Source organism: Zea mays, chromosome 9, assembly GCF_902167145.1.
Source record: "Zea mays cultivar B73 chromosome 9, Zm-B73-REFERENCE-NAM-5.0, whole genome shotgun sequence".
Taxonomy (NCBI): domain Eukaryota; kingdom Viridiplantae; phylum Streptophyta; class Magnoliopsida; order Poales; family Poaceae; genus Zea; species Zea mays.
The window spans coordinates 50,890,254-50,962,342 of NC_050104.1; the positions used below are offsets into that span (position 1 = coordinate 50,890,254).

General features: G+C 46.5%; 1 protein-coding gene and 1 pseudogene across 1 annotated transcript; one reads left to right on the forward strand and one right to left on the reverse strand.

Annotated features, from left to right (window-relative positions):
• Positions 1-2,176: 2,176 nt before the first annotated feature.
• LOC109942434 (uncharacterized) lies at positions 2,177-13,378 on the forward strand (annotated as a pseudogene).
• Positions 13,379-34,531: 21,153 nt separating this feature from the next.
• LOC103638366 (uncharacterized) lies at positions 34,532-38,584 on the reverse strand. Its single transcript, XM_008661298.4, has 3 exons — positions 38,237-38,584; positions 35,706-35,771; positions 34,532-34,725 (listed from the first exon to the last, which is right to left on the reverse strand). Exons 1-3 carry the CDS (start codon positions 38,517-38,519, stop codon positions 34,670-34,672), a joined length of 405 nt encoding a protein of 134 aa, XP_008659520.1. The 5' UTR covers positions 38,520-38,584; the 3' UTR covers positions 34,532-34,669.
• Positions 38,585-72,089: the final 33,505 nt, after the last annotated feature.

A 72,089-nucleotide genomic window follows, 5' to 3' on the forward strand; every position in this document is an offset into this window, starting at 1 on the left:
GATCTTGTGGTGGCCCGTGTCATATGTCATTTTGGCTCTTAAATGTTTCTGTATTGAAACTGGTGCAATTTCTGTGGGGTTACTGAGCTACTCTAATACATTTCCATAAATGTGTTTGATTTTATCATGTAGTTGAACATGTTTTTTGAACATAAAACTACCAAATTACCCCAATCTGTGCTCAGAAGTATGTCACCCTATTGTATGCACATCGGTTGATCAGTGCATGAAAAAGGTATGATTTGAGTCTCTCATTGTCTCAACATACATAGTTAGATGTTCAGACTATAGAATAAGTGAATACTAATAATGTTCAAGTGGTACACCAATGCTTGATCTATAGTATTACCAAGCGTTCTGCTGGAACCACATTACTGTGAAATTTTGTTTTTCTTATAGGAAGTTCTTTGACATTTTGAATTTGTCATTTAACTATATTCTACTAATTGTACTTATCTGTAATAATTGTATGATATAGCTATAGGGTCAACACCCGTTGTGCGTGCAACATTCTGAAACAAAGTGCGATGTCAAGAACTCAGATGTACTCAAGGGATAGCGCGAGTCTGGCCATGATCCAGAAGTACCTAAAAGCCAGTTTGGAGTTGGCTTAATTGCCTACGATGAAGATTGCAAGCAGAAGCTGAAGGCTCCAGATTCAGAGTTGCATCTCCGGAAAGGCAGGAGAACAAGGTACTGAGTCTTACCATTATTTTAATACAAAAAATTATATGTTGTATTGTTCTTTGCAAATCTTTTGACCATCAAACTATATTGGTGCATTTGTGTTCATTTCCGTTGCGTTCAATTAATCAAATCCCTGTTGTGGAAGTCGTAAATGTGCCCAAACACAGTAAGCAGCGTGACCACATGCAAGAAGTTAAAATGTCAAAATTCTAGCTTTGTAATCTACGCACATGTGGCACTTTCATTGAAAATTGTGCTCCTTATAACATATCTATATTTTGCATGAAGTGAAGACTTACGCTCTGAGAGCGGTACTGACTATTTTGCTATCCATAACTGTTGTTGTTGGCCTGCACCTATTGTGGAAAGGTATATTCTGGCTTTCTGACTGAATGAACGAAACGGAAGAGCGGATGGCGAGACAAAGGCATCGAAGGGTGCAATGTTGTAAAAAAGAGAGATAAAAGAGTTACTTTGAGCCTAATAATCAATATTGACATGTGGATTAACTAATAGACGTTAGGGATTTAGTTCTGCAGGATCATAAACATGTCATTTTCTTTCTCGCTATAAATTAGCATTTGTATACATAATGTACTGTTGTATTTTCATTTTGCTACTCCGATAATTGTATACGTTTCTTGTGCAGAGCTGCAAAAGCTTGATATCCAGCCAGACCTGGCAGTTGGAGAGTGCTCGTGCTTTTAACTTCTTCCCTAACACAGATAGGTCATTGTTCCCGCTTCTTGACTAAAATGTATCAAGTCATATTTGACTTGAAAGTATCATGACATATTTTACTGTGACAATTATCATTATACATTTCTCCAAGTTATGTTGCAAGAATAAAAGTTGGCTTCGGCTTTAAAATTACTATGCTTGTCTTAGTTGCCCGCTGTTTTGTGTCATTACATACTTGAATTTCCAATGGTAAATTTGAGCATTCCTTTGCATCGTACTCTGAATTTTTTAAAAGAGCTTTGACATACCAAACCAATCTATTTTATGGCGCGTACTGTTGTCTACTTTGAATCGTACTAAATGAAATTTGTTAATACATTCGACTAATGGAGGTAGGGCGCCGCGAAGCGCGCCTCCTTTTTCTAGTTAAGATCACAGCTACAACTGTTGCATTTCACAACATAATTAGAGGGCAAATGGAGACAAAAGATGGCTTGACAACCAACCATATTACATCTCTCCAAGTCAATATGTTGATGTTCCAGAGGGAGATATCAACTATCTCAATGACACGAAATCAAGTGATGGAAGCGCTCTAAGAGATCAGATCGCACTTCATATGTGGGCTGTTTACAATAGCTAGATGTTATAATAGGCTGCCTATAATAGCTAGATGTGGATTGTCTACTATTATTACTTACGGAGTCTTTATGGTTTGTAGTTTGTCATGTAGGTAGTTGCCAAGTTATGAACTTAAAGTTGCTTAGTTATGTATTATTATTTCCACATTTTTAGTTTTGAATAAAGGATGATTTGGAACAATGTATACGATAAAGGCTTAGTCGATGTGATGCATGATCACAAAGATAATCCAAAATTCAAAGGTCAAAATAGTTGGAATCGTGATGGATGGAATAGTATCACTACCAAGTTCAATGAAAAGTTCCCTCTAGCTCATTTCTCTAAACAACAACCGCAAGAGAAGGAGAGAGAGCTTAAAGGATACTACAAGGCAATAAGGGATTCAAGAAAAGAAAGCGGGGTTGGTTTGAATGACATCATATGCATGGTACTCGCTGAACCATAAGTTTGGCCAAGGCTGATTCGCGTAAGCAGACTTTCTTTGTACAATTCTATCTTTGTGCATTCAACATGTTCACTTTTGCTACTAATAATATATTTCATGTTGCATTAATAGGCTCACCCAAAGGTATCTAAGTTTTGCAACAGGCCATTCCCTCTTTTTTACAGTTTAGAAGGGCTATATGAAGGTGCGTGTGTGTATACTTCTGCATTTTGTTTATTTTTGTGATGAGCTAGCTATTTATATTTTGTCCTGCTGTTCAACAACATATCAAACCAATAGCACTGTGATGAGCTAGTTGTTTGTTTTTGTCCTGCTGTTCAACAACATACCAAACTAATAGCATTTGTTCTTAATTTCTTGACCAGTAGTCCTCACAATACAGTATACTCTGCTACATTTTGTACAGGTAGTGTGGCTATCGGAGAGTTAAATTTCACATCAACCGATGTTGATCTTCCTCCACCTTCAGCTCCATCAAGGAGTGCGTCTGGACAAAGTCTCAATCCCTTGAGTACTAATTCACTTGATTTGGATGGACAAGAAACCACAAGTGTGTTCGATCTATCTACTAATGCTCAATTTGTCCCAGTCAATACTAATGAACCCACTGAAGCTCAATTTGTCCCATCTAATCAAGAATGAAGCTAGAGAGAAGGTGGCAGTGGGAGAAAGCGTAAGAAAAGCCATGTTGGATTAGCTCTTGAAATTTATGTGGAGTTTAAAAAGATCTAAAATACATAAACACTTGCAACTCTTAAAGAACATAAGAGGCAAGAGGATCAATTTTCTATTAGCAAGTGTCATAAACACTTAAAGGAATGGATGGATTAACAGCCGTGGACAAATCAATGCTTTGGAGCTTTTCGTATCTGCGACAAACAGAGAGATTTTCTTAACAACAATAGAGCATGATGTTAGAGAAATTTGGCTCAAGCACAAAATTAGGTATGCCATAACTTGAATCTACTAAGCATGCAATATTGTAGACTACAAGCATATAATGTCATTTTTATAAATGTAGGTTGCTTCGTGGCAGTTGTAGGAAATGGGTGACACCTAAGAGGGGGGTGAATTAGGACTTCGAAAACTTTCACTAAACTAGGCAACAAATAAAACCCTAGAACAAAACCTATGCAAATAATTCAACTAGAATGTGCAAACTAGGTTTTGTCTAAGTGTTGCTATCTCTACCGCAATGGCTAAGTTTCAATCTACACTATATAAGTATGAATACAAGATTTAAACTTAAATGCTTAATATAAATGCAGAAACTTAAAGAGCCAGGTAGAGATGCAAACTCGCGTGGATGATGTCGGTATTTTTACCGAGGTATCCGAAACCACGCAAGGTCCCGACTAATCATCGTTGGTGCCCCTACGCAAAGGAAAGCCCACGCGAGGGTCAAGATCCTCGGTCGAGTAACTCCGTAGAGAGCCGTGGGCCTTCTCCACACGCAAGTGGTGCTCCGCTTCTGGCTCCTCTCGGACGCTCCCCATCGTCTTCACTATTGAGCTTCCGACCGAAACGCCGCGGGCCTTGTTCCCTCCGGTACACGGTGGCGGCCGTGACACAAACACGGTTGTCATGGTCTCGCAAGACTCTCGCCCCACTCGGTACAAATACAACGGCTCGCGCAAGAGCCGAGAGGTTGTGTGGTTTGTCTAAACTCACTCAACTAACTAGGATTCAACTGGAGCAAGCGCTAGAGCGGTCTAACTAACCTAAGCACTTCGCAAAACACCTACGCTAATCACCGAGTGATTCTATTAAGCACTTGGGTGTAAGAGCACTTGGGAATGTCTACTATATGCCTTGGTATGTCTCTTGGGCTCCCACACATGGAAATGGCCGGTTGGGGGTGTATTTATAGCCCCCAACACAAAACTAGATGTTGGAGGAAAGTTGTTGCTTTCTGTGGTGCACCGGACTGTCCGGTGGGGTCACCGGACAGGGGCACCGTTGGATATGTCAGCGCAGGTAACCGTTGGCACGCAGGCTTTTTGCATCGGACAGTCCGGACTTCACACCAGACAGTCCGGTGGTCTTCCCTCCACGGTGCCACCTGGAACTAGCCGTTAGGGCTACTGTTCCTGGTGCACCGGACAGTCCGGTGTGCCACCGGACAGTCTGTTGCTCCTGTCCGGACAGTCCGACTGTGGCAACACTTCTTCTCTTCTTGGACTTTTCTTGATCTTCTTAATGTCTTCCTTTGAGGTGTTGCTTTCCTCAATGCCTTGGTCCAAGTAACTTTAGCATCCTGTGAACTACAAACACAAACACTAGCAAACACATTAGTCCACAGGTTATGTTGGTCATCAAACACCAAAATCTATTAAGCCAAATGGCCTGGGGTCCATTTTCCTTACAATCTCCCCCTTTTTGGTGATTGATAACTACACAACCAAAGCAAGCAAATATTATAAAATTTGATTGAAGAATATGCAATCTACTTGGTAGGATGCATGATTGTCCCCACAAAGTGATATTATGGACTTAATATTCCCCCTAACTCCATAATTCACTTACTTCCTCTTTTAGACCAAAGAACCAAAACCACTTGAAGAATTAAAATTTTAAATTGATGGTGTTTGGTGTTTCATACTAATTTCATTGCTTTGGTCCCTAAACTTCTCCCCCTTTAGCATCAACCACCGAAAAGGAAGACATTAAAACATGTAGGAAGCAAATAAGACTTGCCCTCATAAAGGATTTGTCAATTAATACCGGTTGAAGCACCAAATTGTTACTCCTCCTAAATGAGTGTTTTCCTTTAGAAAGAATTTTCTCCCCCTTTAGAGACGAAGAATAAACTCCCCTGATAGAGATCTTCTACTTAGGAAAAAGCATGTGAGAAATAGAGGTGCAAGACATGATTTGAATAGACTAACTTCCTTATGCATAGGTAACAAAATATGAGTCAACAATATGTGCATTTATAGCAACATGGGAAGTATAAGTTATGAAATATAGTCTAATCAAATATTGGAGAAGACATGTAAATGATATTAAATGTAGTCTCAAAGATACCAAATGAAAGTCAATGGCGAACCAATGGTAGGCTTGTGAGATAGTATGAAAGTTCTTGGAGATTTTGCAGTGGAAGCTTGTTGTCTTTCTCCGGGGACTTCATTTTCCTTACAATGAGACTACTACATGAAATAGACTTGAAAACAGTATTAATCTCAAAGTCTTAGATTATAGAGTAACCTCCCCCTGAAAGTGTGCATACAAGTTTTAATACTTGTAGGAGACATGCACTTTGATTTGATATCAAGAGGGGCAGATTATCCATAATCCGAGCTTTGACACATACAAGTTAAATGATACCAATTGAAGGATATAAGATTTTGAAGCATTAGTGTCATTTACTTAGGGATGTTGAATAAGCTATGTGCCATGCTTAATTAAACAATTTTAAATCATGTAGGTTTGCTCAAGAATATGAAATGAGAACGAGCAATCCTACCATATGATTTACCTAGTATGCATGCATTGTTAATCTAAAGTGAGTACGAAATGAAATACTAGGCATGGAAGGTAAAACTAGATACAAGAAAATAGATACGCATATCTAAAAATAAGGAATACAATAAATCTAGTTACCTTAGTCATGGGTGGGGAAATTTGGGTCCAAAAAAATATTCATTAATTTACTTGGCAATAAACTTGATCCAATATGATGTATCCCATGATATACATCCCTAATTTGCCAAGTCTCCAAATTTCTCGTTGTCCTTCGGACTACTCACTTCCCTTTTAGGATCCAAACCTTTTTGGTGCTTTTCATGCTTGAAATTATTTTCTTTGGCACCCAGATGCGTTTGGCCCCCTTTCCTTTGTTGGCTTGATTGTTGGCCTTGATTTCTATCACCTTTCCATTCTTTTTCTTCTTGATCAAATATGGTGTAGCAGCCTTTTTGTCCATCTTTTTTATATAGGTGTTGGAGATTTTGCTTGATGGATTTTGCTTGAGCTTTTGCTTTTTCTCATCCCCGGTCATCGCCTTGCATTGGAAAGACTTATGGCCTTCCTTGTGGCATAACCTACTAATCATAGTTTCGCCCTCTATAGGCTTGTTCACTCCCGCAGTGGTGTTATCCTGTGGAGGTTGGATTTGTTTGGCTTTGCCTTTCTTGTTGTACAAAGCGTTGCCAAGGCGAGCCACTTCGTGCCTTAATTGTTCATTTTCCTTTGCAACCTCATTCAAACATGTTTCTACAACAATACTCTTAACAAGAACTTGGTTGCTAGGGTTAGAATTATCAATTAAATCAAAGCAAGAAGTAGAAGCATCCTTTTTAATAATTTCAGGAATTTCAACTAAAGATGCTCCTGGGGTGCTACCAATGTTTTCTAGCTTAGTAGTTAGCTCATTGTTGTGTATGCTAAGAATTTCCATTTTCTCTAGCAGATTTTCAATAGATTCTTGAGAGGTAGCTAAGTTAGCCTTAAGTTTTTCATTCTTTTTAATAAGGTTATCATCAGTAGTTGTGGATGTAGCACTAGACTCTAATTGCTCAATTTTAGTTGATAGCTCACAATTCAAATTTGCAAAAGCTTCAAATTTTTCTAGCAAACCTTTATAGTCATTTTGAGAGCTAATCAACTTATTTTTCAAAGTTTTAAGTTGAGCCTTTTGTTTAGTGCATACATCTTGAAAAAAATTTAACGACTTTCATCACTACTGCTCTCATTACTAGAGGATGGAATACTCATTTTACCTCTTGCCATAAGGCACTTGCGTGATGACCGTGATGAGCGTGATGAGGATCGGTGGCTGCGCGTCCTTGGAGGTTCATCTTCGCTTGAAGAATCGTCCCAAGTTTTGACACTTGTTAGCGCCTTGCCTTTGCTCCTCTCCTTTTTGGGTTCGACCATAGTTGGACAGTTGTCCCTGAAGTGGCCCTTCTCCCCGCATGCGAAGCATCCTCTCTTTCTTTGCTTTTTCCTGTCAATGTTAAAGAGAAGATCCTCTACCTGCAGGGGCACACCCATTAGATTAGTCTTGCGGATCATCCTAATTACCTTTCTGATGCGTCGAATTGTTTCTTTGTCCTCGGAGGATGATGTTGATGGTTGATTATCTTCTTCGTCATCATTTTCTTCTTCTTCCTCTTCTTTACTTGAGGAACTTGGAGTGGGAGCCTTCTTTTTACCCTTCCTTTCATCACATGCAAAAGCATATGGCCTTAAGGAAGTTGGCTCCTCTCCCCGACACATTTTTCGCGACATCTTAAAGGCCGCGATTTTCCCAATCACAGTAGTCGGGGGTCATTGTACTCAAGTCCTCCATGTTGTGAAGAATAGTGATGATGCTCACGTATCTTTGTTGTGGTAGCAGGGAGATAATCTTCCTTACAATGTCCGCGTCACCTAACTTATTAATGCCAATAGAATTAAGCTCATTGATGATTAGATTTAAACGAGAATACATATCTCTAACAAGCTCATTTTCTTTCATAGCAAAAGAATTATACTCGTTTAAGACTAGGCAATGTTTTTTGCTCATGGACATTTGATTTGCCATCATGGAGCTCATGCAATTTTAGTCAAATCTCATTAGCAGTTTTCAATGTAAATACCTGATTAAAAATATCCATGCTAAGAGATTCATACAAGCAATTTTTGGCTCTAGCATTTAAATGAATTTCTTTTTCCTCACTTGTGGTGGGTTTCTCGGGATTCTTGGGAGGTTTCATCTCGTCACGAGTGACTCTCCAAACACCTAGATCAACGGCCTCTAGGTAACACGCCATTCTAGCACTATAATATGAAAAGTTAGTGCCGTCGAAGTGTGGTGGCCTATGGGTATCCATTCCTTCCTCTAAAAAGCACTGCTCTTTTAGCGGTGACGCTAAAGCGTTTCAAAAGAGCCAAACCCGCCTCTGATACCAGTTGTAGGAAACGGGTGACGCCTAAGAGGGGGTGAATTAGGACTTCTAAAACTTTCACTAAACTAGGTCACAAATAAAACCCTAGAACAAAACCTATGCAAATAATTCAACTAGAATGTGCAAACTAGGTTTTGTCTAAGTGTTGCTATCTCTACCACAATGGCTAAGTTTCAATCTACACTATATAAGTATGAATACAAGATTGAAACTTAAATGCTTAATATAAATGCAGAAACTTAAAAAGCTAGGTAGAGATGTAAACTCTCATGGATGACGCTGGTATTTTTACCGAGGTATCCGGAACCACGCAAGGTCCCGACTAATCCTCGTTGGTGCCCCTACGCAAAGGGAAGCCCACGCGAGGGCCAAGCACCTCGGTTGAGTAACTCCGTAGTGAGCCGCGGGCCTTCTCCACACGCAAGTGGTGTGTAATACTCAAAAATGTAAAATTGAAAACATAGTTGATTTACACACATGTTTTTGTGAATCAACACTTCAAAAGTCATTAATTAGCTAATGACACTTAAATTAAAATGTGCATCATGATGAGTTTTATTGGATTGTGCATTTGTGAATAATAAAATAAATGTGTCATTAAAAATATATTAATATGTTAATGGACACATGAGATATAATCTCTAAATTGAAAACAAAATGGCATAGAAAAAAAGAAAGAGAAGAAACATCATAAAATATAAAACAAAATTGATAAAAATATAAACCCAACCATAAATGGTATGATTAAAGTCTACCTTTAATTTGAGTAGTCAATTCACATTCATATTTGAAGTTCAAAATTGGGACTTAAATTTGAAAGGAAAAGTAGAAATCAGAAAATGAGAATAAAAAGAAAAGAAAAGAAAAATAGGCAAAACTGTACATGGGCTAATTTCGCTCCTTTCGGCCCACCTTTACTTTCCCAGCGCCAGCCCAATCAGCGCTCGGCGCCCCTCCCGTGCTTAAGCCACCGACTAGTGGGAACCTTGCTGTCAGCCAGTTCGATCTCTCGTGTCCACGCCGCGCGCGAGTTACTCTGTGTGTGGGACCCACACCTCCATTATTCCTCTTCCACCCGCTATCCTCGGACGCGCGCACTGACCGCCGAACGCCACACGCTCAATAGCTTTCCGTTGGAGAAGATCACACCGGGTTCACCTGGGAATCCTACCAACCTGTGGTCTTTGAGCTCCCATAAATTCCTGGCCGCCACCATGCCTCGACCACCTAACCCATGGCTGGGTGTGCGCCGTTCATCCACGGTGGGTGCTCCCGGCCTGGGCATCTCGGTCGGCCCTCCCGGTTGCCGTGGCAAGCTCCCTCCGGCGGCCGAGTCAATCCACCGCGTCCGCCGGGAGATAGCAGTGGTGCCATGTGCTAGTGCTGACACCCCGGAATTGGCTCTGGTGCTTTGTGGATGTGTGTGGGTGCTTCTGGTGGGGTTGATTGCACATTTGGCCGGCTGGAGCTCAAGGAATCTCCCACCGGAACTGCAGCACCACCGCGATTCCGCCTAACCGCGCGGACCGGGGCTCCCACGCCATCATCTCTGGTGAGAAACCCTTCGACCGCCTAGCCTTGTTCTTATCTTCGCGTAGCGCGTTCTGGGGGGAGGGGATTACCGTCTGGGGCGCTGGATTGTCTCAGCGCCGACGATGGAGCCGCCGTGCTGTGTCCCAGTTTGTCGTGGTTGTGCGATAGGTTGAAGAACGGATGTGGGCCATTGATATTAGGAGGAGCGGCCATGATTAGACGTTGGGGCCAGATCCTATCTCTACCGTTGGATCTGCTACCGACGTGTATGATTAGATGGTAGGGTAACCATTCGATGCGTTTAGCGCGGGACGCTGATCAACGGATCGACGGTCCAATACACTCGGTGTTGTTCGGCCCTAGATCCTATAGCTAACGACCACCGTTGGAGTCCGGTTTGCTTTTAATCCTCGTCGTACATCGCGGATCTGACGGCTCTGGGTCCCGATACTCCTTCGGCCGTGCTATTTCACATAAGAACCCCTTAGGATTTTAGGAATAAACCCGCGGTCCAGTTCTGGATTCGCTGAGTCTCGGGAATCTTTATAGTTTAGCCCCTGTACTCCTGTGTATTTATGTGCGCAGTCCAGAATCTAGAAAAATTCAGAAATTTAATTAGAAAATGATTTCTAGTGTTAAAATAATTTCAGAAACTTATTTAATTCATGGAAAATCCATTCTAGCTCCAAATCAAATAATTCCAGTTCCTATAATTTTATATTATTATTGTTTATAAAATAGTGCCACTGTTTTGCCATGAAACCTATATTAAATTGGATCACCTAATTAATCTTGTACAAAACACATGGAATCTTCAGAAAATCATAACTCCTTCGTTTTAATTCCGAATTTACTCGTTCCAGTTGCGTTAGTCTCGTATAAATATTTACTATGCAATAATAACATTTATTGTACCATGTTTTATTATTTTATAACTGGACTTTTATTTAATTTATGTTGGTTAGTCTGGTTAAACTGCTTATCATTATAATATACTAGAATATGATCTATGGTCAATTTATAACTTAGATTAAAGTTGAGATAATTACTTATAGAATAACCTCTCATATGATTTATACTAACCAATTTATAATATAGTTTAATATTTTAATCACATAAATCCTCTATAAGATCATAACTCTTTAACCGTAACTCCGATCTTAGTGGTTCTCGTACCCGCGATCTCGTAGCAACGCGTAAATTATTATTACTCAGTTTGTACTTATGTATGGTGTGATGTTAATTTTGTCTATACTATGTTTGTTTGTATTGCTACGACTAGCAGTGAGGTCACGAGGATCTGAAAAATCATCCTGGTACCTGGAATCTCAAGTGCCAGGCAAGTTGTGCCCTTGATCCACTTTTGTTATCCAATAATATTCTTTATTATCACTATTCAATGCGTAGGTTTAATTTTGATGGGACCCAATAGGTCACCCTAGTTTGTTTACCCATTTTACCTTGTTTACCCCTGAATCATATGGGTAGTTATGCTATTGCTTTACATGGTTTTGGGATAATATTTTGTTATATCCATGTTCCATTTATTTTGTTATTGTATTTATGTTTATGTCAAGATCATTAATGTTAATTGGAACATGGAGCTTAACTTGAGAAACACATGCCACCACAAGGGTTTAATGGGACGTTCTTGGCCAACTAACTAGGAAAGCTAGTGGAAGACTACCTTACCCGAAAGGGGCAAGGGCAGTAGGGGATTGCATGCAAGGAGGTTCTCCGGTTGATTTTGCTGCGATGGCGGTCAGACGGGGGATTCTTGCAAGTGCTCTTCCCATAAACTATAATGGGTTTTCGGAAGCTAGTGGAACTTTGTAAAAGCCTCGTAGTGGATCCCTAGCCATTCACCTCGGTAGTGTCTAAGGGTCTAGCTAACCCTGGCGACATGGGATACATGACTTGTGGGTACATGGTACAACCTCTGCAGAGTGTAAAACTGGTATACTAGCCGAGCTCACGGTCACGAGTAGCTCAGGACTCTCCGTTGATTAATTTATGGAACTTAAATTCAATTTTGTCATTTGCATATGCATGGGATTATTATTAATTTTGTTCTATTACTTTATTTAACGTTTGGTATTTACTTACAATTAGTAACGAGTAATAAAATTTTGGCCAACTACTTAAAAGCAATGCTCAGCTTTAACCCCTATTGTTGATCAGCCTTACACATCACATGAACTCCCACCTTTTGTGAGTTCATGCACATTATTCCCCACAACTTGTTGAGCGATGAACATGTGTGAGCTCACCCTTGCTGTCTCACACCCCCCACAGGTCAAGAACAGGTACCCTTGGATGGCGCATGGTGGATGTTGCGCTGTGTTCGTGAGAGGACTAGGTCGTCGTCTCCCAGTTGACTTTATGGCGTCAAGGATGGATTTTAGATCCTGTTATATTTATCTTTTATTTTTGTAAGACTTCCGCTATGTAATAAGTACTATGATTTTATTGTGACATTTATCTCTATACACTCTGTTATTATATCTGTTGTCTTCTTTGGCGCATGTATGAGATGCACCCGACTTTGTCCCTTAAAGCCCGGGTGTGACATGGTGCTCCGCTTCCGGCTCCTCTCAGACGCTCCCTGTCATCTCCACTATCGAGCTTCCGGCCGAAACGCCTCGGGCCTCGTTCCCTCCGGTACACGGTGACGGACGTGACATAAACACGGTTGTCATGGTCTCGCAATACTCTCGCCCCACTCGGTACAAATACAACGACTCACGCAAGAGCCGAGGTGTTGTGTGGTTTGTCTAAACTCACTCAACTAACTAGGATTCACCTAGAGCAAGCGCTAGAGCGGTCTAACTAACCTAAGCACTTTGCAAAGCACCTACGCTAATCACCGAGTGATTCTATTAAGCACTTGGGTGTAAGAGCACTTGGGAATGTCTACTATATGCCTTGGTATGTCTCTTGGGCTCCTACACTTGGAAATGGCCGGTTGGGGGTGTATTTATAGCCCCAACACAAAACTAGCTGTTGGAGGAAAGCTGCTGCTTTCTGTGGTGCACCGAACTGTTCGGTGCGCCTAGACATTGGATATGTTAGCGCAGGTGACCGTTGGCGCGCAGGCTTTTTGCACCAGATTGTCCGGACTTCACACCGGACAGTCCGGTGGTCTTCCCTCTACGGTGCCACCTGGAACTAGCCGTTAGGGCTACTATTCCTGGTGCATCGGATAGTCTGGTGTGCCACCGGACAGTCCGGTGCTCCTGTCCGGACAGTTTGACTGTGGCAACACTTCTTCTCTTCTTGGACTTTTCTTGATCTTCTTAATGTCTTCTTTTGAGGTGTTGCTTTCCTCAATGCCTTGGTCCAAGTAACTTTAGCATCCTGTGAACTACAAACACAAACACTAGCAAACACATTAGTCCACAGGTTATGTTGATCATCAAACACCAAAATCTATTAAGCTAAATGGCCCTGGGTCCATTTTCCTTACAGCAGTGATGCATGGCCTGAACAAATGATATGAGCAAATTTGGTATGTTCTTTCAAGCATCTTTATTTCAAATTTTACTTTTAATTACAATCTTCTCACCTAGAGCTAGTTGGCAGTGGCTATATTTTGGAGATAATGTAGTCAAAGTATGTTAAGCTATGTGCCATAAGCTTAACATCCACTTGTAGGTTCCAATGATTGGCATTTTTGGATCATGTCCCAAGTTAGATAGTAGAAGAGAAATAATGGATACCTTTGGTTGGTGCTGAAACCAAAGGAGAATGAGGGACTTATAGGTTGTAGCGGTTGGTATGGTTCTTGCAGTACATTAGGTGCTGAAAATATGTGATTCTAAAGCTAGAGGAGATGTAGGACATATAGGATGTAGCAGCTGTCACACCCGAATTTAAGGGGTAAAGCCGGTGCGTCTCATATGTGCGCCAAAGAAGAACAACACATATAATGACCAAGTGTATAGAGATAAATGTCACAAATATTATTACACCGCAAAAGTGTCTTACAAAATAAATTATAACAATAAAGTGAACTAATAATTATTCATTGGCGCCATAAAGTTGACTGGGAGACGCCACCTAGACAAGCCCGAACTCCTCATAGTAGACCTCCTCCTGGGCTACCTGCTCTTCATATGTAGGGGGGTTTATATATCGCAAGGGTGAGCTCACAAAAGATCATAGCTCAACAAGTTGTGGGGAATAATGTGCATGAACTCACCAAAGGTGAGAGCTCATGTGAAGTGTAAGGCTTATCAACAAATAATGGTTAAAGTTGAGCATTGCTTTTAATAAGTTGGTCAAATTTTATTAACAGTTACTAAATGTAAGTGTATACCAAACCAGATTAATAATAGATTAAAATTATTAATAAAACCACAATGTGATGCAAATGACAAATTGAGTTTAATTTCATAAGTTAATCATGCGAGAGCCCTGAGCTGCTCATGACCGCGAGCACGACTAGTATACCAGTTTTACACTCTGCAGAGGTTGTACCCTTTACCCACAAGTCATGTTACCCATCTGCCACGAGGTTGTACGGGCCTCATACACCTCTACCAAGGAAGCGAGGCGGGGTAACACTACGAGGCCTTTACAAAGTTCCACTAGCTTCAGAAAACCCACTATAGTTTCTAGGGAGCGCAATATAGGAATCCCCCGTCTGAAAAGCCATCACAGCAAAATCAACCCGAGAACCTCACTATACCGACAACTCCCCTACTGCCCCTTGCCCCTTTTGGGTAAGGTAGACCTCCACTAGCTTTCCTAATTAGTCAGCCAAGGGCGTCCCATTCCACCCTTGTGGTGGCACGTTTATCTCAAGTTAAGCTCCATGTTCCAATTAACACAATAGTCTTATCATGAACAGAATAGAACAACAATAATAAAGCATGATCATGAGTAGTAATTATCTTAATACCCAAAGCCACATATAGCAATAGCAGATACTACCCAAAAAGTTCTATGGTAAAACAAGGTATAAAGATGACCAAACTACGGTGACCTATTGGGTCCCATAAAAATTAAGCCTAAGCATGCCAAAGTGATTATAGAGAACATTATTGGATAAATGAAAGTGGTCAAGGACACAACTTGCCTTTAACGAGCTGCTGCTCAGTATTTTCCACCTGCTGAGCACCTGGGTCCTCAGTTGCTTGCCCGTCTACTCGCAACAATACAAACAAACATGGTACAGGAGAAATTAACATCACACCAAACATCAGAACAGAATGCATGATAATATTCTACGCATCATAATGAGACCACGTGTTTGAGAACCACTAAATTCAGAGTTACGGTTAACAAGTTGTGATTTTCCGAAGTTTTAAGTGTTTGATATAGGATAAATTAAGTGCATAATTTTAGTATATGATTCATTGCAAAACAAAGCTACCAGGTGATAAACAATATTAATACAAAATTAATGCAACTGGAATGAATTAAAAAGGAATTAAAATGAATTACACATGAATTAAACAAGTTCTAGAATTATTTTTATACTAGAAAATCACTTTCTTTATTATTTTATCCCATTTTATTTCCTAACTGGACTGCGCACATTATTCTAGAGTTCTACAGGGGCTACTTTGTAAAATTTAGGACTCATGTGTGATGGTTTTATATTTAACCTGGTCTGCGGGTTGATTTACCAAAACATTAGGGGCTATTGTGTAAGACGAGCTGACTGTCACACCCGGCTTTAAGGAACAAAGCCAGGTGCATCTCATACATGCGCCAAGAAGACAACATATATATGAACAGAGTGTATAGAGATAAATGTCATAAAACATCAGAGTATTTATTACATAGCGGAAGACTTATTACAAAATAAAATAATAAATATAAAACGAACTAAGGATCGTCGGCGCCAATGTCAACTGAGAAACGCCACCTAGATCAGATCATACTCCTCGCCTTGTGGCTCCTCCTGAACCACATGTTCTTCTCCTGTTGGGGGGTGTGAGACAGCAAGAGTGAGCTCACATACGTTCATCGCTCAACAAGTTGTGGGGAATAATGTGACATGAACTCACCAAAGGTGGGAGTTCATGTAGTGTAAGGCTGATCAATGAAATAAAGGCTGAAGCTGAGCATTGCTTTTAGAAGTTGGTCAAAATTTTATTAGCAGTTACTAAGTGTAAGTAAATACCAAACCTTAGAAATAATAAATAAAAGTAATAATAAAATAATCCCAAATGCAATGATATGACAGATTAAGTTTAAGTTCCATAAATTAATCATGTGAGTGTCCGAGCCGCTCATGACCGTGAGCACGGCTAGTATACCAGTTTTACACTCTGCAGAGGTTGCGCATCTTTACCCACAAGTCGTGTTACCCATTTGCCACGGAGTTGATCAGACTCCATACACCTCTACCGAGGAAGCGAGGCAGGGTACCACTACGAGGCCTTTACAAAGTTCCACTAGCTTCAGACTACCCGCTACATTTTATAGGAAGCTCCAGTGCAGGGTTCTTGCCTGACCGCCATCGCAGCAAAATCAACCCAAGGACCCCCCTACACTGACCACTCCCCTACTGCCCTTGCCCCTTTCGGGTAAGGCAGCCCTCCACTAGCTTTCCTAGTTAATCAGCCAAGGGCGTCCCATTATACCCTTGTGGTAGCACTGTTTTCCCGGATGGTTCTCCATGTTCCCATTAACATAATGATCTTATCATGAATAGTAAATAATAAATAGATAATAAAAAGGTATGACAATGAGTGATAAATATCTTTATACCCAAAGCCACATAAAGCGATAGAATGTACTACCCAAAAATTTAGTAGTAAAACCAGTGGTGAAACAAGGTATAAAGATAGTCAAAATCTAGGGTAACCTATTGGGTCCCATCAGAATTAACCTATGCAGATCATTATGATTAATAAGAACATGAATAGGTAAAAGAAGTGATCAAGGACACAACTTGCCTTCAACGAGCTCCTGCTCAGCAGTCTCTACTTGCTGAACCTCAGATTCCATAGTGGCTTGCTCGTCTATTCGCATCAACACAATACATACATAGTATAGCCAAAATCAACATCACACCAAACATGTAAATAAATATACAGTAAAATCTATACATTAAAATGAGATCATAGGAACTAGAATCACTAAATTTGGAGTTATAGATTTCAAGTTATGAATTTCCTAAGGTTTAATGTGATTAAAATAGGATTAGATGATAAATTAATTTTCTAACTGAGTTCATGTCAAAACAGTGATACTAATTGATAGAGAATATTATTACAAAATTTTAGAAATTGAAATGGTTCAATTTGGACCAAAAATGAAATTTCTATGAATTTTACAAGTTTCTAGATTTGTTTTTGTATTAAAAATGAATTTCTAATATTATTTCTCTGTTTTTAAACGTCTCTGGACTGGGCCTCGAATTCTAGAAAGCGCAGGGGTTCTGGCGCAAGTTTACCGAGACACAATGAATAGTACTCTGAGGACTGCGGGTTGATTCTATAATATTCCAGGGGCTCTTACGCAAGACTAACAGCCGAAAGGGTATCGGCTAATATCGGCCGTCCGATTAGAAATCACGCGTCCAGATTAAATCAGCAAACGCGCGAACCGGTACGCCGAGGGATCCACACGATCTAAGATCAACGGTCACCATTTAATGAATGCAGAGGTAAGCGCCTATCGTCCGATTCGAGATCGACGGTGAAAGTAGCCTAGAGGGGGGGTGAATAGGCTACACCTGAAAATTTTCACTAAAAACTTCGAAATAGGTTAAATTAAAGTTGCACCGGTGCAAACCGGTTCAGTCGATTTTAATCACAACTGAACAGGTTTGAACCCACTCAACTTAAATTTAATAATCTATTGAACAAATGCGAAGTAGTAAAGAAAATAGCTAAAGATTTGCCCTACACAAGAACTACTTGAATGAATAATATGAACCAACCACCGAATATGAAGTGCTTAACAAGAACACACAAGAACACGCGATATAACCCGAGGTTCGGCAACCACCACAAAGGTGTCCTACTCCTCGTTGAGGAACCCACAAAGGGCCGGGTCTTTTCCAACCCTAATCCTCCAAAAGCCGACCACAAAGGTCAAGGCAATCTCTTCTCAAATCTGCTCAAGGAGCGGGTGATACAAACTTCTTGGAGTCGTCCACAGATTTGGAGACTCCCAAGCAACCTCTAACCGTCAAGGAACACGAGGTTCCAAGAGTAACAAATCCGCACACGGTTAAGTTTGCAACGAGCTCAAGAACAAGAGAATGGGAGAATCGAGATGAAATTGACAGCGAGTTCGATCGAGTTCACCTCACACCAAGGGTCCTTCAAATGATTGAAGGAGATGCGAATGCGGGTGTGAGAGGTGAAGTGAATGCTCTTGTTTGAGGGTTGGTCAGCCAAAGATTCATGGGAGAGGCAGAAGTAAATGAGAGAGAGAGTGTGAGGGGGTATATAAAGGATCCCCCAAAAGCTGGCAGCCGTTGGGAGAAAAAGGACAAAAACCGGTTGAACCGGTTTACAAACCGGTTGAACCGGTTTCTGCCAGGGGGATCCCGGTCCACTGGTCTACTCAGCCGGACACTGGACCGGTTTTAAAACCGGCTGAGTAGGGACAAAAATCGGCTCAACCGGTTTCTGAAAAATATCTGCTGCGACTTTTCTGACAGCTCTGACTGTCAGACAGGTCAGAGCAGAGGTGGCAGGGTGAACAGTACCGAAACCGGTTGAACCGGTTTCAGGACCGGTTGAACCGGTTTTGGGGGCTGAAACCAAACTTGGAGAATTTTGAAGAGAACAAAGGGAGAGACTTTGTGGGAAGTGAAATTTGTTTTTTCTCAAGAGCATTCATGATCTGGGAAAAATGATCTCAAAGGAGTTTTCAAAAGAATTGAACTTGGCTCGTTTCACAACTTACTTAACCGTCGCGGATCCCTCTTAATTGTACGGCGATTCCTATGACTCAAGAATTATAAACTTAGCACTGCCGTTGTTTCAGAGCACTTGGAGCACGCCATTTGATGTGGAATTTTAAATCTGCTGTGCTTTATACTTTTATGCTCGTAGGATCTGTGCTTCCCCTGTCTGTAGAAATACTGTGTACATACTAGGAGCAAACTTGTTAGAATCTTAGTTTGTTTTGTCATTAATCACCAAAACCCTGAATTAGGGTTGATTGCACTTACAATCTCCCCCTTTTTGGTGATTGATGCCAAAACAAACTAGAATAGAAATAATAATTAAAATTTACAAATACTTGCGATATAAAATCTTTTGTGCATGTGTAGCTCCCCCTAAATATGTGCATGAGTTTTGCGATATTAACATTGACTTGATATGTCAATTTGCAACATATTTAGAGAGAGAGAACAATCAACACCATACACAAAAATGATGAGATATAAAACATAATTGAATATAAAGAGTAAAAGCACATTCAAGCTCATCATTGCATAGCATATGATATGAAAAAGTTCTACAGCTATTACATTAATGAGAGCTCGTCTCATCACATCATCAAGTGTTTATGGCATTCAAGCCATGCATGCAGCAAAATAGTTATTACAGACCAAGTGTTCATTACAAAAATAAAGTACAAGAATAATAAACGTTCTCCCCCTTTTTGGCACCAAGAACCAAAAAGAGAGAGAGAGAAAAGCGCCAATCCAAGGATCACCAGTGGGGAGGAGGATGATGAGGAGCGAAGAGGTGTTGCGCCAGGTCGGAGGCAAAGTGTTCCTCTCCAGACTGGGCCGGAGGAGGAGCACTGCCAGACGGGTCCTGGGGCGGAGGGTAAGAGGACGATTGGCCCGGATCCCCGTGATATGGGGGTGGGTCAAACTGCTCCGGATCATCAAAATATGTTTCTTCTTCTTCGACGTCATCGGCAGATGAAAAAGGTACCCCATACGCCTGCTGGTACCACTCGTTGACATCTGGAGGAGGAGGGTGAAGAGGTACATCAGGAGAGCGAGGGGCGAAGGGAGTACCCAAAGCGGAAGCTTGACGACGAAGGTTGTCGTCGGTCTCCCGCTGACGTCGAGCCACCTCATGGACATCTGCAGCAATATTTCGGCACATGGAGAAGAAGGCCGCAAACCCGTGGACCAGGCGGGCACCCATCCCGCGGCCACGACCTCGACCACGACCACGACCACGTGGTGTGGGAGATCCGCGGCCAGGGGAAGGGCGCGAGGCACCAGCAGCAGCAGCAGCACCAGCACCGGCAGACGGACCAGCAGATGTATGACCACGAGAACTGGAGGGGGCTTTCCTGAGGCGCCCAGCTGGATTGTTGGGATCAATCCAGAAAGGGGTGTATGACTGATGTCGGGTGCCTTTCTCAAATCTGAATTGGGTCACGACCTCAATCATTTTCATAATGAATGGAGCATGAAGACACCCCTTCAAAGGAAAGCAGGCAGCATGAATAATTTCCTGCCAAATCATGTCAAAGACATTAATCCTTTCTGAGCTGTTTGGTTTCATAAAAGAGAGCAAGACTTTGCTCTCCCCAAGGATGTTCATCTGATTTCCCCCTTTTGGAATGAGGGTCATCCTGCAGAGGGAGTTGATATAACGATAATACTTATGAATGTTGGTTGACTCCCAATACTTTCCAGACTCAGACAGATGAAGGTCCTTGGCTTCATCTCTTGTGGGCTGCCGGAAATCATGAATCTTGATCTTGTCTCCAGATATATCCTCGTCAGAAAAGCCAAGAATGTGAGCAAATCGACGATAGCTCACCTTGTACCAACTACCTTCAATGAAGAAGTTCAGATAGGGGTAGTTGTAATGACTCTCCTCGTCAGCAAGCTTTATCCAGAGAGTGGAGTAGAATTGTCCAATCACTTCATCATTCCAATCATATTGGAATGTCATGATGTTCTTCATTTGCTTCCTTTCACAGGCCCTCAGTGCCTGTGACATTTCTGGGTCCCCAATCGCTTCACAACCTTCCCAATTAATATATCGTTGATGAAGGATGGGTTGATGCTTCTTGGGAAGAATGACGGAGTTATAGAAATCCACGTGGTGAAGAGTCCAAAAGCGATTTCCATCGATCCTGGCATCGCGAATACGCAATACAGGATTTTGGAAACGAAGATCTTGGAGAAGAGCAGACCCTCCACTGGCCGTGAAGTCAGTGACTGGCTCATTGCCAGCACGCCGAGCCTCGGCCCGGTGGAGCACCAAGCCGCGAATCACGGGAGCCTGAGCCGGGGGAAGATCAACTTCATCATCCTTCCCACCATCATCATCACTTGCAGGCTCCCACGCCTGCAGATTCGTCGCAGGTCGAGACCGACCGGAAGGAGTCCGGGAAGTCCGACCGCGAGCACTTTGAGACCCAGAGGCCTCAGTACCCGGCATGACATTGCCGCATCCGCGCCCTCGCTTGGATCGAGAGCGAGGTGGGGTATCACCATGGATTTCCTGGTCATCCGATGAGTCGGATTCGACCACTGACGGATTCCTTCGACGCACCATTCTAAGAAATAAGAGATAGAACCTATGATGAGCAAGGATCAACCACGTTTGAGAAAAAGACGCATAAGAGATTGAGCATGCACTTCAACCGTTCATATGAGCGGTTCAACTACAACGAACAATATCAAATCGCTAATCTCAACAGTGTTTGTGACAAAATGAAGATAGTCTAAGTGTTGCAATCACTTAAACTAAAATGTACCCAGCGAATGATACATAAGATAATCAAGAACGCGTAGGATCGAGTACAAGGAAATAACATAGAACAATACCTCGATCCAAAGATGGGGTCAAGATCTCCCAACGAGATGGAGGGAGATGATGGAAACACGCCGGGAAGAACGGATCTCCAACCACACTTCCAAAATGGGTGAGGGCTCGAGTGAGTTTGGAGAGGAGAGAGGAGAAAATAAGATGGCGGCGGCGGCTGAGAAACAAGACTGAGAAGGGGAAGAGGAGAGAGGGAGAGGTATAAAAAGGAGAAGAGTCGGCCGCCAGAAAACCGAAAACCGGTTCAACCGGTTTCAAAACCGGTTCAACCGGTTTCGGGTCAAACAGCGCAGTAAAAGCGCGCAGAAAACAATGTTGACTGCGCGAAAATCGTGGCAGTCTGACAGCACAGACTGCAAAACTGACAGCGCAGACTGCGCAGCTGTCAGCGCAGACTGCGCGCGGACTGACGGCGCGACGGCCAAAACCGGTTCAACCGGTTTTTATACCGGTTCAACCGGTTTCCACCAGGGAGAAACCGGTTGAGTGGTCTACTCAGCCGGTTTACCCAACCAGATTTCAAATATTGCCCGGAAGGGCTGTAATAGCACTTAGCAAATATGACATGAGATATTTTAAAGATAAAAATGATATTTCTCATTTCATATTGCTCAAACAATCAATTTTCAACCATCAAATTTAATCAAAATTTTAGTTATTAAGTCACGTTTCGAGAATCCAAGATATTTAGCTCACTCCTAAGAAAACAAAACCTAGTCTCATCAAGGGGTTTTGTGAAGATATCGGCTAGTTGATTTTCGGTGCTCACATGAAATAGTTCGATATCTCCTTTGGCTTCATGGTCTCTCAAGAAATGGTGTCTAATGTCAATATGTTTGGTTCTAGAGTGTTGCACCGGATTGTTTGTAAGTTTTATGGCACTCTCATTGTCACATAAAAGTGGAATTTTGTTAAACTCACAACCAAAATCTCTAAGGGTTTGCTTCATCCATAGCAACTGTGCACAACATGCCCCAGCTGCTATGTATTCAGCTTCTGCTGTGGAGAGTGCAACACAATTTTGTTTCTTGGAACTCCATGACACTAAGGACCGCCCAAGGAATTGGCAAGTCCCAGTAGTGCTTTTTCGATCTACTTTGCAACCGGCATAATCTGAGTCAGAATAGCCAAGCAAATCGAAAAAGGAGCCTTTAGGATACCATAATCCTAGGTTTTGGGTGTGGACTAAGTATCTTAGAATTCTCTTAACGGCTACAAGATGACAGTCTTTAGGATTTGCTTGAAAACGTGCACACATACAAACACTCAGCATTATATCAGGCCTAGATGCACATAAGTAAAGCAGTGATCCTATCATTGATCTATATAATTTTTGATCTACAGGTTTACCTTCCTCATTTAGGTCGAGATGTCCATTTGATGACATTGGAGTCTTGGCGTGCTTTGCTTTTTCCATGCCAAACTTCTTGAGCATATCTTGAGTATATTTAGTTTGGCATAGAAAGGTACCTTCCTTGAGTTGTTTGACTTGAAATCCCAGGAAGTATTTAAGCTCGCCCATCATAGACATCTCAAACCTGTTCGTCATTACTTTGCTAAACTCTTCACAAAATTTTTCATTAGTACTACCAAATATAATGTCATCAACATATATTTGGCACACAAATAATTCATTATCAACTTTTCGAGTAAACAAAGTAGAGTCAGCTTTTCCTATTGTAAACCCATTTTTAATTAAAAAATCTTTAAGACAGTCATACCAAGCTCTAGGGGCTTGTTTAAGCCCGTAGAGTGCCTTGTGAAGAAGATAAACATGATTTGGCTTCTTTGAGTCTTCGAAGCCCGGTGGTTGCTCCACATATACTCTTTCTTGTAGTGGTCCATTTAAAAAAGAGCTCTTGACATCCATTTGATATAGCTTGAAATCATGGTTAGTAGCATAGGCAATTAATATTCTAATTGATTCTAACCTTGCTACCGGCGCATATGTTTCACCAAAATCAAGTCCTTCCACTTGAGTATAGCCTTGGGCAACCAACCTTGCCTTGTTTCTTGTAACAACGCCATTTTCATCTTGCTTGTTCCTAAAGACCCATTTAGTCCCAATCACATTTTGTTTGGGTCTTTGGACTAAGGACCAGACTTCATTCCTAGTGAAGTTGTTCAACTCCTCTTGCATGGCAATTATCCAATCCGGATCACCCAATGCTTCTTCAACCTTAAGTGGCTCAAGAGAGGAAACAACCGAGTAAAATTCACAAAAATTAGCTAAACGAGATCGAGTCGTTACCCCTCTCCTGATGCTACCCAGGATGTTGTCCACCGGATGATCCCTTTGAATTGTATGATGGACTCTTGGATGAGGCACTGATGGATGTCTTTGTATTTGCTCTTCCTCATCAGTTACTTGATTAGGAGGCACTTCACCATCAATATTTTCTTGTTCATCTTCTACCACTGTTGGCATCCTTTGATGATTTTCTTCGTGGTTTGGATGACTTGAGGTTGATGGGTTTGCTTGGGTGGAGACATTGTCACTCACCACCCTTGCACCCACATCAACTACCTCATTGGTCATCCACAAGGTTCCTTCTTCATCATCCCTTTCTTGAGGTCTCACCTCACCTATGCCAAGTTTCTTTATGGCCTCACAAGGTAGTTCTTCATTTCCTGCAGTGTCATTAGAAACATGCCCTTGCGAGCCATTAGACTCATCAAATGTCACGTCTATCGCTATTTCAACAAGACCGGTGGAATTGTTGAAAACACGATATCCATGCGCATTTGATGCATAACCAAGCAAGAAACCCTCGTCCACTCTAGGAGCAAACTTTGAGCTCTTGACTTTCTTGTTAAGAATAAAACATTTACAACCGAATACTCTAAAATAATCAACTTTAGGTCTGTTACCAGTGAGAAGCTCATAAGCAGTCTTTTTGTAGATCTTATGAAGATAGAGGCGGTTGATTGCATGACAGGCGGTGTTGACCGCCTCTGCCCAGAAATTGTCAGGTGTTTTGTATTCATCCAACATGGTTCTTGCAGCTTCAATTAGAGTCCGGTTCTTTCTTTCCACAACACCATTTTGTTGTGGAGTGTAAGGCACCGAGAACTCATGTTTGATTCCCTCTTCTCCTAAGAATTCTTCGACACCTGTGTTCTTGAATTCCGTCCCATTATCGCTTCTCACTTTCTTGATTTTGAGCTCAAATTCATTTTGAGCTCTCCTCATGAATTTCTTTAAAATTTCTTGAGTTTCACCTTTGTCACTCAAAAAGAAAACCCAAGTGAATCGAGAAAAATCATCAACAATAACTAAACCATACTTACTACCACCAATGCTAATGTAGGCCACAGGTCCGAAGAGATCCATGTGAAGAAGCTCCAATGGCCTCTTTGTTGTGACCACATTCTTTGATTGATGTGGGACTCCATGTTGCTTTCCTGCTTGACATGCGCCACAAACCCTATCTTTCTCAAATACAACATTTGTTAGTCCAATGATGTGATTATCCTTTTGAAGTTTGGCCAAATTTCTCATACCGACATGGGCTAGCCGGCGATGCCATAGCCAACCCTTGTCGGATTTTGCCACTAAACAAGTCTCAGGCGTCACTTTACTTGTTGTGAAATCAACAAGATAAAGCTTGCCCTTCAAGCGACCGGTAAAGGCAACTGAGGAGTCCTCCCTTCTAAGGATCTTCACATCCACATCCGAAAATAAGCAATTATAACCCATTCCACAAAGTTGTGAAATGGACAACAAATTATAGCTCAAGGAATCTACTAATAAAACATTTGAGAGTGATTGTTGGTCAGAGATAGGAATTTTACCAATACCAATCACCTTACTCTTGCCACTATCTCCAAACACAATTTCTTGTGCTTCTTGAGTTAGTTGCAGTGTATGAAACATGTCTTTCTCCCCGGTCATGTGATTTGTACATCCACTGTCAAGCACCCAACTTGACCCACCAGAGGAGTAGACCTGCAAAACAAGTTTAGGCTATACTTTTAGGTACCCAAATTGAATTGGGTCCTACAGTGTTAGTTATAGCCTTGGGTACCCACACACTTCTTTTCATGACTTTTTGTTTAGTGTAGGCACCGACATATTTCACAACCAATTTCCCTGAATCCCAAGTCAACATATAATCACAAAGATATGAGTGGGAAATGGGAGCATTAGATTTTTGTCCACTTGAGGATCCCACTTCCTTCATCTTATTCTTTGTGGAACTCAAGTTAACCTTTACCTGAGATGACTTGTCATTTGAGGAGTGGATCCTCCCCAAGGCATCATATAGAGTGGTTCCCTCTATGAACTTGGGGGATCTCCACCCCTTATGCACTGTGCTAGGGTTTTCCTTGGATGAGTTGAACCCAAGCCCCCTTCTACCATTGTTGGGCTTAAGGGACTTGTACTTGGGTTCAACTTTCTTTAACCCATCATTGCTAGAGCATCTTTTCAAAATTTCTTTGACCTTCACCTGTGGGCTATGCTTCCTTGCATGGTTAGTTAGACAACAAGAAGCATGATATTTGGCACAATGCTTGCAAGAATCATCATTAGAGCTAGACTTAGATTCAAATACTAAAGTGGGGGCATTGATGTTCTTGCAATTTTCAAGTTGCACTTGAAGTTCTTGATTTTGAACATTCAAGCTTAACATGCTTGATTCAAGTGCATTCTTTCTATTTGCAAGGTTATCAATAGAGGTTTTCAAGTTAATTACTTCTTTATCTTTATTGTGAATCAACTCTTGAAGCTCTAGGTTTCTTTCCTTTTCAAGGATAAGCAAGTCTTCTTGAGCGTCAAGAGTTGCTTTTCTTTTATCTAGCTTTTCCATTAGTTTTGTGATAACATTGTATCCATTTAAGCCAAATTCTTTAATCATTTTATTTTTCATGGCAATTTGATCATCATCATCATCATTTGAAAAATCATTGCTAAATAAAGTTACCTTATCTCCCTTTGCCATGAGGCAAGTTGGAGTGTAGGAGTCATCTTGAAGGTTGGTGAAGAGTTACGCGCTTGATGTAGATTGGATGGCCACATTTGCCACCACTTCCTCTTCCTCGGAGCTAGAACTCTCATCATCGGAGTTCCATTCTTCACCAATATGAGCTTGTCCATACTTCTTCTTCTTGAAGTATCCCTTGGCCTTGCCTCCCTTTTTAAACTTGTCCTTCTTGTATTCCTTCTTGGCTTCTTGTTCCTTCTTGTTAGGACAATCCGCTATGAAATGACTGGTTTGGCCACATTCATAGCATGCCCTCTTCTTTCCTTTCCTTTGGAACTTGTCATTCTTCCTTACAAATTTCTTGAAAGTTTTGATGAACATAGCTGTGTCTTCATCACTTGAGCTATCTTCATCACTTGAGGTCTCGACCACTTTCTTTGCTTTGTGGTCTTTGCTCTTCTTGAGATTGTCTTGTTCATTTGTGATCAAGGCATGAGAGTCTCTTGTCTTGATGGGGGCTTCTTCGGACTCGTGTTGTTGAATTTTTGCAAATAATTGATGAGGCGTCATGTCCTCATAATCATCACGATCCCTTATCATCCTTGCAAGACTTTTATCCTTCTCTTTATAAGCTCTCATGAACAATCTTGTGACCTTGGAGTCACTCCAATCTTCACTCCCAAGAACTCTTATTTTGTTGACCAATACCATCAATCGATCAAAGAGTGATTGGAGCGACTCACCCTTTGTCCAATCATATCTTGCAAGCTCACTTTCCAAAGTTTCAACTCTATGTCTTTTAGCTTTGGGATCTCCTTCATGTGACATTCTAAGAATATTCCAAATGTCACGAGCATCTTCTCTTCCTTGAACCTTCCGGTATTCTTCCGGACAAAGACTTCCTTTAATTATGCTCACTGCTTGAGCATTTCGATGAACCTTTTGCATCATTTCCGGAGTCATCTCTTCTCCTTGGGCGGGCTTATACATACCTACATTAACAATCTCCCAAAGACTAGGATGCACACCGATTAAATGCGACTTCATCTTGTCGGCCCACTCATCATAGTTCAACTCACTAAGAGTTGGTAACTTTCCAAGTGGGGCGGAAGAGAAGTTGGGAATATAATTTCTAGAGTAATCGAATTGAACTTTGCTAAAGTCATTATCTTTGCTTTTGGTAGATGATCCTTCGGTGTTGAGGCTTACCTTGCTCAATACCTTAGACACCAAAAGATCCACTAGATCGTCATTATAATCAAACGTTCCCTTACCTTTATCTTCTTCGGCCTTTCTTCTTGATTCCTCTTCTTCGGCCTTTTTCCTAGCATCTTCCTCTTTCATTTTGAGGAACATTTTCTCGGCAATCTTCATGGCGAGGTCGAGGACCTTGGGGTCCACTTCCTCACCGGAAGATGTGACGGGGATTTCCTCGAGGAGAGGATCCACATGGTCCCGTTGTGTAGACATGATCGTTTCCTCACGCGGTTAAGCGTAAAACGAGGCACGAAGCTCTGATACCAATTGAAAGTAGCCTAGAGGGGGGGTGAATAGGCTACACCTGAAAATTTTCACTAAAAATTTCGAAATAGGTTAAATTAAAGTTGCACCGGTGCAAACCGGTTCAGTCGATTTTAATCACAACTGAACAGGTTTGAACCCACTCAACTTAAATTTAATAATCTATTGAACAAATGCGAAGTAGTAAAGAAAATAGCTAAAGATTTGCCCTACACAAGAACTACTTGAATGAATAATATGAACCAACCACCGAATATGAAGTGCTTAACAAGAACACACAAGAACACGAGATATAACCCGAGGTTCGGCAACCACCACAAAGGTGTCCTACTCCTCGTTGAGGAACCCACAAAGGGCCGGGTCTTTTCCAACCCTAATCCTCCACAAGCCGACCACAAAGGTCAAGGCAATCTCTTCTCAAATCTGCTCAAGGAGCAGGTGATACAAACTTCTTGGAGTCGTCCACAGATTTGGAGACTCCCAAGCAACCTCTAACCGTCAAGGAACACGAGGTTCCAAGAGTAACAAATCCGCACACGGTTAAGTTTGCAACGAGCTCAAGAACAAGAGAATGGGAGAATCGAGATGAAATTGACAGCGAGTTCGATCGAGTTCACCTCACACCAAGGGTCCTTCAAATGATTGAAGGAGATGCGAATGCGGGTATGAGAGGTGAAGTGAATGCTCTTGTTTGAGGGTTGGTCAGCCAAAGATTCGTGGGAGAGGCAGAAGTAAATGAGAGAGAGAGTGTGAGGGGGTATATAAAGGATCCCCCAAAAGCTGGCAGCCGTTGGGAGAAAAAGGACAAAAACCGGTTGAACCGGTTTACAAACCGGTTGAACCGGTTTCTGCCAGGGGGATCCCGGTCCACTGGTCTACTCAGCCGGACACTGGACCGGTTTTAAAACCGGCTGAGTAGGGACAAAAATCGGCTCAACCGGTTTCTGAAAAATATCTGCTGCGACTTTTCTGACAGCTCTGACTGTCAGACAGGTCAGAGCAGAGGTGGCAGGGTGAACAGTACCGAAACCGGTTGAACCGGTTTCAGGACCGGTTGAACCGGTTTTGGGGGCTGAAACCAAACTTGGAGAATTTTGAAGAGAACAAAGGGAGAGACTTTGTGGGAAGTGAAATTTGTTTTTTCTCAAGAGCATTCATGATCTGGGAAAAATGATCTCAAAGGAGTTTTCAAAAGAATTGAACTTGGCTCGTTTCACAACTTACTTAACCGTCGCGGATCCCTCTTAATTGTACGGCGATTCCTATGACTCAAGAATTATAAACTTAGCACTGCCGTTGTTTCAGAGCACATGGAGCACGCCATTTGATGTGGAATTTTAAATCCGCTGTGCTTTATACTTTTATGCTCGTAGGATCTGTGCTTCCCCTGTCTGTAGAAATACTGTGTACATACTAGGAGCAAACTTGTTAGAATCTTAGTTTGTTTTGTCATTAATCACCAAAACCCTGAATTAGGGTTGATTGCACTTACAGACGGTCCGAACGAAGGGAGTATCACTGATCTAATCAGAACCATCAACCCGAGATCCTACGGTCCACAGTTCTTCTTCTCGCCCTATTCTACACGACGGAGACGCACAGTCCGCCCACGACGGAGCATCATCGGCGGACGCGCAATTCCACGGCTGGACGCTCCAAACTCAAAATTGGTCGGTGCCAAACCTAGAGGGGGTGATGGCGATTACGGAAAGGGGTTTCTCACCTCAGTTGGTAGCGCGGACAGCCCTGGCCACGGTGAGGTGCGGTACCGCGGCGGATGTAAGGTTCCGGCGAGCGATTCACCCGCGCCAGGTCACCCAAGTCACACGAGGAGGCTCCCGAATCAAGCGGTATATCCTGGCGACGGGCTCCGATCACAACTTGAGGCTAAAACGGCGATAGGACCATGAATCCGTGGCCGCGGCGGCGGGACTACTCTTTCTCTCTCTCGGTGATAGGGCGGCACTGGAAATTAGGGGAAACTGTGGAACAGAGAGAGGCAATGGATCGTGGCCACGGATATAGGGGTGGGCTGAGCCGCAGCTGCAACGGCGTCAGCGAGATCCCCGGAAGGTGCTCGCCGCGGATCACGCGACCGCTGTTGACGCAGCCGTGCGAAGGAAGGGGGTGACAGGTGGGGTCCCGAGTTCAGTGAAACGGAGCGCGAGCGGGACAAGCGGCGATGGCTGCCAGCGGGACCCACACCACAGTGAGCACGCAACAGGGGGTGAGGCTGCCGCACGGACCCAGCTGTCGGCGCACTCGGCCACGGGGCTAATGGGCTGCACGGGATGAATGTCCTGGTGGGCCAAATGGGGGATCTGCAGCCCGGTAAGTTCTCCTTTTCTTTTTCTTTTATTTTTTTCTTTCTATTTTCTTCATTTATAAGGTTTAGTTTGAATTCGAATTTAAATTCGAATTTGTGCCAAATTCCTTCTCATTTATTTGTGTGAGGTTAACTTACAATTTTAGAGATATAATTTAGACATGATATATATATTTTATATCATTTCTCTTCTTCCCATTTTATAAAACCCTAATTTTAATTTAGGGTTTGGTTTAACTTCTAGCATTTATTATCTTATTATCCTTATTATTTTTATTTAATGCACAAACATGTAAAACTCCAACATGATGCACTTTAGTTTATTTTAGAATCATTGGTTTTAATTAATCACTCTCAATTATATGGGTGCTCTTTTTATGATGCAAATAAGGCACATAAAATTGAGGATATCTCTCTATTGTTCTTTGCATACAACTTTGAGTATTACAAATCCTACCCCCTTAAGAAGAATCTCGTCCTCGAGATTTAGGAAGGACTAGGGAAAAGATGGGGAAAATCTATGCGAAGCCCTTCTTCTCTCTCCCAAGTAGCTTCATCTTCACCATGGTGACTCCATTGTACTTTGCACATCTTTATCACCTTATTTCTTGTAACTCGAGTCAATGTGTCCAGGATCTTGATAGGGTACTCAGCATAGGTCAGATCATCTTGAACACTAAGGTCCTCCATTGGTAACTGCTCCTCAGGTACCCTGAGGCACTTCTTTAGCTGGGACACATGAAACACATCATGTACATCTGACAGGTGATCGGGTAGCTTCAGTTGATATGCAACTTCTCCCACTCGCTTTAAGATCAAGAAAGGTCCAATGAAGCGAGGGGACAACTTTCCTTTAACTTTAAATCTCCTCATACCCCGGAGTGGTGACACCTTCAAATAGACATGATCACCCTCCTTAAACTCCAGTAGTCTTCTCCTATTATCAGGATAGCTCTTTTGCCTGGATTGTGCAATTCTCAAATTTTCTCTTATCATTCGAACTTGTTCTTCTGCCTCTTGAATAAGTTCAGGCCCAAAGAACTGTCTTTCTCCAGTTTGATCCCAATACAGGGGAGTCCTGCATTTTCTACCATACAGAGCTTCGAATGGTGACATCTTCAAACTGGCCTGGTAGCTATTATTATAAGAAAACTCAGCATAGGGTAAGCTCTTTTCCCAACTGCCACCATGCTTGAGAGCACAAGCTCTTAACATATCTTCCAGCACTTGATTAGTTCTCTCTGTCTGTCCATCAGTCTGGGGATGGTAGACTGAGCTAAAATTCAACCTTGTATCCAAGCTCTCATGCAACTTCTTCCAAAATCGAGAAGTAAACTGCGATCCTCGATCAGACACGATCTTCTTAGGCACACCATGTAGGCAAACTATCCGAGTCATATATAATTCTGCTAGCTTGGCTCCCGTATAATTAGTCCTCACAGGTATAAAATGAGCGACTTTTGTCAATCTGTCCACAATTACCCAAATAGAGTCATATCCTGCTGGGGTGCGGGGTAGTCCAACAATGAAATCCATACCAATTTCTTCCCATTTCCACTCAGGTATCTTCAATGGGTGCAATAGTCCAGCTGGTCGTTGATGTTCGGCCTTGACTCTTTGACATACATCACACTTAGCCACATGAGCAGCCACATCTCTTTTCAGTCCATACCACCAATACTTTTGCTTCAAATCTTGATACATCTTAGTGCTACCAGGGTGGATAGAATAATCAGAATCATGGGCTTCTTTCAATATAGTCTCACGGAGGCTATCAATCTCTGGAACACATATCCGATCTTTGAACCATATAGTACCTTGCTCATCCTCCGTGAATTCCGGAACTCGACCCTCAGTAATCAGATCCTTAATCTCTTGGATTTTTGCATCACCAACCTGACCTTTACGAATCTCTTGCTCCAAGGTAGGTTCCAATTCAATGGTGACTCCTTCCGTGTGTGTAACAATTCCCAGGTTGAGCCTCTCAAAATCTTTTGCTAATTCATCGGGTAGCTGGACAACAAAAGCGGAGTGAACATGCTCTTTCCGACTCAAGGCATCTGCAACCAAATTTGCCTTGCGTGGGTGATAGTGAATCTCCAAATCATAATCCTTAATGAGCTCCAACCAACGACGTTGCCTAAGGTTGAGATCCTTCTGAGTGAATATATACTTCAAACTCTTATGATCTGTGTATACTTGGCACTTAGTTCCCATAATGTAATGTCTCCAAATCTTAAGAGCATGCACAACTGCTGCCAGCTCTAAATCATGAGTGGGGTAGTTCAATTCATGTTTTCGCAACTGACGAGACGCATAGGCGATCACATGTCCTTCTTGCATGAGCACACATCCAAGTCCTTGGCCACATGCATCACAATAAATGTCAAATCCCTTCTGTAGATCTGGCATAACCAATACTGGTGGCGACATTAGTCTCTCCTTCAATTGATCAAAGTTTTCTTGGCATTTCTCATCCCACTTGAATTCTCTTCCTTTCTCCAAAAGCGAGGTCATAGGCTTGGCAATTTTAGAGAACCCTTCAATAAATCTCCGATAATATCCTGCGAGTCCCAAGAAACTCCGAATCTCAGTAACTGTAGTGGGCACTCTCCACTCCATTATCTCCTTCACTTTAGCAGGATCCACTGCTATTCCTCCATTAGAAATAATATGACCAAGGAATGGCACCTTGTCAATCCAAAACTCGCACTTGCTGACTTAGCATAGAGTTGATTATCTCGCAGCTTCTGTAGCACCAACCTTAGATGTTGTTCATGATCACTTTCATTCTTAGAATAGATAAGAATATCGTCGATGAACACCACGACGAATCTGTCCAAATACTCCATAAACACCTTGTTCATCAAATTCATGAAATAAGCTGGTGCATTGGTCAATCCAAATGACATAACAGTAAACTCATATAATCCATATCGGGTTGAGAAAGCCGTCTTGGGAATATCCGATGGTCTAATCCTCATCTGGTGGTAACCGGATCGGAGATCAATCTTCGAGAATACTCTAGCACCTCGCATCTGATCAAATAAATCTTCAATGCGGGGTAACGGATACTTGTTCTTCACGGTAACATCATTAAGGGACCTATAATCCACACACATCTGCTGTGATCCGTCCTTCTTTTGTACAAATAGAACCGTTGCTCCCCAAGGTGAAGAACTCAATCAAATGTACCCAGCCTCTTGCAACTCTGTTAAGTGCTTCTTGAGTTCTTTTAACTCTTCTATAGACATCCTATATGTCCATTTAGAAATAGGAGCAGTTCCAGGTAAGAGATCTATGACAAACTCAACTTCTGTATCTGGTGGCATCCCTGGTAACTCCTCTGGAAAGACATCCGGAAAATCCTTAACCACACGGATGTTGTCACCAACAAACTTCCCATCGACTAAGAATACCGCTAGTCAAGTGGCGGTAGTTACTGCAATTCCAACTTCAAATCTTTCTCCTTTGGAACTGGTGAGTTCTATGGTTCCTTTAGCACAGTGCATAAACTGCCTTTGCCTTTCTTAACCATGACATACCAAGGATTACGTCTATAGTGCTCTCTTCTAACACTATAGGGGTAGCCCATCTGGGTTGGAAACATAGGGTAAGAAAGGAAGAATTGTAGACGAGGCGAGTAATTACGAATCGTGTTACTTTGGGGGATTTATTAGCTAAGCAGTTTAATGTTTTATCTACCATAGCTAATTCAATACCTTATAGTGGTACATGCTAAGATGCCCAACTATAATGTTTCAATCAATCAAAGAAGCAAATCAAGCATTTATCATCAGAACAATCAAACAACATTTTTAAATATAGAAAATAGTTTTGTTTTGGTCTTAGGCCTCCTATCTCTTAAAAATGTCATAGGGGTAGGGATTCCAAGGTGTGAAATCCATCTTGTCTCAGAATAGAAAAGATAAGAATGATTAGAGTAGAACAGTAGAAGGTGAGACAAGATCAAGATATGTGTAGAAAGAATCAGAGTAAGGTAAGTATAGAATGAATCAGAATAAGATAAGTAGGTCCATTTCTATCTAGGTTTCGTCCTACAGTCAACATTTCCTCTGATACCACTTCTGTCACACCCGGCTTTAAGGAACAAAGCCAGGTGCATCTCATACATGCGCCAAGAAGACAACATATATATGAACAGAGTGTATAGAGATAAATGTCATAAAACATCAGAGTATTTATTACATAGCGGAAGACTTATTACAAAATAAAATAATAAATATAAAACGAACTAAGGATCGTCGGCGCCAATGTCAACTGAGAAACGCCACCTAGATCAGATCATACTCCTCGCCTTGTGGCTCCTCCTGAACCACATGTTCTTCTCCTGTTGGGGGGTGTGAGACAGCAAGAGTGAGCTCACATACGTTCATCGCTCAACAAGTTGTGGGGAATAATGTGACATGAACTCACCAAAGGTGGGAGTTCATGTAGTGTAAGGCTGATCAATGAAATAAAGGCTGAAGCTGAGCATTGCTTTTAGAAGTTGGTCAAAATTTTATTAGCAGTTACTAAGTGTAAGTAAATACCAAACCTTAGAAATAATAAATAAAAGTAATAATAAAATAATCCCAAATGCAATGATATGACAGATTAAGTTTAAGTTCCATAAATTAATCATGTGAGTGTCCGAGCCGCTCATGACCGTGAGCACGGCTAGTATACCAGTTTTACACTCTGCAGTGGTTGCGCATCTTTACCCACAAGTCGTGTTACCCATTTGCCACGGAGTTGATCAGACTCCATACACCTCTACCGAGGAAGCGAGGCAGGGTACCACTACGAGGCCTTTACAAAGTTCCACTAGCTTCAGACTACCCGCTACAGTTTATAGGAAGCTCCAGTGCAGGGTTCTTGCCTGACCGCCATCGCAGCAAAATCAACCCAAGGACCCCCCTACACTGACCACTCCCCTACTGCCCTTGCCCCTTTCGGGTAAGGCAGCCCTCCACTAGCTTTCCTAGTTAATCAGCCAAGGGTGTCCCATTATACCCTTGTGGTAGCACTGTTTTCCCGGGTGGTTCTACATGTTCCCATTAACATAATGATCTTATCATGAATAGTAAATAATAAATAGATAATAAAAAGGTATGACAATGAGTGATAAATATCTTTATACCCAAAGCCACATAAAGCGATAGCATGTACTACCCAAAAATTTAGTAGTAAGACCAGTGGTGAAACAAGGTATAAAGATAGTCAAAATCTAGGGTAACCTATTGGGTCCCATCAGAATTAACCTATGCAGATCATTATGATTAATAAGAACATGAATAGGTAAAAGAAGTGATCAAGGACACAACTTGCCTTCAACGAGCTCCTGCTCAGCAGTCTCTACTTGCTGAACCTCAGATTCCACAGTGGCTTGCTCGTCTATTCGCATCAACACAATACATACATAGTATAGCCAAAATCAACATCACACCAAACATGTAAATAAATATACAGTAAAATCTATACATTAAAATGAGATCATAGGAACTGGAATCACTAAATTTGGAGTTATAGATTTCAAGTTATGAATTTCCTAAGGTTTAATGTGATTAAAATATGATTAGATGATAAATTAATTTTCTAACTGAGTTCATGTCAAAACAGTGATACTAATTGATAGAGAATATTATTACAAAATTTTAGAAATTGAAATGGTTCAATTTGGACCAAAAATGAAATTTCTATGAATTTTACAAGTTTCTAGATTTGTTTTTGTATTAAAAATGAATTTCTAATATTATTTATCTGTTTTTAAACGTCTCTGGACTGGGCCTCGAATTCTAGAAAGCGCAGGGGTTCTGGCGCAAGTTTACCGAGACACAATGAATAGTACTCTGAGGACTGCGGGTTGATTCTATAATATTCCAGGGGCTCTTACGCAAGACTAACAGCCGAAAGGGTATCGGCTAATATCGACCGTCCGATTAGAAATCACGCGTCCAGATTAAATCAGCAAACGCGCGAACCGGTACGCCGAGGGATCCACACGATCTAAGATCAACGGTCACAATTTAATGAATGCAGAGGTAAGCGCCTATCGTCCGATTCGAGATCGACGGTCCGAACGAAGGGAGTATCACTGATCTAATCAGAACCGTCAACCCGAGATCCTACGGTCCACAGTTCTTCTTCTCGCCCTATTCTACACGACGGAGACGCACAGTCCGCCCACGGCGGAGCATCATCGGCTGGACGCGCAATTCCACGGCTGGACGCTCCAAACTCAAAATTGGTCGGTGCCAAACCTAGAGGGGGTGATGGCGATTACGGAAAGGGGTTTCTCACCTCAGTTGGTAGCGCGGACAGCCCTGGCCACGGTGAGGTGCGGTACCGCGGCGGATGTAAGGTTCCGGCGAGCGATTCACCCGCGCCAGGTCACCCAAGTCACACGAGGGGGCTCCCGAATCAAGCGGTATATCCTGGCGACGGGCTCCGATCACAACTTGAGGCTAAAACGGCGATAGGAGCATGAATTCGTGGCCGCGGCGGCGGGACTACTCTTTCTCTCTCTCGGTGATAGGGCGGCACTGGAAATTAGGGGAAACTGTGGAACGGAGAGAGGCAATGGATCGTGGCCACGGATATAGGGGTGGGCTGAGCCGCAGCTGCAACGGCGTCAGCGAGATCCCCGGAAGGTGCTCGCCGCGGATCACGCGACCGCTGTTGACGCAGCCGTGCGAAGGAAGGGGGTGACAGGTGGGGTCCCGAGTTCAGTGAAACGGAGCGCGAGCGGGACAAGCGGCGATGGCTGCCAGCGGGACCCACACCACAGTGAGCACGCAACAGGGGGTGAGGCTGCCGCACGGACCCAGCTGTCGGCGCGCTCGGCCACGAGGCTAATGGGCTGCACGGGATGAATGTCCTGGTGGGCCAAATGGGGGATCTGCAGCCCGGTAAGTTCTCCTTTTCTTTTTCTTTTATCTTTTTCTTTCTATTTTCTTCATTTCTAAGGTTTAGTTTGAATTCGAATTTAAATTCGAATTTGTGCCAAATTCCTTCTCATTTATTTGTGTGAGGTTAACTTACAATTTTAGAGATATAATTTAGACATGATATATATATTTTATATCATTTCTCTTCTTCCCATTTTATAAAACCCTAATTTTAATTTAGGGTTTGGTTTAACTTCTAGCATTTATTATCTTATTATCCTTATTATTTTTATTTAATGCACAAACATGTAAAACTCCAACATGATGCACTTTAGTTTATTTTAGAATCATTGGTTTTAATTAATCACTCTCAATTATATGGGTGCTCTTTTTATGATGCAAATAAGGCACATAAAATTGAGGATATCTCTCTATTGTTCTTTGCATACAACTTTGAGTATTACACTGACTGAAGGGGTACCATCGCATATAGGCCATCAAATCGGACATGGATGACCCAGATTAGATTGGCGCGTTTAAATGATTAGTGTGCTATGAGAGCCCTCGAATCAAGGATCTACGATCCGAGGCCCACGCAACGCCCTAACCGCCAGCCAACCGATCAAAGGCCAGATCATACAGTCGCAATGGGGTAGTTTCATGTGCTAATCTGAATCGTCCAACACGAGATCAACGACTAGGGTTTACGAGAACGTGACCCTTGGATTCGATCACAACGGTCCGTGTGTAATATAATCGAAGGGGTATTCTCTTCTAATCGTGGTCGTCCCGAGCTAGATCGATGGTCATCCTTGCCCGGTTACCCCACATCCAACAACGACGGCGCTAGAACAGGGGCACGACAGCGCCCTCATCGGAGTAGGGCGTCCACCTGATTCCCGCCGTAATCCCTCGATTAACTTGCAGTACACTTCTATAAGACCATGGCGAGGAAGTGGGATGGATACTCACCAACAGTGAGGATGCGAGGCGGCAGCACTGCGGCAAGGCATGGGCGGAAGGCTTGTGCCTGCTCCAATGAGCAATCCCAGGCTCCCGGCTTGCTAATATTAAAAGGCGCGAGGCACCCATCTTCCCTCACGACGTCGCGGAGCTGCCCCAGTCTGGATCGCAGGGTCAAATCGACGGTTGGACAGAATCCCCCACACGGTGGCGCTCTGCTCTTTTTCTCACACGACGACGCGCTTGCTGGAGATTGGAGTTTGCTTCGCTGGCAATGAATAGGTCGAGGCATGACGTTCGGCGCGTCAGGTTATAGCCCCCCTCCTCCCAACATTCGCAGAGTTGGTTTGGGTCAACGGTAGCTTGCACGGCATGAGGAGGAGCTACAGAGCTACGGAGAGTCCGTTGCAGGGAGATCTACAGCAACCATGGGCCCACATGTCATCGACCCGAGCTGAGAGAAATATGCGCTGAGTGGCTGACAAATTATCCCCCGCACGTAGAGAACGCGTGAGAGAACAGCGCCAAAGTAGAACGAGTCTGCCCCATGGGCGCCACCTGCCAGTGAGCGAAATGGCAACATGTGGGCGCAGTAATGTGAGACTGACCGGTGGGCCCCTGTTGTCGGCACCAGTCTGTCGTAGTGGGCTTTCATGACCGCACGAGGTGGATAGATAGGTCGGCTGGGGGGTTTGGCCCAGCACACGTTTCCTTTTCTTTTTTTCTTTTTCTTTTTCTTTTCTGTTTTCTTTTTATTTATAGTTTGAGTTCAAATTTCAAATTTAAATTAGCCAATTTCAAACTTCAGGTTTAAATTAAATGCACAACCAAGGAAATCTAGCATGATGCATAATTCCATGTGTTTATTTAGTATTTGTTTAAAAGAATTATTCCTCATGAATAAGTCACATAATCAAAATAGCTCCTTTATTATTTCAAATGACTAGAGTCATGAGTACTCTATACTAGGGTTTACAGCAACTGCCTTGGCTGTTGCAGTGTATTAGATACTGACTTCTGATTGATTTGTTGCATGTTTGTTTTAACACTATGCTTCCTTGCAGTACCTCTTTCCATCTCCTGTCGCTGCCTCTACCATATCTACCTGAAGGAACAAATTTGAGCGCATCTTTTGTTGACAGTGGCTTTAGTTTGCTATTGGTGCTCTAGTAAGAAAAATAGATGTATTTTGTTGACGGTGTCTTCACAATCTAGCACATGACTCATGAAAAGCAGTGTTCTGGTACAAACATTTTGTTGATAATGGCTTTAGTTTGTGTTGATGCTTCAGTTTGCTGATGATGATGCTTGTACTGTTTTTTACTACTTCAGTTTGCTTGACAAACTATTGTGAAGATGGATAAAGTGTGATGTGATGATGGATGAACTAATTTACTATGCTTCAGTTTACTTTGTTTGATTTTTTCCTGATTTTTGAATTATTGTTTATAGCATCAAATAGCTATGGATGAACTATTTCCTGATGATGGATAAAGTTCTCATCCAATCTAGTAGTATAGAGTTGTTGCTTGCTACGTTTTAGGACTAAAACAGCTTTGGACTAAACCCTTGGTTGCCAAAGGATGGTAGGGAAAATCCTCTTAGGAAATTGAAGTGCCATTTAAATCCCCTTGGTAGATTTTTTCCATGGGTTTTTTTCCTATGGCTGCCAAACCAGTCCTTATAGAACAAAAAGTCCAGGTATACATGCATACATTTTAACATTACTATATTAGCGACGATAGTTATGAAATGACTGCATAATTTTAGTTAAGCTTTATAGGGCACACAAGTAGCATAAGTTTATGGATAAAAAGACGATGTAAAATAAAAAATTAACTTATTATCCATAAAGTTCAAATGGCCAGTAATTTTTAAATAAAGGTCATACATATGTAGTATATGTATGTATATAAGCAACTAAATAACCGTTGCCACAAGAAACTACCTAAATCAGTTCTCTATGAGTATTATTGTATTGTGTGGGTTTCTTAAGGGTGTTTGGTTTCTAGAGACTATTATTTTATTTTATTTTAGTCCTTCAATTTTCAAATACGGAATTAGTTTCCGTATTTTACAATTTAGAGACTAAAATGGAATATAATGGATGGACTAAAAATTAGTCCCTAGAAACCAAACACCTCCTAAAACAGATGATACACCACAAACTCTAGCAAAGTACTCTATCCATTCTAAAATATAATTTGTTTTTGACTAAACATGCATTCATTAATCGGTCTATGAATATAGTTTCATTATCATTTATTCAAATGTGGACAGAAAAATGAGGGTTAGAAAGAACTATATTTTGGAGCGCATGGAGTAAGTAATAGTGATATGTGAAGTTTTTCATTAGTGTTGCAAAAGCATTGACCACTTGTAAGTATACAATGACTATACATTTTCTTTGTAGGTATATCATTGTCATTCAAAGCATAATAATCTTGAGGATACATTCAAAATTAATCATAAACAACATTACTCACTTCGATGAGAAATACCATGACGATACCTCTAAGCAGAGACGAAGCTAGCGGTGGAGTGGGAAGGGCTCAAGCCCCCTATCGCTTTCCGAGCCCATGGAGCTCTACTAGAGCCTCCCCTGAATTTAAGATGTATACAATATAATATAGAAGGAACTTATATACTGTAGCGGTTTAGTTTAGATCTACTATTTTTTCTGGCTCCGTCCCTGCCTCTGAGTTAGCATAACGAGAGTTTCGATATCTTGTGGATTTTGCTAGGCTAGAACTAAACAAAGATAATTATTATTGACTTCATAAAATTTATGAATGAAAACTTTGATGTATATATACATATACTATTTGGTTAGTCATGGATGGAAACTTAATTCGGTATGTTATAATTAATCACTAGCAAAGTTCTCATATATGGTTTCTATTTATACATAAGTATAAATATAAAACACAAATATATGCATGCTCTATTGGCTAGGTGGGTGTAAACGTGAGTTTAAATTCAACAACTATTTTTTAATTTAAATATGGGGGGCACGACAACAATGGAAACCATGGAACCAAGAAACGAGTGCTTTAATTATTTACTAGGAAAGTGTTCGTACATTGAGATTGTTTCTATTTATGCTTAAGTATAGTATATAAAATATAAACATGTTTGTGTTCCGTTGGCAAGGTAAGTGTGAAAGTTGGTTTAAAGTTAACAACCATATCAATTGTTGGAGCGAAGGCGTACCCCCTTGCTCGGTTGTTTCGTAAGAAGGATAAATCATGACAGAGGAAAAGCGAAGGAAGACGAAGACTGATCGAGCGAAGGCCCTAAGATGGAGGGAGCGTACGAAGCAGACGAAGGCCTTGTCGGTTCCCGCAGGAGCCAGGAACGGCGAAGGCCTCACCGACTACCGAAGACCTACCGCACGAAGGCTTCTGTCGCCATCCACGCGTTGTCAAACTGCCTTGGGCCACCTGGTCCCACTTGTAATACACTGTGTGGGTAGAGTTAATGGTGTGTTCGTCCGTGTTGTACCTAATCACGCTGTAATGTCCTGTAATAACTCTTTAGAGGGGAATATTCTAGGAATAATGTAGGTAACCGGAGGCATAATTGTATTTGTCAAGGTGAAACTGTCCCCTGATTACCTATAAATACCCCCACACTGTACCCTATTGCAGGGGGCTGAAAAACACCGTTGCTCTAATACACTATGTTGACAAGCATCAACTCATCCCTGTTCTCCCACTGTTTGGATTAGCTTGGCCACGTGACAGCAAGTTCCAACATCCATTTGCACATAATTTTAGCATTTTTCATATTAAATGTGGGGGTATGACGATGGTGGAAACCGTCGAATTAGAAAAACTGGTGTTTCAATATAGTAGAGATTAATCATGATGTACATAATGAGTTTTGTAGTAATATGGTGGAAAATCAAATTTTGATTCATGCAGTTTATGCTAGAAAGCTATCTTTCATAATAGATTAAGTGGCGCATGTTTAAAAAATGGTATCTAGAAGTTCACTTATATGGGTTTTAAAGTAGATTATACTAGTGATTCTTTAGCATATGTATCAAATCCCGTTTTAGAGCTATTTTGGCAACCAAATTTTTTCAAGGCATTTCCATTTTTTTAAAAGAAATTAGTTTATTTTCTCTTAGAAAAATGGATGGAGTTATTAAACTAGTCCTTACTCACCTTTTCCACCGGCGGCAGTGAAAAACATTAATACGGGCTAGTTTGAGAACTTTTTTCTAAGGGATTTCTATTTTTACAAGATAAAATGAACTAATTTTTAAGACCAAGTTTCAGAACTTTATTTTCCCAAGAGATTCATATTTTTTCAAGGAAAAATAAACCAATTTCTTTTAGAAAAATACAAATCCTATAAAAATAGGGTTCTTAAACTAACCATAAAAATGGAAATCCTTTAAAAAAAGGAGTTATCAAACTAACCCTAAATTGTTGTTATAGGTAAAAAGCATATAGTACTAGTGAACAAAAACAATGGAGGCGGGAGGTTGGCGATGCAGCCCTCGACGCTCGACCAAGTGCATCGCGTAGGTCAAAATAGCCAGTAGTAGACGTCACTTCTACATACGCACACCAGTTCCGAGGTGGTAAAAAACGAGCGCCCTACTAGTACTACCACTCCTGTTCGATAGGTAATGATGGCATTGATGATCGTTGACCTATCTATGAAGGAGCTAGACCATCACGACTCATGACTTGACGACGGAAATGGCAGGAGAGTTGAAGACGTAATTTATAGTTTTGGATTTGTTGGCGTTCTCTTGGGCCAATCACTTAGCGCATCTTGATTCCGTTTACAAGGAGAGAGAAGACCTAGGGTACTATCTACGTGAGCGTGGACCATTTGCGACTTATGCAGAGAGCTCCATTCCTCTCTCTAGGGTGGCAGACCGTCTACTTAATGAAGAAGCAGATTGTAAACTTATAGTCGGTAATCAACTTTACGAAAAAGATAAGTAAGATCCTACATTAATAGTGAAGAGCTAACTATTATATGCATAGACTAAATGATAAGGTTTACAATCGACAGTTGGATGTATTACTAAACTTCCTCTAAGACAATATTTAGTCTGACCTTTCTAGTTAATGTGGAGAGAATAACTAGTTGAGTGCTCTCCATGGTCTTGCATGTGTTAGGTGAGAGGTAGAAGGAAGAACATATGCACACTGCTCATCTCGTCATACGAAGGGTGCACGACATGCACGTGAATGTTCTGCCAAAATCAGAGTCCAAGCCTTGCGCACATGCAACTTTCTTTTGTAAATTTGTTTTGCCACTTATTCTGAAATCCTTACCTAATGTGGATCATTGGATCCTTATCTGGTGTCGTTCGGATTTTTTAGAATCGACTCTTTTTTGATAGCCACAACATCGAACATGGTTTCTTCTTATAAATACGTACATGTGCTGGCACCGAAAAACACAACACAACAAACACATCTAACTTTGCACGCTATTTCATCCTGATAGTCGACGTGCACTAATGAATGTCAGAGCATGTGTCAAAACCATTGCCTTTAGGGATCCTGCTCCGGGAGAGGATGGATAGGATTTTTGGAAAACGCTCTGCATGACTGCTCGGTCGCTTCCTCATCGTCTTCAACTTCATCGCCATGGCTCATCTTCCTCATTGTCGAGCAGACGTTTCACGTCATTAGCAACAACAAGATGGTGTTGAATGTCGTCATCGTCTTCAACTTCATCGCCACGGCTCGTCTTCCTCATTGTCATGGAGACGTTTCACGTCATTAGCAACAACATGACGGTGTTGAATGTTAGTGTCGTCTTCTCTACTCGATCGCCACAAAAGAACAAATGTACAACCATCTCCCTTTTATCATGTCTTTCATACTATTTCATTTAATATATTTAGACGTGGTTTGACTACTATAAGTTCTAATTTTAATTGACATGATGTGCATGTTTGGATCTATTCGCTTTCTGTACACGTTTGTCGCCATAGGCATGCTTTACTTTTAAATAAAATTAAAACCAATTGTCTTAATTTTTTCAATAATCCAAAAACATTATTATAGGAACTTTGGTTTTATGGCTGGATTTTTCGATGCTCTAAGGCCTCATAAATTCTCTAGCGAGCAGCTCAAGAGATGGCAAACAAGAATGATTTTGTGGCCTCTGCCATGCAAGTGCTTTGGGTATCTAAAGGAAAACTTGAGGGTAATCTTAGTTTTGGGTATCCAACACTCTCTTTATGAGAGGTGTGATTGGTACACTTGTTGATCGCCTACCTGATGTGTACCTACATCATACAAACATTAAAAAGTTATGGGATGCCCTAGAAGCCAAATATGGCAGGACAGATGTTGACATTGAGCTGTATATCATGGAGCGATATCATGACTACAAGATACAATGCATGACAAAGGAGCTTGAGCACCTAAAGATAAACCTACCCAATAAGTTTGTAGCTGGAGTCATCATTGTTAAGTTGCCTTCTTCGTTGAGGGATTTTGCTGCTACACCCAAGCACAAGAGGACATAAATATAAGTCTCAGATCTAATTGCCTCTCTTAATGTTGAGAAAGCTCAGGCTAAGGACAAACAATCTAAAAGTGTTGAGGGTTAGCCCAGTGCTAACAAGGTGTAGACATTGTTGGGGACTTGTTCTCAAATGCTTCGAATTAAGAACAAGGCAACACAAAGATGTTAAATATAAATGTCCTTCGAACGCTGAAGCATTATCTCCCCAAGGATTTAATGAGCTTCGGACGAAGGTTATGAGTAAAATATCACGAAGATTTAACCTTCGTGATCATATTTGTAAAACAACAAACAATGAGAAATGAAATATAAAAGTATAAAGTATATTAACATGTTTTATTATATGAATATATAAGTATTAAAACATAATATTTGGGTACATTAATACCTTCGCCTTGGCGGAAAGCAATAATTCAAGCGTAACGTGCCAGTGATTACAGGATCGCGTGAACAGTGTCGGGATACTGTTCACCTATTTATAGGCACAGGATGCAACCTGCGCAAAATTATATTTATATCCTTTACAATCGACTACAATAATGACACAAAACATCATGGGTCTTTAAGTCAATTCATTTTCAAGTCGGTTCGACCCTTCATCTTGAGATTTGTCTTTGTGCCAAAGCTTTATAGATAACAGCTTCGGCGCTTGCTTCTGAGAAGACCTTTCGAAGGTGTTCTTTTTAGGATCTTCGGCTACGAAGCATACCCCCAACAGTAGCCCCTTCGCGGTGCTAGATCGTTTTTCATAACAAGCTTGACCCGTGAAAAAGTCTTCTAGGCTTCGGGACGCCGAAGATCCAAAAAACACCTTCCCTGAGCTTGTTGGCGAGAAACAATTAAAATAATCGTCGCGCGCCCCCCATCTTGCAGCAATTACGCGCGCGCCAGCGATTCACCTTCTCGGACCCTGTGGCCCACCGTTCAGTGAGTGCGGGTGACTGTTTGTTCGGTGCTGGAGACCTCGCCGATTCACCTTCCCACCTGCGGCACTATATAAACAGACAGGTAGGTGTGAAGTTACCACGACATTCATTGCTATTGCACTGTTTTGCTGCCAAATTTTTAATCATAGCCGAAGCTTAATCATCGTGCTCAGACGAAACTTCGATTGTGATTCTGCTTCAGCACAAGAGTAAGAGCTTCGGAAAAAACAGAAAAGTCAACACCAAAAATTTCAAGTAAGTCATAATCAAATGGCTAGAGTTCGCTCTACTGCTCGGGTCGATCGTGAGGGAGATGAGACTGAAGCTGCTGAGACTGTTCCTATTTCGGAAGCAATGAAGCGCTCTGGGTTGGTAACACCGGAGGACATCCCTGCTGCCGAAGCAGAACGGGCTGCTGTTGAAGAAACTGATTCCAAATATGATTACAGCAGTGCAGTGCCAAGCAAGCCTAGCCACCTGGACTTCGGAAAGTCCACCATCTCCGAAGCTGATTTTCCTAAGATGGTGAAGCTTTGCTATCTTAGTGAAGCAAAGAAGGAATTGATTCGTTTTGGTGGAGAAGAAACTATCCCGAAGCCGGGAAAAAATGAAGTGGTGGTTTTCAAAAGTCTTTTTAAAGATGGTTTAAGATTCCCTCTGAACAAGATGATTGCTAATGTGTTGAAGAAATATGGGATCTACCTTCATCAGCTGACACCTAACGCTATCGTTAGGCTGAGTGTTTATATCTGGGCCCTCCGAAGCCAGGGGTGGAACCATTCGCCGAAGGTTTCTGCCGAGTACACGAACTGCACTACCAAACCAAGGCTAGGGGAGATGGTTTGCATGAAAATTTTGGCTGCTACAACTTTGCTTACCGCAAAACTGCAAAGTTCCCAGTGATTAGTTACCGAAGCAAATGGCCAGCAGGATGGAAATCTGAATGGTTTTATGTCAAAGTTGACGAAGATGAAGATAAATTGGTCCAGAGTCCGTTAGAACTGACCTTCGGAGAAACAAGACCCCCGTGCAACATGTTACCGGGGAGCCCGAGCTAGATTGCCTTGGCTGAATTTCGAGTAATTGCAGATTATATTGGCACTAGAGACTTAGTGCAGGAATTTTTGGCCTTCATAGTATTTCCGACTTTGAAGGAGTGGGAAATGTCGAAACTAGAGGGGGAAAAGGAGAAAGGAGAGCTTATTCGGTTGTCTTACCTACAAGTTCAAGAGACATTTCAAAGTACCCTGCCAAGAATGGCTGGATACAATCGAAGTAATGTGCAACGAAATTCTTGGAAATTATTCTAAAAAAGAGGATCAATTGATGACAGCGGACTTCGGCACCCATCCGAAACGAAGGCTAAACCGAGTGATGGATGCTATAGGCTTTGAATATCCTGACTAAAAAGAAAAAGAGTGGCTAGTGCTTTGAATAAAGATGACGAAGATCAATCAAAGAAGAAGAAACAAGAATCTGAGGCGAAAGCAGTTGCTTCGAAGAAAAGAAAGGCCTCGACCCCAAAGCAAAAATTAATTGATGAGGAAGAGAAGACTTCTGCAACATCTTCTGCTACTGAAATAGAGGAAATCCTAAAGGTAATGACTGAAACTTTGCCTATCAAACTAAGTCCATTGGGGCTACATCTGACGAAGCTTTTTCATAAGGAAAAGGAGCCCACAAAAACAAAGGCACCTAGGCCAAAGAGGCAAAGGATTGTTACTGTGACAGAAGTGATTGAAGCAACACCACCAAAGGCTTCAACTCCGAAGGTGCCGACTATTGAAAGCACAACAGCTACTGAAGCTGCACCTTCGGAGGCCACAGATGCCAAAGCTACTAGAGCCAAAGATATTAATTTGGAAAGTATGGCTCTTGATATAGATAAAATTCTGCTAGACATGGTCGCAGAAGAAGCTGCTGGAGCCACCGAAGAGGCTTCGGCCCCAGAGGCTGAGAAAAAGAAAGAAATTGCCGAAGAAACACTGGAAGATGAAATTTTCAATTTTCAAAACTTGGTTGGTCAAGAATTAACAAAAGCCGAAAAAGAAGAATTAAAAGAGTATGCCATTTCTTGCGGCTATCGGCCAGGGGCACTTCTCTTCGGAGGTGTTGATGATGAGAAGCTAGGCTGCATCCGAGATCAGACCGGAGCAAAGGTTATCGGTACTCTATCAAAGAGTATCGGTTTCCCGAAGCTCGAAGCCGATATTAGCCGCTACCGACGACAGCACATCTGTCGGCGTTTTGAGACCGGGGGGTCCCTGGGCCGACGAGTGAAATGTCGCCGCGTGCCCCAGCCAAGATGGGTCGGCACGAGACGGAGCACGAAGGGGGGAACCAAAGGAGGGAGACAGGCAAAAAGGGGAAACCCGCGGCCTTCGTGTTGTCCTGCGCCCAGGTCGGGTGCGCTTGCAGTAGGGGGTTACAAGTGTCCGCGTGGGAGAGAGCGAGGGACTCTACGCGTCGTCCCGTCCCCCCGCGCGGCCAACCCTCTGTAAGAGGGCCCTGGTCCTTCCTTTTATAGGCGTAAGGAGAGGATCCAGGTGTACAATGGGGGGTGTAGCAGAGTGCTACGTGTCTAGCGGAGGAGAGCTAGCGCCCTAAGTACACGCCATCGTGGCGGTCGGAGAGGTTTTGGCACCCGGTTCGTGTGGTGTCGTGGCCGTCGGAGGAGCGCTGGAGCCTGGCGGAAGGACAGCTGTCGGAGCTGTCGAGTCCTTGCTGACGTCCTCTTGCTTCCGTAAGGGGGCTGAGAGTCGCCGTCGTCATAGAGCGTGCAGGGCGCCATCATCACTTGTCTGGCGGAGCGAGCCAAATGGGACGCCAGTCTTGTTCCCGGTAGCCTGAGTCAGCTTGGGGTAGGGTAATGATGGTGCCTCCTGTTGACATGGTCGGTCCGCGCCCTAGGTTGGGCGATGTGGAGGCTCCTCCGAGGTCGAGGTCGAGTCTGTCTTTCGTGGCCGAGGTCGAGTCCGAGCCCCTGGGTCGAGCGAGGCGGAGACCGTCGGCTGAGGCCAGGGCTGAGTCCGAGCCCTGGGGTCGGGCGAAGAGGAGTTCGTCGTCTTCTGGGGCTGAGCCCGAGTTCGAGCCCTGGGGTCGGGCGGATCGGAGTTCGTCGTCTTCAGGGGCTAAGCCCGAGTCCGAGCCCTGGGTCGGGCGGAGCGGAGTTCGCCGTCTTCCGGGGCTGAGCCCGAGTCCGAGCCCTGGGTCGGGCGGAGCGGAGTTCGTCGTCTTCAGGGGCTGAGCCCGAGTCCGAGCCCTGGGTCGGGCGGAGCGGAGTTCGCCGTCTTCCGGGGCTGAGCCCGAGTCCGAGCCCTGGGTCGGGCGGAGCGGAGTTCGCCGTCTTCCGGGGCTGAGCCCGAGTCCGAGCCCTGGGTCGGGCGGAGCGGAGTTCGCCGTCTTCCGGGGCTGAGCCCGAGTCTGAGCCCTAGGTCGGGCGGAGCGGAGTTCGCCGTCTTCCAGGGCTGAGCCCGAGTCCGAGCCCTGGGTCGGGCGGAGCGGAGTTCGCCGTCTTCCGGGGCTGAGCCCGAGTCCGAGCCCTGGGTCGAGCGAAGCGGAGTTTCCTATGGTGTCTGAGGTCGGGCCTGACTGCCTGTCAGCCTCACTCTGTCGAGTGGCGCAGCAATCGGAGCGGCGCAGGCGGCGCTATCCTTCTGTCAGGCCGGTCAGTGGAGCGGCGAAGTGACTGCGGTCACTTCGGCTCTGTCGACTGAAGGACGTGCGTCAGGATAAAGGTGTCAGGCCACCTTTGCATTAAATGCCCCTGCGATTTGGTCGGTTGGCGTGGCGACTTGGCCAGGGTTGATTCTTGGTGAAGACTGGGCCTCGGGCGAGCCGGAAGTATGTTCGTCGCTGGAGGGGGGCCTCGGGCGAGACGGAGATCCTCCGGGGTCGGCTGCCCTTGCCCGAGGCTGGGCTCGGGCGAGGCGTGATCGAGTCCCTCGAATGGACCGATCCCTGACTTAGTCGCACCCATCAGGCCTTTGCAGCTTTGTGCTGATGGGGGTTACCAGCTGAGAATTAGGAGCCTTGAGGGTACCCCTAATTATGGTCCCTGACAGTAGCCCCCGAGCCTCGAAGGGAGTGTTAATACTCGCTTGGAGGCTTTTGTCGCACTTTTTTGCAAGGGGACCAGCCTTTCTCGGTTGCATTACGTTCCGGTGGGTGCGCGCGAGCGCACCCACCGGGTGTAGCCCCCGAGGCCTCGGAGGAGTGGTTTGACTCCTCCGAGGTCTTAATGCCTCACGCAATGCTTCGGCTGGTCTGGTCGTTCCCTCATGCGAGCTGGCCGTAGCCCGGGTGCACGGTCGGATCCCAAGTTCTCGGGCTGGTATGTTGACGCTGTCAACGGTTTGGCCGGAGCCGGGTTTGCGAGAGCAGCCCCCGAGCCTCCGCGCAGGGCGAGAGGACGGTCAGGGACAGACTCGACTTTTTTACATACGCCCCTGCGTCGCCTTTCCACAAGGAGGAGGGGGGAAAGCGCCATGTTGCCCTCGGAGGGCGACGAACATGGTGTCTCTAGTGAGCTGCCGGCGGGTAATCCGAGCGGACGTCTGTGCCCCATTTGCTCGGGGTCGGCTAGAGGCCCAGAGGCGCGCCCAAAAGTACCTGCGGGTGATCTGCCGGACCCGGTCCCCTGTCGACGGGGTCCGAGGGCTCGATGCCTCCCTCTGATGGGATTCCGTTACAAGATCGTTCCCGCTGGTCTCGAAAATGTCCTAAGGTACCTCGGGAGCGTAGCCCAAGCCTTGGTTATGTATCGAACGTACCCAGGGTCATCCCTCGCTCTATGTCTGAGGTGGCTGTGAACCCTTCGAGGGCCAGCCTATGAACCCCTGATCAGTAGTGGGCGTGGAGCCCGAGTGGCCTGAGGCGGCCGTTGAACCCTTCCAAGGGGCCGGCCTTCGAACCTCTGACCAGTAGTGGGTGTGGAGCCCACGCGCTCTGAGGCGGCTGTTGAACCCCTCCGAGGGGCCAGCCTTCGAACCTCTGATCAGTAGGGAGGCTCGGAGCCTGGTTCCTTCACGGAGAAGGATCCTTTTCGGGGTATCCCCCTTTCCCGGTCCCTGTTGTAAGAGAGAGAAAGAGGAAAAGGAAAAGGATACGAAATCGAATGACGTGGCGTACCTTTTTTGACGCTGTCATTATGGCGAAGGCGAAGCGTCGCTTGCTTCTCCTGCCAGAGGCGCCGCCTGTCCCGCCGCGGAGTTAATGCGACGGAGCGAGCGGTTCGCGGGGCGGCCGTTGCGCGTGCGCGAGCCGTTCGAGGAACAGAACACGGATGCGTCGTCTTCACGCCGTGAGAGAGGGTTCTCTCGCTGCCCCCGGATGGGACGTAAGCTTGGCTGACAACGTGACCGCTGCTCCTGCCCGCCTGCCACCGCCATTACTGCCGGCCCATTTTTGGCCGTATTGACCATCGCGCCAGGCTGGCGCTGCTGGGTCGTGCGCTGGGTCGTCTCGAGTCGCGGTATTGGTTCCGCAGTCGAGGAGGCGCGGTAGTGGTGCGAGTGGCGGTGTAGTTGCTTGCACGTAGCGACCGGCGCGCCGGTTGCATGACGCGTGTGCGTGGGCCTCTATGCTGGGCGTGTTGGAAGTCGGAGAGGTGCGCCCACTTGGCGTGGTTGCATGCCGCCTGCATGGCTGCCGGCCCTTTTGTCCGCTGGTCTGGGCGAAAGTGGAGGGGCGCTTGTAACCGCTGGACGGTTGCATGCACCGCGCGCGGCGGTTTGGCTTCTTCTGCCCTGGGCCAGCTTGCATGACGTGTGGGACCCAGCCCCCGCGCCGTAGGGGGAGGACCTTGGAGCGTGTTGGAGAAGACTCAGCCCACGACGGCTGGGGACGCAGGTAGGGAGAGTCGCCTTTAAAAGGAGGGTGACCCCCTTGAAAGGCGACCATGTCTTCGCACTCCCTTATGCATCGTGTCTTTCCACCTTCCGAGCCCCCGGATGGGGGATACCCGCAATCCTTCCGCCTTGTCGTTGGAGGAACGCAACTTCGGGGAAGTTGGTACCTTTCAGCCATCGTTCGGCTTCAAGGATTTTCATTAGTCAGCCCGGCTGCACCCCTCCGCCGGCGGTCACCCAAGACGGTGACCACCAGCCCCTGGGTGGGGAGAAGTAAGCCGGGCTGCGATCTTGGTCCCACCCTCAGCTTCAAGGATGTTCATCATCCTCGCTGGGGTGGAGGCCGGGCTGAGCCGGAGCTCTACCTCCCGCGCGGGTTCGTGGGTCAGCCTCTCCTTCAGCGTTCGAGGGAGAGGGCGCTCACCGGCCCTGCGGGAGGATCGGACTCCGATAGCGCGGGGCTGGTCGACGGCGGGCGTCGTCAGCTTCAGCGCGTTGGGCTCGTCGGCTTGGCTCCCGGCGCCCCCTCTTGCCGCAAGGGCGGTTGCCGCACCGTGCGCACGGGAGGACCGCCCAAGATATCGCGCGCTGCCAGGGCGGCGTTCGTGTTCTGGGGCGGTCCTGCCTTTGCACCGATATGGCGCCTCTGCGTGGAGGTCGGTGCCCCACTCGTCCGGGAGGATCTGAGTGGGGATCTGCCGGAGGGCTGACGGCTCCTGTCGTCGGTGCCGAGGTGGGAGCGGCTCGAGAAGTCCCCGTCGCCGACGGGATCACCGCCACCATCCGCGCTTCGGGCCTCTGGCTCTTTGTACTTGTCCTCGCCCCTCGAGCGTCGGCGTGGGCGAGGGCAAGGTTGCAGCGGCGTCCGCCCTGAGGCCATCGCTGCTGCAGTTCGACCACCCGTAGCGGGGGTCATTGTCGCTGCTGCTGGAGCGGGCGACGTTGAGCCGTCCGTCGGCCTTCTGTTGCTCCGCAGCCCCCCCCCCCCGTCGAGTGGGGTTGTTCGTACCCACGGAGGTGGAACCGGAGTTCCGTTTGTAATGGCACCTTGAATGCCAGTCTTTTTGTTCATTGTGGCTGTTGGGGCCTGAACATGTATGTATTTTTGGCGCGGAGCCATGTTTTTTCCTCATTTTCGAGCACTAAGACTCGCCTGTTGGTTGTCTGGACCGCTTCACCGAGCGTGAGTCGCCCCGTGCAAAGGTGACGAGTGAGGTATCCATATCTCGGAGGCGTAGGAGTCCCTCGGCTCGGTCGGCCTTGCTGTCCGAGGCTTCTCTTGCTTAGTTAAAGGAACCCCTCGGCCGCTCTTCGATGAGCCGAGGCCAGGGGTAGCGGTGTCATCACGGACAGAGGCAGAGTTGCCTCGAAAAGAAGACTTGGTCGGCCGGAGCCTGGCCGGGTCGTCCGTTAGCGGGACCGACGCCGGAGTTGATCTACCGAGGCCTCGGGCCGGGCTGATGTCTTCGGGGGACAGCTGGTCGAGGCCTCGGGGTGACCAGCCGAGCCGCCTGCTCGGGCCGGATTCTCGGAGAAGACCCTGGCGGCGATGGCCCGGGCGTGGTGATGATGTCGTCCTTTAGAGTGGAGATCCTCGGACCGCGTCGCCGTCCGAGGCTAGGTCGGACCTCGCCGAAGGTGTAGTCGACACCGAGGGTGCTGCTGCTCCCTTCAACTGTCGAGATCCGAGCCTACAGGATCGGATTATCTTGTAGTGTGTGTTTTCTGCGGCCGCCGAGGCCCAAACACACCCTCGCCGTGTTGTAAAGCTGCGCTTCTTTTCCTCTTGTTTCGAGTATCTGGACTTTTTCGTCGGTAACAGAGTTGTCTGTGCGAGCGAGAGTTGCTTTTCACGGAAGGTGATGAGTGAGGTATCCGTATCCCGGAGGCGTAGGAATCCCTCGGCTCGGTCGGCCTTGCCGCTTACGCGCACTCTTGCCCGTCCATAGGATTCTGCCACCGACGCAGTCGAGAAGGCCCGAAGAACCGCTTCGGCAGAGGAGCTTTCGAGCGTGAAGACTCGTTCGGTCCGCGGAATCGCTTATCCGAACGCAAGTTACTTATCGCAGAAGGTGATGAGTGAGGTATCCATATCCCGGAGGCGTAGGAGTCCCTCGGCTCGGTCAGCGTTGGCTGCTTACGTGTACTCCGTCGTTTTCAGGATCCACTTTCGAAGTAGTCGAAAAGCACGAAAGACATTCTGGCAGAAAGGATCTTTTTTCGAGGAAAATTTCGACGCAGAGGGGGTTCCCCCCTTTTAGCCCCCGAGGGAGGGTCGGGCTTTGCCGAGGCAAGGCTGACCCTTCCTTGATGACTAAACTTTGCGTGGGAGCGAGGTATATGAACAACTTGAAAACATCTTAAGGGTAGAAGCGACGTAGCTGTTGGATGTTCCAAGCGTTGCTGTAGACCTCGCCTTGACTGTTGGCTAGCTTGTACGTTCCGGGCTTCAGAACTTTGGCGATGACGAACGACCCTTCCCAGGGAGGCGTGAGCTTGTGCCGCCCTCGGGCGTCCTGTCGCAGCCGAAGCACCAGGTCGCCCACCTGGAGGTCTTGGGACCGGACCCCTCGGGCGTGGTAGCGTCGCAGGGACTGCTGGTACCACGCCGAGTGTAGTAAGGCCTTGTCCCGAGCCTCTTCTAGCTGGTCCAGCGAATCTTCTCGACTAGCTTGGTTGCTTTGGTCGGCATAGGCCCTCGTCCTCGGGGAACTGTATTCTATGTCTGTGGGCAAGATGGCCTCGGCCCCATAGACTAGAAAGAACGGCGTGAAGCCCGTGGCTCAGCTCGGTGTTGTCCTCAGGCTCCAGACCACAGAGGGGAGTTCCTTCATCCATCGCTTGCCGAACTTGTTGAGGTCGTCGTAGATCCGAGGCTTGAGTCCTTGTAGAATCATGTCGTTGGCACGCTCTACTTGCCCATTCATCATGGGGTGAGCCACGGCGGCCCAGTCCACCTAGATGTGGTGATCCTCGCAGAAGTCCAGGAACTTTTTGCCGGTGAACTGGGTGCCGTTGTCGGTGATGATGGAGTTCGGGACCCCGAAACGATGGATGATGTTGGTGAAGAACGCCACCGCCTGCTCAGACCTGATGTTGTTTAGGGGTCGGACCTCGATCCACTTGGAGAATTTGTCGATGGCGACCAACAGGTGCGTGTAGCCCCCGGGTGCCTTCTGCAAGGGGCCGACGAGGTCCAGACCCCACACAGCAAAAGGCCAGGTGATGGGTATCGTCTGCAGAGCCTAAGCAGGCAGGTGGGTCTGCCTTGCGTAGAACTGACACCCTTCGCAGGTGCGGACAATTCTAGTGGCGTCGGCCACCGCCGTCGGCCAGTAGAAACCTTGTCGGAAGGCGTTTCCAACAAGGGCTCGAGGTGCTGCGTGATGGCCGCAAGCCCCCGAGTGTATCTCTTGCAGGAGCTTCTGACCTTCGGTGATGGGGATGCATCGCTGGAGGATGCCTGAGGGCTGCGGTGGTAGAGCTCCTTCCCATCTCCCAGCAAGACGAACGACTTGGCGCGTCGCGCCAACCGCCGAGCTTCGGCTCGGTCGAGGGGTAGCTCCCCTCGGTGGAGATATTGCAGGTACGGGGTCTGCCAGTTTCGATTAGGCGTGACCCCGCTTCGCTCCTCCTCGACGCGTAGTGCCTCACCCTCGGGGGCCGAGGGTACCTCGGGCAGAACCGAGGGTGCCTCGGGCCGAGCTGAGGGTGCCTCGGGCTGAGCCGAGGGTGCCTCGGACTGAGCCGAGGGTACCTCGGGCAGGGCCGAGGGTGCCTCGGGCTCAGGCGTGTCATTGATCTTGACGGAGGGTTGATGCAGGTCTCGGGAGAAGACGTCTGGGGGAGCCGTTGTTCGCCCCGAGGCTATTTTAGCCAGCTCGTCCGCAGTCTCATTGTAGCGCCGGGCGATGTGGTTGAACTCGAGCCCGTAGAACTTGTCTTCCAGGCGCCGAACCTCATCGCAGTAGGCCTCCATCTTCGGGTCGTGGCAGTGGGAGTTCTTCATGACTTGGTCGATGACGAGCTGCGAGTCACCGCGAGCGTCGAGGCGTCGGACCCCTAGCTCGATGGCGATCCGCAACCCGTTGACCAGAGCCTCGTACTCAGCCACATTGTTGGACGCCGAGAAATGGAGGCGTAGCACGTAGCGTAGGTGCTTTCCGAGGGGCGAGATGAAGAGCAGGCCCGCGCCCGCTCCTGTCTTCATCAGCGACCCATCGAAGAACATGGTCCAGAGTTCCGGTTGGATCGGAGCTGTTGGGAGCTGGGTGTCGACCCATTCAGCCACGAAGTTCGCCAAGACCTGGGACTTGATGGCCTTCCGAGGGGCGAACGAGATCGTTTCGCCCATGATTTCCACCGCCCACTTAGCGATTCTACCCGAGGCCTCTCGGCACTGGATGATCTCCCCTAGGGGGAAGGATGACACCACAGTTACCGGATGAGACTCGAAGTAGTGTCGCAACTTCCGCTGCGTCAGGATCACCGCGTAGAGCAGCTTCTGAACTTGTGGGTAGCGGGTTTTGGTCTCGGACAGTACCTCGCTAATGAAGTAGACTGGCCTCTGGAAGGGCAATGCATGCCCCTCTTCTCGTCTCTCAACCACAATCGTGGCGCTAACCACCTAGGTGGTCGCGGCGACGTAGATCAAGAGGGCTTCTCCGGCAGCGGGGGGCACCAAGATGGGCGCATTCGTGAGGAGCGCCTTCAGGTTCCCGAGGGCTTCCTCGGCCTCAGGGGTCCAAGTGAAGCACTCGGCCTTCCTTAAGAGGCGGTACAGAGGCAGACCTCTTTCGCCGAGGCGTGAGATGAAGCGGCTCAGAGCCGCAAGACATCCCATGACTCTCTGTACGCCCTTCAAGTCCTTGATGGGCCCCATGCTGGTGACGGCTGCGATCTTCTCTGGGTTGGCTTCGATGCCCCGTTCGGAGACGATGAACCCCAAGAGCATGCCTCGGGGTACCCCGAAGACACACTTTTCGGGATTGAGCTTCACGCCTTTCGCCTTGAGACATCGGAATGTCACTTCAAGGTCGGAAAGGAGGTTGGAGGCTTTCCTCGTCTTGACTACGATGTCATCGACGTAGGCCTCGACCGTCCGGCCAATGTGTTCGCCGAACACATGGTTCATGCACCGCTGGTACGTTGCACCCGCATTCCTCAAGCCGAACAACATGGTGACATAGCAGTACATGCCGAAGGGTGTGATGAAAGAAGTCGCGAGCTGGTCGGACTCTTTCATCCTGATTTGGTGATACCCTGAGTAGGCATCGAGGAAAGACAGGGTTTCGCACCCAGCAGTGGAATCCACGATTTGATCGATGCGAGGCAGAGGGTAGGGAACCTTCGAACATGCTTTGTTTAGACCAGTGTAGTCTACACACATCCGCCATTTCCCTCCTTTCTTTCTCACAAGCACAGGGTTGGCAAGCCATTCGGGATGGAATACCTCTTTGATGAACCCTGCCGCCATTAGCTTGTGGATCTCCTCGCCTATGGCTCTGCGCTTTTCTTCGTCGAATCAGCGCAGAGGCTGCTTGACGGGTCGGGCTCCGGCTCGAATGTCCAGCGAGTGCTCGGCGACATCCCTCGGTATGCCAGGCATGTCCGAGGGACTCCACGTGAAGACGTCGGCGTTCGCACAGAGAAAGTCGACGAGCACTGCTTCCTATTTGGGATCGAGCTCGGAGCCGATCCGGATCTGCTTGGAGGCGTCGCTGCTGGGGTTGAGGGGGACGGACTTAACCGTCTCCGCTGGCTCGAAGTTGCCGGCGTGACGCTTCACGTCTGGCACCTCCTTAGAGAGGCTCTCCAGGTCGGCGATGAGGGCCTCGGATTCGGCGAGGGCCTCGGCGTACTCCACGCACTCCATGTCGCATTTGAACGCGTGTTTGTACGTGGGGCCGACGGTGATGACCCCGTTGGGGCCCGACATCTTGAGCTTGAGGTAGGTGTAGTTGGGGACGGCCATGAACTTCGCGTAGCATGGCCTCCCCAGTACCGCGTGGTAGGTTCCTCGGAACCCGACCACCTCGAACGTGAGGGTCTCCCCTCGGAAGTTGGAGGGCGTTCCGAAGCAGACGGGAAGGTCGAGTTGTCCGAGGGGCTGGAAGCGCTTCCCGGGGATGATCCTGTGGAAAGGCGCAGCGCTTGCCCGGACCGAGGACAAATCAACACGCAGGAGCCCGAGGGTCTCGGCGTAGATGATGTTGAGGCTGCTGCCTCCGTCCATGAGGACCTTGGTGAGCCTGACGTCGCCGATGACGGGGTCGACAACGAGCGGGTATTTCCCCGGGCTCGGCACGTGGTCAGGGTGGTCGGCTTGGTCGAAGGTGATGGGCTTGTCGGACCAGTCTCGGTAGACTGGTGCCACCACCTTCACCGAACAGACCTCCCGACGCTCTTGCTTGCGGTGCCGAGCCGAGGCGTTCGCCGCTTGCCCACCGTAGATCATGAAGCAGTCGCGGACCTCGGGGAACTCTCCTGCCTGGTGATCTTCCTTCTTGTCGTTGTCGTGAGCCCTGCCACCCTCCGCGGGTGGCCCGGCCCTGTGGAAGTGGCGCCGAAGCATAGCGCACTCCTCAAGGGTGTGCTTGACGGGCCCCTGATGATAGGGGCACAGATCCTTGAGCATCTTGTCGAAGAGGTTGGCACCTCTGGGGGGTTTCCGAGGGTTCTTGTACTCAGCGGCGGCGACAAGGTCCGCGTCGGCGGCGTCGTGTTTCACTTGCAACTTCTTCTTGCCCTTCTTCTTAGCGCCGCGCTGAGTTGACGCCTCAGGGGCATCTTCCGGTGGGCGGCCCTGGGGCTGCTTGTCCTTCCGGAAGATGGCCTCAACCGCCTCCTGGCCAGAGGCGAACTTGGTGGCGATGTCCATCAGCTCGCTCGCCCTGGTGGGGGTCTTGCGACCCAGCTTGCTCACCAGGTCGCGACAAGTGGTGCCGGCGAGGAACGCGCCGATGACATCCAAATCGGTGATGTTGGGCAGCTCGGTGCGCTGCTTCGAGAATCGCCGGATGTAGTCCCAGAGAGACTCTCCCGGCTGCTGTCGGCAGCTTCGGAGGACCCAGGAGTTTCCAAGGCGCACGTACGTGCCCTAGAAATTGCCGGCGAAGGCCTGGACCAGGTCGTCCCAGTTGGAGATCTGCGCCGGGGGCAGGTGCTCCAGCCAGGCGCGAGCGGTGTCGGAGAGGAACAGGGGGAGGTTGCGGATGATGAGGTTGTCATCGTCTGTTCCACCCAGTTGGCAGGCCAGCCGGTAGTCCGCGAGCCACAGTTCCGGTCTCGTCTCCCCCGAGTACTTTGTGATAGTAGTCGGGGGTCGGAACCGGGTCGGGAACGGCGCCCGTCGTATGGCGCGGCTGAAAGCCTGCAGACCGGGTGGTTCGGGCGAGGGACTCCGATCCTCCCCGCTGTCGTAGCATCCTCCACGCCTGGGGTGGTAGCCTCGGCACACCCTCTCGTCGAGGTGGGCCCGACGGTCGCGGTGATGGTGCTCGTTGCCGAGGCGACCCGGGGCCGCAGGCGCTGTGTTGCGCGTGCGCCCGGTGTGGACCGAGGCTTCCCGCATGAATCGGGAAGTCACGGCGCGATGTTCCGAGGGGTACCCCTGCCTTCGGGAGGCGGAGCTTTCGGCCCGTCGGACCGCGGCGCCCTCCAGAAGATTCTTGAGCTCTCCCTGGATTTGCCGCCCCTCGGTGGTTGATGGCTCTGGCATCGCACGAAGAAGCATTGCTGCTGCAGCCAGGTTCTGGCCGACCCCACTGGAAGCGGGTGGCGGCCTCACCCTGACATCGTCGGCGATGCGGTGCTAGATACCCTGGGGTATATGGCGCACTTCTCCGGCTGGAGGCTGGCCCGCCCATTCCCGCCCGATGTCCCGGCGGATCGGCTCAAGTGTTCCTGCTCCCTCGTCGAGCCTGGCCTGCACCCCGCGGATTTGCTCGAGCTGTGGGTCATGACCCCCCGCCTGAACGGGGACCACAGCTAGCTCCCGTAGGATGTCAACGCGAGGCACAGGCCTAGGGAGATCACCGTTCTCCGGCATACCGAGATGGTTGCCTTCGGAGGGACCCCCTAGATCGACGTGGAAACATTCACGACTTGGGCCGCAGTCCTCGTCGCCGAGGCTGCGGCTACCGTCGGAACAGTCGGAAAGGCAGTAGTTGCATGCGGTCATGAAGTCCCGCATGGCACTGGGGTTACCAAGTCCGGAGAAATCCCAACAGAAGTCGGGCTCGTCATCTTCCTCGGACCCCGAGGGCCCGTAGGTCGAGACGTCCGCCAGCCGGTCCTAGGGTGACCGCATACGATACCCCAGAGGGTTTGGACTCGCCTCTACGGGAGCGTCTGCCAAAGCGAAGCCGCTTGGCGGGTCGAGGCTGAATCCAAGGGGCGTGAGATGGGAATCGGTCGGTACCTCTTGGTCGACGGGCGGTGATGAAGTCACGTCAGGGACTGACTGCACCGTCGTCTCAGGTACGAGGGTGACGCCCAGCAAGCCTTTCACGAGCGTGCTGGCGTCGTCCGTTCGCTCGGAATTGGCGTGTTGCGGGGAGACGGCGCTCGTCTTCGTCTCAAACGCGAGGTCGATGCCCGACACGCCCCCCGTTGGGGCGCCAGCGCCGTCGACTTGCTCGACAGCCAACGAGGTGCCGCCTCCTGCTTGGCCTTGGTTGCCCCGCCTCCTCCTCCGTCGGCGGGGGAGAGGGCGGGGTGAGCTCGAATGTTGTTCTTCCACCACGCGGGGAAGACGTCGTCGATTCCGCCGCCGGCGGGCGGGCTGTCGGCCGCCATTGTCGCTATCGCACGGCGGGGGAAGGAGTATCATGTCGTAGCTGCCGTCGAGGGACATGAACTCAAGACTCCCAAAACGGAGCACCGTCCCGGGCTGGAGAGGTTGCTGGAGGCTGCCCATCTGGAGCTTGACGGGAAGCTGTTCGTCAACACGCAGCAGGCCCCTACCTGGCGCGCCAACTGTCGGCGTTTCGAGACCGGGGGGTCCCTGGGCCGACGAGTGAAATGTCGCCGCGTGCCCCAGCCCAGATGGGTCGGCGCGAGACAGAGCACGAAGGGGGGAACCAAAGGAGAGAGACAGGCAAAAAGGGGAAACCCGTGGCCTTCGTGTTGTCCTGCGCCCAGGTCGGGTGTGCTTGCAGTAGGGGGTTACAAGCGTCCACGTGGGAGAGAGCGAGGGACTCTACGCGTCGTCCCGTCCCCCCGCGCGGCCAACCCTCTGTAAGAGGGCCCTGGTCCTTCCTTTTATAAGCGTAAGGAGAGGATCCAGGTGTACAATGGGGGGTGTAGCAGAGTGCTATGTGTCTAGCGGAGGAGAGCTAGCGCCCTAAGTACACGCCATCGTGGCGACCGGAGAGGTTTTGGCACCCGGTTCGTGTGGTGTCGTGGCCATCGGAGGAGCGCTGGAGCCTGGCGGAAGGACAGCTGTCGGAGCTGTCGAGTCCTTGCTGACGTCCTCTTGCTTCCGTAAGGGGGCTGAGAGCCGTCGTCGTCATAGAGCGTGCGGGGCGCCATCATCACTTGTCTGGCGGAGCGAGCCAGATGGGACGCCGGGCTTGTTCCCGGTAGCCTGAGTCAGCTTGGGGTAGGGTAATGATGGTGCCTCCTGTTGACGTGGTCGGTCCGCGCCCTAGGTTGGGCGATGTGGAGGCTCCTCCGAGGTCGGGTCGAGTCTGTCTTCCGTGGCCAAGGTCGAGTCCGAGCCCCTGGGTCGGGCGAGGCGGAGACCGTCGGCTGAGGCCAGGGCTGAGTCCGAGCCCTGGGGTCGGGCGAAGCGGAGTTCGTCATCTTCCGGGGCTGAGCCCGAGTTCGAGCCCTGGGGTCGGGCGGATCGGAGTTCGTCGTCTTCAGGGGCTGAGCCCGAGTCCAAGCCCTGGGTCGGGCGGAGCGGAGTTCGCCGTCTTCCGGGGCTGAGCCCGAGTCCGAGCCCTGGGTCGGGCGGAGCGGAGTTCATCGTCTTCAGGGGCTGAGCCCGAGTCCGAGCCCTGGGTCGGGCGGAGCGGAGTTCGCCGTCTTTCGGGGCTGAGCCCGAGTCCGAGCCCTGGGTCGAGCAGAGCGGAGTTCGTCGTCTTCCGGGGCTGAGCCCGAGTCTGAGCCCTGGGTCGGGCGGAGCGGAGTTCGTCGTCTTCAGGGGCTGAGCCCGAGTCCGAGCCCTGGGTCGGGCGGAGCGGAGTTCGCCGTCTTCCGGGGCTGAGCCCGAGTCCGAGCCCTGGGTCGGGCGGAGCGGAGTTCGCCGTCTTCTGGGGCTGAGCCCGAGTCCGAGCCCTGGGTCGAGCGAAGCGGAGTTTCCTATGGTGCCTGAGGCCGGGCCTGACTGCCTGTCAGCCTCACTCTGTCGAGTGGCGCAGCAGTCGGAGCGGCGCAGGCGGCGCTGTCCTTCTGTCAGGCCGGTCAGTGGAGCGGCGAAGTGACTGCGGTCACTTCGGCTCTGTCGACTGGAGGACGTGCGTCAGGATAAAGGTGTCAGGCCACCTTTGCATTAAATGCCCCTGCGATTTGGTCGGTTGGCGTGGCGACTTGGCCAGGGTTGCTTCTTGGCGAAGACTGGGCCTCGGGCGAGCCGGAAGTATGTTCGTCGCTGGAGGGGGGCCTCGGGCGAGACGGAGATCCTCCGGGGTCGGCTGCCCTTGCCCGAGGCTGGGCTCGGGCGAGGCGTGATCGAGTCCCTCGAATGGACCGATCCCTGACTTAGTCGCACCCATCAGGCCTTTGCAGCTTTGTGCTGATGGGGGTTACCAGCTGAGAATTAGGAGCCTTGAGGGTACCCCTAATTATGGTCCCCGACAACATCGTCGGTAGTTTGTTTTATTCCAATTTCAAGGTAAACAATCTCCCTCTAACTTTTTATTTTCATAACAAAAATGTTTTCTAATGAAGGTTGTTCGTGTACAGAGTATGCTATTGAGCAAAGCTTTGAGGATGCAACAGGATTTAGAAGATAAAAAGCACGAGGTTATAATTGAAAACTTAGAAAACAAAATAACAGATCAAACAGCTGCTTTTGAGAAAAAAGAGTTCGAACTCCAAACATTTGAAGGTTTACTAGCGGAAGCCGAAGCTAAAATAACAGAACTGAATACGAAGCTTCTCTATCAGTCAGAAAGTTTCGAACAAGAAAAGCTGAAGCTTAATGAAAAACTTGAGGCTGAAATCCAGAATGGTTTAGTTTTGAAAAAAATCATTGATAGACCTTCAGAACAAATGTTTGAAATTCAGCAATCAATGTGTTCAACGACTGAAGAAGGTGTTTTATTCAGTCGGGGCCAGTAGTGAAAAATTTATTCCTTCGGCTGAAGATCTACCAGGAGCCTTCGAACACATCGAAGGTGAGATTGATGACCTCGATGATGTTATTGCCGGACACGGCGACTTTTGTGCCCTGGTAGCTTCTCGGGGCACCGCTGCTGCGTTCCTGAAATCTGGCTGTGAGCACGGAAAAATTATCAACAGACCTAATTTCAGCCTATTACCAGCAATTCTAGATGATATTCCTAACCTCGCCCGAAGCATTGCGAATAAATTTATAAAGGTGATATGGACAAAGGGTGGGCGAGAGAAAGCTGGTGACGAAGCTCGAAGTCACCTTAAGCTGGTAACAATATTATACCTTATGCTTATCTTTTCCTTTGAATTTTGAATTTAGCTTATAATACTTACATACAGGTTGACCAAGCCGAAGCTGAAGCTGTAGAGTAAAAAAGTCGAAGCTCCATAGATGCTGTCGAAGCTCGAATAGCCTGTAGAAATAGCTCAAAAAACTCCTGTGATACCTTGTATATAATGTAATTAAATTTCACTTTGTGGATTCTATCCATACCTTGTAATATAATCTTACCTTTCCGTCAACGTATGAAATGCTTTGGTGTGGACGAAATTAATACTTTTTGAGCAGAAGGCGAAAAACACCTTCCCTTCTTTGCGTACACAGCGAAGCATAAAATTGTCTCTTTTTCCCTTTTTCCGAAGCAAGTTTTGTATGTGATGATGATGATGATCCTATGTATGTCTAAGTGAATGTTTATGAATGCAAATGTATGATGAAATGTATCGTGCAAATGAATGTTCAAAGACACATACAAAACCATTATCACCACTCTTATTCCCTTAGGAATAACAAATCTTTGCCGTTTATTTTTCGGCTTCACCGCTTATTTTTCGGTGTATCAGCGCTGACTTTTCGCTGTAAGCCTCCCTTAGGAGCTTCTTCGCTTTTATTTCGGCGGTATTCGCGTTGACTTTTCGCGCTTCGCCTTTTATTTCAGCGGAATCAGCGTTGACTTTTTGCTGTAAGCTCTGCATTCCCTTAGGAACGACTTTTGAGCAGAAAACTTACGCTGCGCTCCCTTAGGAACGGCTTTTTGTAGCTTCGTCGTGCTCTGCATCCCCTTAGGGACGGCTTTCGAGCTTCTCCCTGTTTTTCTTTTTTCTCGTTGGACTCGATGGTGCATGCCCAGTTTTTACATTTACATCTTCGGGGGATACTGCTCTTGTAGAGCTGATATAAGAAAAAGAGAAATTACATGCTATGGCCCCATTAAAAACCTTTCTCCCCCTTTGTAAAGGAAAAGGGTGCCATAGGAAAGAATAAAAAAGATTACATCAGGTTACATATAATACCGCCGAAGCTCATCTGCATTCCAAGATCTAGGAATGTCGCTGCCGTCCATATCCTTCAGCCTGTAAGAACCGGGTCTTGACAAAGATACTACCAGGAAAGGCCCTTCCCATTTTAACTGTAGCTTGCCTACTGTGTCTGGGTTGGCAACTCTCCGAAGTACCAAGTGTCCTGGCTTAATATTTTTTAACCGAACCTTTCTGTCACGCCATTTTATTGTTTCGGCTTGATATTTATTGATATTCTCCACAGCCTGAAGCCTGATCCCTTCTATAGCATCTTTTGCCACAGCATAATCAGCTTCGTCCTCTGCCGAAACCACTGTTCTTATTGATCCCGCTTTAGCTTCTTCTGGGGTTATTGCTTCATCACCAAACAGCAATTTGAATGGTGTAAAACCTGTTGACCTTGATGTTGTTGTGTTGTGGCTCCACACCACTTTGATTAATTCGTCCAGCCACTTCCCCCTGGGCTGGTTGAAGATTAACTTCATTATTCCTGTCATTATAATGCCATTAGCTCTTTCAACAAGTCCATTCGACTCCGGATGCCGAACTGATGCAAAATGGATCTTCGTGCCAATTTGTTCATAAAACTCTCTGAAGGTTTCAGCGTCAAACTGTGTTCCATTGTCCACGGTGATGGCCTTCGGCACTCCGAAGCGACACACAATATTTTGCCAGAAAAACTTTTGAACAGTGACCGAAGTTATTGTGGCTAAAGGCTTTGCATCAATCCATTTAGAAAAATATTCCACTGCAACTACAACATATCTTAAATTCCCTTGTGCTGGTGGAAGTGGGCCTAGCAAATCAAGGCCCCATCTTTGCAATGGCCAAGTGGGCTGTATTAATTGAGTTAGAGACGAAGGTTGTTTTTGATCTTTTGCACATTTTTGACATCCTTCGCATTTTTGGACTAATTCTGCTGCATCCGAAGCTGCCTTCGGCCAATAGAATCCTTGACGAAAAACTTTACCCAACAAAGGCCTAGATCCGATATGAGATCCACATAGGCCTACATGTATTTCTTTCATCAGCTCTATACCTTTAGCTCTCGATAAACATTTGAGTAATGGAGAACAGACTCCATGCTTGTATAACTCCCCTTCTATTATTACATATGGACGGGCTCTTGCCGCTATTCTCTTTTGATAAGCTTCGTCATCTGAAAGGAAATTGCCCTGGAGAAAAGACATGATCTCAGTTCTCCAATCTTCGCTATAAACAGGAGATATATTGAGCACTGCTCTTTCAAGAAGGTCAACTGAAGGTGCTTTTATTGTTTCAAAGAAAACTTCCGAAGGTAATGGCAGCGCCTGTGCCGCTGACTTGGCTAGTAGATTAGCGTGTTCATTTTCTCCTCGTGGCATATTCTTGACAGAAAACCCTTCGAAGGAGGCTTCAAGTCTTCGAACTGTATCCAAATATTTTTCAAGTTTCGGATCTCTTGCTTTGCAACTTTTGTCAACATGGCCAGAAATAACTTGGGAATCAGTTTTGAGGACCGCCCTTCTTATCCCCATTGCTTTCAATTTCCGAAGACCCAAAAGCAAAGCTTCGTATTCAACAATATTATTTGTCAGGGACCATAATTAGGGGTACCCCCAAGACTCCTAATCTCAGCTGGTAACCCCCATCAGCACAAAGCTACAAAGGCCTGATGGGCGCGATTCAGGTCAAGGCTCCGTCCGCCCAAGGGACACGATCTCGCCTCGCCCGAGCCCAGCCTCGGGCAAAGGCAGCCGACCCAGGAGGATTCACGTCTCGCCCGAGGGTCCCCTCAAGCAACGGACGCACCTTCGGCTCGCCCGAGGCCTAGTCTTCACGGAGAAGCAACCTTGGCCAGATCGCCATGCCAACCGACCGTATCGCAGGAGCATTTAATGCAAGGATCGCCTGACACCTTATCCTGACGCGCGCTCCTCAGTCGACAGAGCCGAAGTGACCGCAGTCACTTCGTCGCTCCACTGACCGACCTGACAGGAAAACAGCGTCGCCTGCCCTGCTTCGACTGCTGTGCCACTCGACAGAGTGAGGCTGACAGCAGCTAAGTCCAGCCTCGGGCGCCATAGGAAGCTCCGCCTCGCCCGACCCCAGAGCTCGGGCTCAACCTCGACGCCGGACGACGGACTCCGCCTCGCCCGACCCCAGGGCTCGGACTCAGCCTCGACGCCGGAAGATGGACTCCGCCTCGCCCGACCCTAGGGCTCAGACTCTACCTCGACCTCGGACGATGGTCTCCGCCTCGCCCGACCCCAGGGCTCGGACTCAACCTCGACCTCGGAAGACGGACTCTGCCTCGCCCAACCCCGGGGCTCGGGCTCAGCCTCGACCTCGGAAGACGGACTCCGCCTCGCCCCACCCCAAGGCTCGGACTCAGCCTCGACCTCGGAAGACGGTCTCCGCCTGGCCCGGCCCCCGGGCCCGGACTCAACCTCGACCTCGGAGGAGCCTCCTCCTTGCCCGACCTCGGGCTCGGACCGACCACGTCACAGAGGGGGCTATCATTACCCTACTCCTAGCTAGCTCAGGCTACGGGGAACAAGACCGGCGTCCCACCTGGCTCGCCCCGGTAAACAAGTAATGATGGCACCCCGCGTGCTCCATGACGACGACGGCTCTCAACCCCTTACGGAAGCAAGGAGACGTCAGCAAGGATCCGACAGCCCCGACAGCTATACTTCCACAGGGCTCAAGCTCTCCTCCGACGGCCACGACATCACATGAACAGGGCGCTAAAACCTCTCCGACTGCCACGACGGCATGTACTTAGGGCTCTGGCTCCTCTCTGCCGGACACGTTAGCACACTGCTACACCCCCCGTTGTACACTTGGGCCCTCTCCTTACGTCTATAAAAGGAAGGTCCAGGGCTCTCGTACAAGAAGGTTGGCCGCGCGGGAGAACGGGCCGCCGCACAAGGCTCTCGCTCTCGCTCTCTCTCCCACGCGAACACTTGTAACCCCCTACTGCAAGCGCACCCGACCTGGGCGCAGGACAACACGGAGGCCGCGAGTTTCCCCTTTGTTGTTCTTCCCCCCTTTGTGCTCCGTCTCGCGCCGACCCATCTGGGCTGGGACACGCGGCGACAATTTACTCGTTGGTCCAGGGACCCCCCGGGGTCGAAACGCCGACATTATTTGTACAACTAAAATCAAGTTTTACTGCGTAGCATGTTCTGACTTTGGAAGATGCAATTAATACGGCAGCTGCACCTGCCCCGAAGGTTCCCCAGGAACCATCGCAGAATACTGTCCAAGCTTTGGCGTCTTTAGTTGCTTCTTCTTCCTGAGCCCCTGGTGTCCAGTCAGCGATGAAATCTGCTAACGCCTGGGACTGAATCGAAGATCTATGCACATAATCAATGCAGAACTCATTGAGTTCCACAGCCCACTTTCCAATCCTTCCAGTAGCTTCTCTGTTTCTCATAATATCCTTCAAAGGCTGTGATGAAGGAACAATTATATGGTACGCTTGAAAATAATGTCAAAGCTTCCTAGAGGCCATTAAAACAGCATACAACACCTTCTCCAATTCTGTATAATTTTTCTTTGTCAACTGAGAACTTTGGAAACAAAGTATACTGGGGCCTGCTTTTTCAATTGCCCTTCAAGCTTCTCCTGAACAAGCGCTGCACTTACTGCAGAGTGCGAAGCTGCCACATATAACAGCAGAGGAGCCCCTAGCGCTGGTGGAGTTAAAGTTGTTAAATCTATCAAATACTGTTTCAGTTCTTCAAAGGCTTTTTGTTGAGCTGATCCCCATTGAAAAACTTCGGCTGACTTCAGCACCTCAAAAAATGGTAAATTTCTCTCTGCTGATCTGGATATAAATTGATTCAAAGATGCCAGTCTTCCTGTTAGCCGTTGAGCCCCTTTCTTTGTGCTTGGCAGCTCCATCCGATGGATAGCTTTGATTTTATTTGGATTAGCTTCGATCCCTTTTGTTGAAACCAGACAACCAAGGAATTTCCCCTTCTTTACCCCAAAAACACATTTCTCCGGATTCAGCTTCAGACCAGCCTGCCTAAAATTGGCGAATGTCTCCTGCAGATCAGCAATGTGATTTTCTTGCTTCGTGCTTTTTACTATGATATCATCAACATATGTTAACACATTTCTGCCTATCTGAGAATGAAGGACCTTTGCTGTCATTCTGCTGAAGCTTCCTCCAGCATTCTTGAGCCCCTCAGGCATCCGAAGGTAACAATATGTGCCACTGGGGGTGATGAAGCTGGTTTTTGGCTCGTCTTCCTTCTTCATCCAGATTTGATGGTAGCCTGAATAACAATCTAGTAAACTCATGAGCTCTGACGAAGCTGCTGCGTCTACCAGAGAATCTATCCTTGGTAATGGAAATTCATCCTTCGGACAAGCCTTGTTGAGATCAGTAAAATCAATGCACATTCTCCATTTACCATTTGCTTTCTTCACCATAACAGTGTTAGCTAACCATTCTAGGTACTTTACTTCTCTGATGACTGCAGCGCTAAGGAGTCTTTTCACTTCATTCCGAGCACCTTTGGCTTTGTCGTCAGACATCTTCCGAAGCCTCTGCTTTCTAGGTCTGAAGGATGGATCAACATTGAGCGAGTGTTCCATGACATCCCTGTTGACACCACAGAGATCATTAGCTGACCATGCGAAGACATCTTTGTTGTTGAACAGGAACCTTATTAGAGTTTTCTCCTGCTCTTCAGACAATTGAGATCCCAATAGCACCTTCTGTTCTGCTATATCGTCACATAAGAGCATGGGCTTCGGTTGATTAGCCGAAGCAGCCTTCTCCCTTCTGTACTTGTATTGCTCACAAGCTTCGGCTCCATCTATGTTATGGATTGCTTTTGAGTCTGTCTAGTTTCCTTCGGTCTTTCTGGCAGCTTCCTGACTTCCATGAATAGCAATAGGCCCTTGATCCGAAGGTATCTTCATGCAAAGATATGCTGGATGAAGAATTGCTTCAAAAGCATTGAGAGTACCACGACCAATGATTGCGTTGTAAGGGTACTCCATGTCAACAATATCAAACACAACTTGTTCAGTCCTTGTGTTGTTGATAAATCCAAAGGTTACTGGCATCGTGATTTTGCCAAGTGCTACAATCTGCCTTCCTCCGAAGCCACAAAGGGGATGTGTGGCGTCATGGATCTTATCTTCGGGCTCTTGCATCTGTCTGAAGGCCTTAGCAAATATAATATCCGCTGCACTGCCTGTGTCAACCAAAACATTATGGACCAGAAATCCTTTGATAACACAAGAAATAACCATAGCATCATTGTGAGGGTAATCCTTGAGCTGAAGGTCCTCTTGGGAGAAGGTAATTGGGATGTGAGACCATCTTGACTTGATGAACAGTCCTTGCAGCCCGACATGCTGTACCCTTCTCTGTGCCTCCTTCTTCTGCTTCTTGTTGGCTGGCTCTGAGCATGAACCGCCTGTTATCGGGAGTACCAGCTTCAGAGCCGAAGCAGCTCCAGTTTGGTTGTTGAAAGAAGCCATCAGCTCAAACAAGTGGAAGTGAGTTCACCGGAGGTGGGCGCCAATGTTGGGGACTTGTTCTCAAATGCTTCGAATTCAGAACAAGGCAACACAAAGATGTTAAATATAAATGTCCTTCGTCCGCTGAAGCATTATCTCCCCAAGGATTTAATGAGCTTCGGACGAAGGTTATGAGTAAAATATCACGAAGATTTAACCTTCATGATCATATTTGTAAAACAACAAACAATGAGAAATGAAATATAAAAGTATAAACTATATTCACATGTTTTATTATATGAATATATAAGTGTTAAAACATAATATTTGGGTACATTAATACCTTCGCCTTGGCGGAAAGCAATAATTCAAGCGTAACGTGCCAGTGATTACAGGATTGCGTGAACAGTGTCGGGATACTGTTCACCTATTTATAGGCACAGGATGCAACCTGCGCAAAATTACATTTATGTCCTTTACAATCGACTACAATAATGACACAAAACATCATGAGTCTTTAAGTCAATTCATTTTCAAGTCGGTTCGACCCTTCATCTTGAGATTTGTCTTTGTGCCGAAGCTTTATAGATAACAACTTCGGTGCTTGCTTCTGAGAAGACCTTTCGAAGGTGTTCTTTTTAGGATCTTCGGCTATGAAGCATACCCCCAACAGACATCTTACCACACCCGGTTTCAGAAGGCAAACCGAATGCGAACTATGTACGTGTCAGGATCAGAACTCACGTACACAACGATTACATAAATGAATCATCATAAAACAATGCTTCAATAATAAAGAGTAAGAAATATTATTACAGACATTAGTCATTAACATAATATATGTATCAAAGTGCACATAATACAAACATAGCCAACGTAAATAAACCCACCACAGACAGCTGACTGGGGGAGGTCGCTAGCCTAATCCTCAAACTCGTCGAAGTCCTAGAACTCATGGAGATTCGCCTCGACACCTTCTTCTTCTTCATTACCTAAGCATAGGTTGCACCATAGGCAACCTAGTGTTTTGGGAAAGCAAGGGCGAGTACACATCAACGTACTCAGCAAATGCCTTGTTCGGCAGAAGTGTACTAACTTTATGTGGGGTTAAGCTCAAAGCAGTTGCTTTTAGTTTGTCAAATATTTATTATTAGTAGAAGCCAACTTTTATCATAGAACCCAAGTTGTTATCCAAAAAGGCCCCTCCTCAGAAAGGAAAAATACTAGAAACCATAAGTATAGCCATCATCATTAAACCATCATCATTAAGTTATTCATAGTAGCTCTAATCAAAGAGGATCCCTAGGCTGCTCTTAATCATGAGCACAACTGATATACCAGTTTCTAATCATCTGCAAAGGTCGCACACTTTACCTATGAGTCGTGATTCCTTTTGCCTCAGGTTGTCCTGACCCTTAAACACTATTAAGGTGAGTCAGCAAGGTTTCACTATGTAGCCTTTACAAAGATTCACTAGAATTCATAGCCGCCCGTTAGGATTCTCCGGGTTTGATAAACATAATACTCCTCCCCATAGAGGGGTGACTAACAAAAAGCAGAATGAAAGAACCTCGGCACCCAACCTCGGCAGAGACAGTATTGTGCAAAAATATATGCGCAAGTCAAGGCAAGTATTGAAAACACGTGGCTTGATGAAGATTAGATGCTTATGTAGTATTATCAACAATGAGATGAAACAGAATGCACAAGGCAAAAATATATTTGTAGGGCATTTCATTTCACCAGCCAAATGATTTTGTAGGAAAGTGCATGACCAGATTTAGTATAGATGGTCATACTTTTAATAGCGGCAAACTTGTTTGCATATTGGCCATTTAGTACCACTTGAGTGATCTAACTTCGCATACCATGCTAGGATCGAGTGGTAGTTGAAGTTTGAAACTCTTTGTGAAAATAATTATGTAAATGCTAACTTGGATCTAATATAATATGGTGGTTGTTCCATAGGGAATCAATGTTTGTTAGCATATGAAAACATCTAGGCCCTAGTTGGGTTTTGGTGAGTAACAATAACACAAAATTATTGTGACTAACGCATGTTTTGTAGAGGCAAATTTAGTTTGGTAATAGTAATGGAGCTTGATTGAGCTTATGTGGTATTCATGCCCCTATAGATGGAGACCAATGATCAGTCTTCAAAAGATGAGTGACAAGGTTAAGGATGGGCTAGTTCTAAGTGTCAAGAAGTTGTTGGACACATATATTAGAATAATATCTTTATTTTTCCTTTAGCCATACTATAAATGGAGACATTAATGGTAGCACAACCTAGGTAAGTATAGTGTAGAGTGGTGTTGCACACTTGTAAAAAACTAGCGCTAGGTAACCCCAGTAGAGACCATGAGAAGTTTAAGATCAAACCCAACTCAAAAATGGCTGAAACAAGCGGGTTGTTGGTGTTTTAGAGACACCAAACATGTGCACCAGATATTAGAATGCCCTATA

Bases quoted from the DNA above. Each gene is read 5' to 3' on its own strand.
- LOC103638366 (XM_008661298.4), bottom strand. From the start codon at position 38,519: ATGCCTCGACCTATTCATTGCCAGCGAAGCAAACTCCAATCTCCAGCA. The intron at 35,772-38,236 runs GTGAGTATCCAT...TGATGCGAATAG, and splicing joins GCCTCGCATCCTCACTGTTG to ACGAGCAAGCCACTGTGGAA. The intron at 34,726-35,705 runs GCAAGTTGTGTC...ACCCCCCAACAG, and splicing joins TGAGCAGGAGCTCGTTGAAG to GAGAAGAACATGTGGTTCAG.